Source organism: Bufo gargarizans, chromosome 4 (assembly GCF_014858855.1).
Source record: "Bufo gargarizans isolate SCDJY-AF-19 chromosome 4, ASM1485885v1, whole genome shotgun sequence".
Classification (NCBI taxonomy): domain Eukaryota; kingdom Metazoa; phylum Chordata; class Amphibia; order Anura; family Bufonidae; genus Bufo; species Bufo gargarizans.
In genome coordinates, this window is record NC_058083.1 from 159,201,043 (window position 1) to 159,273,131 (window position 72,089).

The 72,089-nt window shown below is 45.1% G+C and overlaps 1 protein-coding gene across 1 annotated transcript; it reads left to right on the forward strand.

Annotated features, from left to right (window-relative positions):
* The first annotated feature begins 564 nt into the window (after positions 1-564).
* LOC122935288 (otolin-1-like) lies at positions 565-29,589 on the forward strand. The gene is made up of 4 exons (XM_044291052.1): positions 565-931; positions 11,891-11,980; positions 22,059-22,130; positions 28,685-29,589. Exons 1-4 carry the CDS (start codon positions 574-576, stop codon positions 29,587-29,589), a joined length of 1,425 nt encoding a protein of 474 aa, XP_044146987.1. The 5' UTR covers positions 565-573.
* The last annotated feature ends 42,500 nt before the right edge of the window (positions 29,590-72,089 follow it).

A 72,089-nucleotide genomic window follows, 5' to 3' on the forward strand; every position in this document is an offset into this window, starting at 1 on the left:
ACGGATCACGGACGCGGATGACAAATGGTGCATTAGCCGAGTTTTCAACTGAACCATTAAAAGTCAATGGGTCCGCAGAAAATCACGGAAAACGGAACAACGGACACGAAATGAAACAACGGTTGTGTGCATGAGGCCTTATACTGTTATTATCCACATGCATTACATCATATGAAAAATCATGTTCTTTTTTATATTACTGCTTACTTTAAGAGCTTAGACTTTCGTTCCCTGTGATGTAGTTTGATATTTTTGTGAGCAGATTTAGAAGCAGCCTTTCAGACAGAGTTTCAGTAGTAAGATTGGCTACATCCTCAGCATTACTGTAATTCTAAATTGACATATTGCCTACACCGGTCAAGCTTCTCAGCGCCATAAATTCTGCAGTGCAATAAGCGGCCTAGTTGAAAGCGTCAGGTCAGAGATCACAGATGGGATTGCCACACAGAACTTGCATACTTGTATATGCATTTTAAATCTAATTTCCATAATACCATATCGTAAAAAGAAACCCAGTGTTATATAGAAGACTGGTCTGAAAAATGCATTGTCTCTTTTTTGACAGATACAAAAATGGGAAGTTTATCTTGGCCCACAGCTACATTTATAACTGTTGTCGCCACCGTTTATTTGGAGGCCAAAACGACTCAGCCTGCAAAGTACACTAAAAAAGTGTATGACATGGAGATTGCCAATGCTTTTGAGACTTCACTTGCGCCACCGACAGAAGAGACGGTTTTCACTGAATTGCCGGAGACAAGTGACACCACTACTGAGCTGGCCTCCTTAAACCCTGATTTCAGAACTGCCACCACTCTATATCCTTTTGATAATTTCACCCTTGAAACAGCGGATTTCTTCTTTAACTGTTGTGACTGTTGTACACCTATGGCTGGGCCGAAGGGGGAACCCGGACCCACAGGACCTCCAGGTAAACCAGTCTTTATGCAAATTATGTACCCCATTAAATCTGCACATTCCAGTGAACACATGAGAACTAATCTCAGAAAAAGGCGCTGAAGCCTATGTCAAGTATGGCTGCGTTCATATATGCCTTGGAGGCTCCGTTTGGGGCCTATGTTGCAAATTCCATCAAAACCAGTGGACAAAAAATCCTACATGCATTATACTTAAATAGCAGGCTCTTGAACGAATAGAGAACAGACACCATTGTAGTTAAAGGGGCTGTCTCACTTCAGCAAATGGTATTTATCATGTGGAGAAAGTTAATACTTACTAATGTATTGTGATTGTCCATATTGCCTCCTTTGCTGGCTTCATTTATTTTTCCTTCACATTATACACTGCTCGTATCTAGGGGTTATGACCACCACTGCAGCACAAAGACAAGGTGGCCGGGGCAGGAGATTCTGCGCATGCGTGCGTGCCTATGGGCCCTCCCATGGTCCCAGCCATCAGAGAGCGCAGTGATTTTTCCTATAGTACACAGGCATGGCCACCGTTGCTGGATTGCAGAGTGGTCATAACCCCTGAATACGAGCAGTGTATAATGTGATGGAAAAATGAATGAAGCCAGCAAAGGAAGCAATATGGACAATCACAATACATTAGTAATTGTCTTGAATTTACTTTCTCTACCTGATAAATGCCATTTACTGAAGTGAGGCAGCCCCTTTAATGGGGTCTACTGGGCTCCGTTTGGTTCAAGTATTTTTATTGTTCTGCTCCTATAATGAAACAGACCAAAGGAAATTGATAGTACAAGTGTAAAAGAAACCTAATCTCCGCTCATATAGAGGGTAAAAGCAAACTGTCCATGCTGTCGCTGGTTCAAACCTAATGGTGGCCTCACACATGATGTTTGTGAAATGTGGGGACTTTGCCAGACTCCTCCAGTACATCGTAGTCTATTGTATTGAGTTCTTCAGATAAAGGCATTATACAGAAGGTTGCACAGCGGCCTGATGCTGTACACACCTTGATGGCGCACTCAAAGCGCATGTAGCCATTCGGCACCGTCATATGCCTCTCATTTCATTTGGAGAATCTCATGGCATGAACCACCACATCCCATACCTAAAATCCAACATCCAGTGGAGCATCATACAGCATTTGGACCATAGGAAGAAGATTCGGAATGCTACTTTAAAGGCTCTTGCATTTTAAATAGTCCCATTTAACAAATATAAAACTAAACCTGCTGATTACCAAGCCCATTGATACATTGCTTGATACATGTGGACCAATGTGTATGCTTATTGATCAGAGAAAAGGGAATCTTCTCAATCTTGGCTGATTTGTCCTAAAAGGAAACTGTTATGTGTGGTACTGTATATGAGAGAAGCGATTCAATGCTCTGCTGCATCAATCTGTGTTTGGTGAAGAAATAACAGTCTTAGCCTATGTATGCATTCACTAATATATTCCCATTTTGTCTTGTATCTAGTTTCTGAAGTGTGCTTCTTCTTATAGCCATGAAAGATAACATTAAAACACTAAAAATTATTATTACACAAACAATAGCATTTTCTTGGAGATATGGAATAGCCAAGTAATGTGAGCACTGCTGGCCTATTTTCAAAAGTTGCATAACAGTGAATGGAGAGCGTACCACGCAACTGCAGCCATCTCTCCAGTCATCACTATGAGACTGCTGGAAATGGCTGAGCTGGTGCTGGGCTATTTTCAGAACAACCCTAGCGGTGAACGGAGGGAGGCGCGTGCGGCTGGTCTCTGTTCATTTCGGGGGCTCCTTTATGTCTATCTGACATTGATCTTATCTATCCTTGAGACATATAACATCAATGTCCCAGATGGGAATACCCCTTTAAGCTATAGGTCAGCTTAATAAAAGGAAAGACTATTGTTTCAATTCATAGAAAATTACAAGTCAACGATTTGTCTCTTTTCCTCAACCATTTAATAAGATTTAAACATTGAAAGTGTTATTACACCAGACAGAAGGTTGAGAGATCACTCTCATATATTGACTATCTTTTTTAAATGGCTATGATTCAGTATTGTATAGGATTGTTATTGGGCTTTCTAGATTTATCATTAGTTCATTTCTATATAAGTGAGTAAAATTAATAAAATAAATAAATAAATGCATATTATTGGAATTCCAGAATAAGTGCATAGGACTCTAGTTAAAAGACGTTTTGGCGGCTTGGATGCGGACCCATTCATTTCAATGGAGCCGCAAAACATGCGGACAGCACTCCATGTGCTGTCCGCATCCGTGGCTCCGTTCCGCGGCTAATAGTTAAGGCTGCATGCAGCCTGTAATTGTGGGAGGGGCCAGGTCCCCTTCTTAAACCCCCTGCTCCCTGACCTCGATGCCGCGTCGCTCCTCCGTTGTCTGGTGTCTCGCGTCACTTCCGGTAAGTATCGCCGGCTGGCAAGCGCGCCGGCCGTCTCACGCCACGTGTCCCCGGTCGTCCCGCTCCCCCTCCTCCGCAGGCCCGCTGTCTCAGGGGCGCCCAGCCTCGCTCACCGCCCCGTCCTCGCGGGCTCCGTCCTGCGTGCTCCCGCGAGAGGTCGGGTCCCGCGAGAGGTCGGGTCCCGGCTGTTCCTGCGCCGGCTGCTGGGAGGTGGGGGGGGGGGACGGGCGGAGGAGGAGCCCCGACCACGGCCAGGTTCACTCGCACTGCGGCCGGCACGCCAGCCGCCCACGCCTCCCCCACGTGCCTGTGCCTTCATGCCGGACGTCAGGCATGCTCCAGGTCAGACCAGGGCGCCACGAGCCAGTGTAATTGCATCATGTTGGGGGCAATTCTGGCTCTCCCTTGTATGCCACCCTGTGTGTTGCCATCACCTCCTGCATACATGTGGAGACTCCTACATGGACACGTGTACCACTTACACGTGTCCATCTGGTCCTCCGTGTCCGTGCATGCTCGAGCCCTGGACTCCCGGCGTTGGGCATGCTCGGCATCGGCAGAGTCTTAAAACATGGCAGTTGCTGGCACGTGCGGTGGACAGCTTAATCAGCGGACCCCGGCGGTGCACTACAACCAGCAATACTGCTGGTTGCGGACACCCAAGGGTACTTGATGGATGCAGACCGGCACTCCTACGTGCCGCTGCTCCGCCTGTCCACCCTGCCGTGCCTCCTGCACCTGCCAGCCAAGCTGCGCACACCCACCGCCACGCCTCCCGGGTCCGGCCATGGACCCCCAGGCCTCCACGCCCCAGCCGGCCTCGCTCCTTCCATCACAGCCGGGCCTCAAAGGACCCCTCGTCATCACCACCCCCATCCTCACATCTCCATTTCTTTTTCAGGTACCAGTAGCGTGCGTGGTTCCCGCCGTGTCTTGTCGCAGAAAGCCGACATCCGGTTTAGGTATTGGGCGGGGGTATTACGGTATTAAAAAAAAAAAAAAAAAAAAAAAAAAAAAAAAGGAAAAGGTATTTGTCTTTCCCACAGGTTGCAGAAGGTTGCTACCAACCACTCGCGGGATTTCGTTAGTGCAAGGGTTTTTCTGGTAAGTTAATGCCACGTTGCCTCCGTTCGGCATCGCCTACTCAACCTGGAACGTTCAGGTGTCTTCTCTGTCCACCTTAGCCTGAAGCGTTCAGGTGTCTTCTCTGTCCACCTTAGCCTGAAGCGTTCAGGTGTCTTCTCTGTCCACCTTAGCCTGAAGCGTTCAGGTGTCTTCTCTGTCCACCTTAGCCTGAAGCGTTCAGGTGTCTTCTCTGTCCACCTTAGCCTGAAGCGTTCAGGTGTCGTCTCTGTCCACCTTAGCCTGAGGCGTTCAGGTGTCTTCTCTGTCCACCTTAGCCGAAGCGCGCAGGTGTCTTCTCGGTCCATTAGCCTGGGGCGTTCAGGCGTCTTCTCTGTCCACCTTAGCCTGAAACAGTTCAGGTGTCTTCCCTGTCCACCTCAGCCTGAAGCATTCAGGTGTCTTCTCTGTCCTGTAGCCTGAGGCGTTCAGGTGTCTTCTCTCTCCAGGTTCCGGCAGCTGCAGGTGTCTTCTCTGTCCACCCACCCTGAAACGATCAGGGGTCACCGTTGGCCAGATACCCCAGGGCCCAAGGGTCCCCCCCGTCCCCCGTTGCCGACAGCATCGGGGTCTCGTCTTGGTTACTTCTGCCTACGGCTCACAACCCCCGCGGCGGTCGCAACCAAGACGTCAGGTATCCTCCAGGTCCACATTCCTGGCAGCTCCCAGGCAACCCGGCTGGCGCCCCCGTCCCAGAACATCCAGGTCACTCCTCGCCACCAACCCCGGTACCTTCAGCCCGCCTCCTTTTCGCCGTCCTCAACTCCGTCTCCGGGCTCACCAGATATTCCTCCGGTTCCTTCAGTGTTCTTTCTCACCCCGCTGTGTCCATCCTTGAGTTAGCACGGTGGCGGGTCCATCCGCATAGGCATTATTTTCGTGTCCACGCCGCTATTGTCTCACGTCGCTCTTAACCTTTTCAGTCCTCAGGGCCAGCCGGGTCGTTCTCGTCGTTCCGTAGACGGTAAGACAAGGGTCTCGAATCCCAAGCTTTCAGGTACGTCATCCATACGTTCACCCACGTCCGCAGCAACCACGGTACACGGTCCCCATATCCGTCCCAGCGGCCATATTGTTGTCTCTAATTCCAGGTCTCGCTCGAAGTCTCGTCCGGCGGCGAAACCATGTCTCAAGTCTCAGACGTGGACGACGCGTTGTCCCTCCCGGGTACTTCGGTCTCTGGCCAAGGTGGGCCCGAGTCCCTCCGAAGATGGACCGTACCGAGGCTGGTGGCAGAGTTAAGCAGAAGGGGCATCAGGCACCCAGCCTCAGCCAGAAAGGCGGAGCTGTACAGGTTATTGATGACGGAATCCGGTCCTCCTGAGAGAGAAGATCCGACCCCGTCCATCCAGCAAGCCTTGGGGCAATTGCAGGCCTCAATGGATTCTCTGGTCTCGTCCATGGCCGACATCAGGTCCAGGGTGGTGGACTTGGAGGCCAGGGCACCGGCTCCATCTCAGGCGGTGGTCCCTCTCAGCGATCCCCCGCTGTACCAGCTACCAGCTCCAGGTACGACCCCTGTCGCTCCCGTGGTGGCTCCGGCACACTTCGTGCCGGACAACATCAGGAAGGACATTTTGGCGGGCAAGGACGTGAACCTCGCGTCCATCCTGATCGCGTCCCACGATGCGGCGGACAACAAGACCTTCGACTGCGGGGAGATCTCGGTGGTCCTCCGGGCTAAAGATGGCCGCCTCAACCGCAAACTCACGGTGCCTGAGTTTGTCCTGGCCTTCAGCCTGTATAGGGATGTGATCTGCTCCGCGTACCCAGCTCGCCGGGAGGAGCTGGACACATACCTATACAGGGTCACCGATCTGGGGCACAAGTACGGCGGCACGGCTTTCTACGATTATCATCGCTCCTTCTCAGCCAAAGCCGCCGCCGCACTGACCCAGTTTCAGTTTACTGTCAGCTGGGCCACCTTGGACATGGAATTGTTCTGCCGGCACTTCGCCGGTCTCCGGGCCCCCGCGTGCTCAACATGCCAGTCAATATTCCATGCCACCGAGTGGTGTCCCCAAACGGTCACAACCCAGCCTGACAGGGCCATCCCAGGCCCCTCCGGGGCTTTCCGCAGCCCCTCCGCCACCGATAAACTGGGCAGACCCATCGCATATCTTGGCAACAGTCAAGTATGCAATAACTTCAACTACGGGTCATGTCTGTTCAGCGGGTGCAGGGCCCTGCACATCTGCTCCATTTGCTTCAGGGCTCACCCCAGGTCCACTTGTCCCAAGAAGGCATCAAAGCGCCTATGACTGGCCGACTGCAACATCGACCTCCTGGCCCTCCTGTTACGGGAGCATCCGGTGCCGGGTTTTGCGGATTTCCTGATCGCGGGCCTCTGCTTTGGTTTCGACACAGGGTTGGTGGCGCTCCCCCATTCCAACTGGGAGTGCGACAATCTGCAGTCGGCCAGAGCAGATCCTGCCTCGGTTCAGGAACTCCTGAACTCGGAGGTAGAGAAGGGGTTTCTCCTGGGCCCTTTCAGCCAAATTCCCTTCTCTCGCTGGCGGATCAGCCCCATAGGCATTGTGTCCAAAAGGACTCAAATAAAAAACGTTTAATTTATGACCTCTCCGCCCCCCATGGTTCTGTCATCCCCAGCATCAACTCGCTGATTCCTTCTGAGGAGTTTTCAATGTCTTATGCCTCCATTGACGAGGCCATCGCCCTCATCCTCAGCGCTGGGAGGGGCGCCTGGCTGTCCAAAGCTGACATAGCGGACGCTTTCAAACTGCTGCCTATCGCCCCGCACCTATGGCAGTTTTATGGTATCCAGTGGGAGGGCAGGTTCTATTTCGCCAACCGGTTGACCTTTGGCTCCAAAAGCAGCCCGTGGCTGTTTGACCGGTTGGCGCAGGCCTTACACTGGATCCTGCTTCACCACGGCAGCACCCCGGCGGTCATCCACTACCTGGACGACTTCCTCCTCATAGAACCTCCGCTATGTCAGCCAGCCGGGCTGCGCTCCCTCCTGGATCTGTTTTCCGGCCTGTGCATTCCCATCTCGCAGGGGAAAACCGCGGGGCCTGTCACGTCCATCACCTTCCTGGGCATCGTCCTGGACTCCGACCGGATGGAGGCCAGGCTGCCAGAGGCAAAGCTGTCCCAGATCCGGGAAGTCGTGGCAGGGGCCATCACCTCGTCCCAGGTAACAAAGGTCGAGCTCCAGTCCATCCTGGGCCGGCTGAACTTTGCTTTAAGGGTGATGCCCCAGGGCAGGGCCTTCATCTCCCGCCTGCTCTCTCTTCTTCTGGCGGCCTCCGAACCCAGCAGCATCATCCACCTGGACAGAGCTGCCATGGCTGACTTGCGCATGTGGGACAGCTTTCTCTCCACCTGGAACGGGGTCAGCCTGTTTGTGTCCCTGTGGTCCCAGTCGTCCACCAGGGTGTTCTCTGATGCCGCAGCGTCGCGGGGTTTCGCGGCCATCTGCGAATCCCGATGGTTGGCTGGGCCATGGCCGCCTCAGGTCAGTGCTGATCCTCAGTCCCTCAGGTCATCCCTGTTCCTGGAATGTTACCCCATCGTGGCAGCCGCATCGGTTTGGGGTCATCTCTGGGCCAATACCAGCGTAATGTTTGTCACCGACAGTCAGGACTTGGTGGACATCGTTTCCAAAGGCCGAGCCAAATCCGCCAGGGTCATGTCCTTGCTGCGAAAACTAGTCTGGCTGGCCATGGTCAATAATTTCCATTTTACTTGTGCCCATATTCCAGGTGTCAGCAACACGGCGGCCGTTGCTTTGTCCAGGTTCAACTTTCTAACCTTCTTTCAGGTATGTCCCGATGCAGACCAGACCGGGGCCCGGATTCCCGGTTTCCACGACCTGATGTTGGATTGAGGTCCCTGCTGGCTACCGCCAGGGTACTCATGCACCGATCCCTCTCGGTCAACACGGCCCGGAATTACAACACGGGTTGGAACCTGTACCAAAAGTTTTCAAGAGATCATCCGCAGCAAGATACCACCTTCGTGTCATATATCATGGCTTTCATGGCCCATTGCCATGTCAATCTCAAACTGGCACCCAGCACCATCCGTTTGTATCTGGCCGGGGCTCAACATTTCTTGGTTCTACGGAATCCTGAAGTTCGCACAGCTTTCACTTCCCAAGCCGTCAAGGCCACTCTCAGGGGTATCGAAAAGAGCAGCAAGGAATCAGGTCCTTCCCGTCGACCGGTCTCAGGCGAACTTTTCAGGCAACTATCCGCATCCCTAGATGGTAACCCTTTTGGCCCTTCCGTTAGCCTTGTCATCAAGGCCGCGATGTACCTGAGCTTCTACGGATTCCTGCGCCCAGGTGAATTCTCCGTCTCTTCCCAGAAGTCGACCTTCCTGAAGAGAAAACAGCTGTCCTGGAACCAGGACCATCTGGTGTTAACTCTTCCATCCACCAAGACATCGCAAACTGGTCCTCCCACTCGGATCCGCTTCTTCAAATCCGGTAACGCCTGGTGCCCTGTGGTAGTACTCCAGGGTCTCATCGATTCCACGCCTTCTCCAAACCCCGAGGCTCCGTTGCTCCTGTGCCAAGGGAAACCCCTATCCACTCCACAGTTTGTGTCTTACATCCGGTCCCTGGTCGCTGGGTTAGGGGTGGACCCCAAAACCATATCAGGTCATTCCTTCCGCATTGGGGCGGCCTCCGCAGCCTCCAAGCACGGGACACCTCCGCACGTCATTCGCCACATGGGTAGGTGGAGATCTGCCTGTTTTTCCCGGTACATTCCGGATCCGCTGACTGAAACCCGCCAGGTATTCTGTTCCTTGGTTTTGTAATCTGTGTTGCACGCATTAAACAGCACCTTCCCTACCCTGTGTCTTTTGGCCCTCTTTTAGGCAGGCCCACGTCCCGTGGCTCCAGGCACACACCAGCCACCGTTAGGACCCCCTCCTGTCACACCTCTGACCGTGGCCGCAGCCACAAATATAACATGTCTTATTCTTGTCCGCGACTTGCGGACAAGAATAGGCATTTATATTGCCTTCCGTTTTTTGCGGATATGCGGTTTGCGGACCGCATAAAACGTTACGGTCGTGTGCATGAGGCCTTAGTCTGAAGCAGGGGTGTAATGGGGGATGTAGAGAATGCTGTTGCACCTGGGCCCAGGAGACCGAGGGGGTCCATAAGGTCTATCTTTTCCTTTTGGGGAGACCAGGACTACACATGATACACAAAGCCTTGTTAATGACGCTACAAGTTACACTTCTGGTCCGGAAAAATGCTGAAAGACATATAGTGACTTTTTGTTAAAGCTTACAGTTTGAGAGAATTAACAAATTAGACTCCATTCACCTCTGTTTTGGAGGCTCTGCTTATGAGGCAGATTTGGACAAGATGGCGACAAAATAGCACAGCATAGTCTGCTATGTTGTCTGGTAAAGGAAGGAACCCAAACAGACATTAAAGTCAATGAGGCACTGTTGGCAGTGTTGGACTGGGGTACCTAGGGCCCACCAGTAAAATTTATTTTGGGGGCCCACTGTACCATACATTCGAATATAATAAATAATTTAACAAGTGTTTTATATGAACATAGGCTGGTGGAGGTGCTGTACATTGAATATATGTATGTAGCACAGTAAATCTAATGTGTTATGTGGCACTTGTGCAGAGGGTGGGAGACTAGGGGCCCACCTTGCTCAGGGGCCCACCGGGGGATTCCCCTGTACCCCTGTGGGCCAGTCCGAGCCTGACTGTTGGTGTCTGTCAGGTGATAGATCCGTCTTTTTGGCTAGCATTTTTTTGTTCCTGTGATGGAATAGAGTAACAGGTATGTCTAACACAGATGTGAATGAAGCCTTCATTTTGTAGCATCAACAAGGTAAAGCTACTTTCACACTGGCGTTTTGGCCTTCCGTCTGTGAGATCTGTCATGGGCTCTCACAAGCGGACAAAACGGATCAGTTTTGCACTAATGCATTTTGAATGGAAAAGGATCTGCTCAGATTGCATCAGTTTGCCTCCGTTCAGTCTCCATTCTGTTCTGGAGGCAGACACCATAATACTGCCTGCAGCGCTTTACTGTCCGCCTGATGAAGCGGTGCCCAACGGATCTGTCCTGACACACAATGTAAGTCAAGGGGGACGGATCCGTTTTCTCTGGCACAATAGAAAATGGATACATCCCCCATTGATTTTCAATGGAGTTCATGATGGATCCGTCATGGCTATAGAAGACATAATACAACCGGATCCGTTCATGACAGAGGAATGCGGTTGTATTATGGTAACGGAAGTGTTTTTGCAGATCCATGACAGATCCGCAAAAAACGCTAGTGTGAAAGTAGCCTACTCTGCCCAGGCCAATGTATTTAGTGTCTAAGGCATAAGTCAGTCTTTGCGTTCCCCTTTTCTTCTATTGAGCCTCAATATCCTTAGTATTATCCGTACCTCAGAATAGAGAAATAGCCTATTAGAATCTTGGTGATTATGCTGTGGTTCTGCCTGGGGTGCCAAAATCTGTCTATGTTATTTTCACCCTAATGCCTCATGCACACGAACATATTTTGTTTCCGTGTCCATTCCGGTTTTTTTGCGTATAGGATGCAGACCTATTCATTTGAATAGGTCCGCAAAAAATGCGGACAGCACACTGTGTGCTGTCTGCATCCGTATGTCTGTTCAAAAAATATATAACATGTCCTATTCTTGTCTGTTTTAGGCATTGTTTCAATGGATCCGCAAAAAAACGGATGGCATACGGATGTAATCCATTTTTTTTGCGGATCTGCAATTTGTACAGTCGTGTGCATGTAGCCTAACATAGCAGCTGGGATTCAGCTTGAGCTATTACCAGGCAAGCCACAAAATACGTTTCAAAGCAATCACCTGTCTAAATACAAAATTATGGGGGAGATTTACCAAAACTGGTGTAAAGTAGAACTGGCTTAGTTGCCCCTAGCAACCAATCAGATTCCACCTTTCATTTTTTAAAGGAGCTTCCTTTACATCAGTTTTGATAAATCCAACCCTATGTCTTGGTGTAATTGCATGAAGGTTTAGAATATATGTAATGTAATTATTATTCATACAATAACCGATTTGCAAAGACCCACTGAAAATATTTACAGACACTACATATACTGCATATTATTTAGCTTAAAAATGCCTTTTCGGATAAAATGCTAAACTAATCAGATGTGTTCTGAGAGCGGCCCTCTTCAAGGTGACTGCTATTTGTTTCCTGCTCTGGAAGGGTATTCTGACTACGTATTGATTTCATTCCTCTGGATCAAATGACATTAATAGTGCCTGGGAACCGCCAGATGATTTTCTATCATTGAAAACCACTATGTTAATTTTGATTGAAGCAAGGCTTTTCTTCCCATTGATGGTGTCAACAAAATAAATTGCACTTTCTTTTCATGAAAAAAAAGAGTCCATACAGTATTGAACACTCTTTATTTTGCAGGTCCCAAAGGAGACACTGGGGACATGGGATTGCCAGGACCACATGGAGCGACTGGTCCCTCGGGCCTTAAGGGCTATAAAGGAGACAAAGGTGTATAAGAATGACACTGTATTGATTTTAATGGAAGAAGAAAATGGGATAAAATATGTCCATTCGGCAAAATATCTTTTATATGTACCATGACACTTTGTACCTATACAATTATATAGTGTTCTGATAGTATGATGTTACTGAAAACACAAAATCACAATCTACTCTTCTGATCCTTATAAGTGTCCCTTCAGTAAAAATATATGGGGTCGGGTGCGGGGGAGGTGAATTTATCATTGTAGGTGTATTTGAGGTTAGATTTTGAATATCTATGCGTACCTGCACAGAATTTATGAAGATGGTACATAGTAGTAATTGCGCCTATTTCAATGAACGTGGGGCAGTACACCTGGGGGTTGCCTGGCGAGAAGTTACAACTTTTTTGTGACTTTTTGAAAAGTCACTTTTTGAAAAGTCACACTTCATACATGTGACTAAGGCTAGGTTCAGACCTGAGCGTTTTACAGCACGTTCCTACGCGCTGTAAAATGCTCAACAGGCAAGAACCAATGATTCCCTATAGGAATGGTTCTCACCTAAGCGTTTTACAGCACGTACGATCGCGCTGTAAAACGCCCGACGCCCCAAGAAGTACAGGAGCTTCTTTAGGGCGTCTTGTCGCGCGTTCCCGTACATAGACTTCAGCGGGAACGCGCGACAATGGGCGTTCGCTTGTCTCTGTATGCGCGATTGCAAACGCCCGTACAATCGCGCATACAGAGCGCTCATATGAATAGGATAGTGACAGATATTTTTGTAATAAATCTGCTGCATGTGAACATGGTCTTAGACAACCTCCTAGATTTCTCCCTGCACAGAGAAAGCTGTCTAATTTAAACTATGGGGGGGATTTATTAAAGTGGTGTAAAGAAGAACTGGCTTAGTTGCCAATAACAACCAATAAGATTCAGGGTCGCACTGCCAAATAGGCTAGGTGAGGCAATCGCCTCAGGCGGCATGACCCTGGTGACAAGTGAGGGGCGGCAGGGCAGTAGGAGATGAGCACTTCCATTGTGGAAGCGCTCATCTCTATATTCATCTGTATCGCTATTCTGTATCACTATCCTCATCGCTATCCTCAGTACACTGCTGAGAAGTAAGTGGTGTATAGAAAAGTCAATTTTAAGCGCACAATGAAAGGTGCACTTTAGGGGGGTAAAGTCTATTAAAAATACAAGATACATTAATAAAGTATATTATGTTGTGTTGTTATGACATTATGGACATTTAAAAAAAAAAAGTATTCGTGTATTCAAAAGTTGTTACTCTTTAAAAGTTATTCACTTCATGTGTCATGATTTTAATTAGAGATGAGCGAATTTATGAAAAGTTTGATTTGGCTGATAGCGCCGCCCCATGTCATTGTGCCCCTCAGTTGCTGTGTTCATAAATGATCACGGCATCTGAGTGTAAAAACTAAATTTGAAATATGAAATCTCCATTTGCTCGCGATAGGCTGGCCGCCGCCATCTTGCTTGAAGATCTGGAGGGAAATCTCGCATGGCGTGAGATTTCATAATCGCGCCTGCTGTTTTGATCACCACGCACAGGATTTTGGCTGAGATCTTCAATCAATATGGATGCTGGCGGCCTGTCGCGAGCAAATGGAGGAAAGTATGTTTTTTTTTTACACAATTTCAGGTTAAATTGATTCGCTAACACAAAGTACAATGAATTTGGCTTCGAGACAAATTGAATTTATCTTGAAATTCGGATCGAATTCCACTTCATGGGATTTGATTCGCTTATCTCTAATTTGACTGTTATGGATGAATGATGGATATTGAGCTTATCTAATGCACAAAGCACAAATTACTTTCCCAAAGCCCTTTGTGTTATGGCATTGGCCCCTACCCGACAGGTATGGATGCCGCTCTTCACATGTGCTCTCTTGCTCTGGTGGCTCGGACCTGCTGGTCTCCCTCTCCTTCTTCCTGGTAGGTTTGGAGTAGACCTTTGTTCCTCTGCTTTTCTGTTTTAAGGCTGAGTCCTGCTTCTTGCCTGCAATGCTCACTTTCTCTGGTTCTTAAAGAGCCAGCACGCACCTCCTAATCTGGTACTTAAGGTGCCATTCCCTGGGGGAAGATGCCTAAGCAATTCGTCCTGCTAAAATATACTGTTTCTACATTCATCTGCCTGTGTAGCAACTTGCTACCTGACCTGACCTTTACCTGATCTCTGTTCCAAGCCTAATCTACCCGTTCTTACTTTAGACTGTTTATCAGATTGTACAAACTCTGCCTGCCCTGACCATGGCTTGTCTCTGACTATGTTTTTGCCTGATCCTTTGGTGCTCTGCACTGGTGTCTCTTGACCACCATAGGTCAGCAGTCATTTCAACAGACACTACTTCAAGAGGTAGAAGCCTGGTGGTTCCCCTGCAGCAGAGTCCAGATCCCTGCATAGGGGCTAAAGTTTGAAGACCATTCCTATGCCTGTTTTGCACCAATGGCTGCTGTGCCAGCTTTGATAACACTGTTAATACAGGTGTCTCTCAGTTTTGGTGAATATTATATGAATGAATTGTATGTAGTCAGTTTTGCAAAAGAAGGATAAATGAAAGAAGGAGATTTGGAGCTCCATATATGAAATTAAACAGCACAAAGGTTACAACCTATTTTTAGTAATATTATGCCATATGTTGCCAATATTACTAATAGCACTGGGCTTAGACTTTCTGTAATGGGGTATTTTGTTGTCTTTTTACTGGGGTATACATTTCTGCCATTGTTTATAAGGAGACCTCTGCTGGTACTTTTTTAGGGCAAATTTCTAAAACTGATAATGGGGTCACTTTGATGGCTTTGCTAATGGAGGCACCCAGGCTTTCATTATAGTGCATGTGTCCGTGTGGGCAGTTTGCTGAAATTTTGATTCTTAAAAGTAAGCAATTCAAATTTATACTAGTCCACTATTTTAGCTGTATTTAGTGGCACTATATTCCATGCAACATGCCACCCCAATAAAAGCCTTCTAGCTGAAATCCTAAGCAAACTTGGAATGGCTGTAACAATTCAAGCTATAAAATAGCATTTTGAGGTAAGTTTCTAAAACTGGATTTGCAAAAATTGTATAGTGGCTCACCTATTAATTGACTGGAGTAAGGTGCTCTAAGTTGCATCTGATCCACCCAATCAGAAAAATTGTTCAGAAGGTATTGATATAGAGACCGGCACACTAAATCTGAGGTCACGCAGAGGGTTACATATATAACTAATTTAATATCAATAATAAAAGTACAAAAACACACCCATGAATCAGATACTTTCCAATACAATAAGATAAAATAGAAAATGATAGCCCCCCTGTAATATTTAGGTATTAGTTTTGTGACAATTCACACTGTAATCACCTGATTAGAGAGAAGAATGTAAACTATTTAAAGCAATATGAAGAGTATAGAAAAGAGACCACAATCTTGTGCTATTTAGCTGCCAATATAGATCCAATATTAGTCCACATCAAATCTGTCTGTAATGGGTTCTGTCCTGTATAGCCACCATGTGGTATTTATAATATTGCCATCAGTTCAATATAGCACGCTGCAGGATGAGTACTTAATATTGTTTGTCGGAGCAGATATAATGTTACCACAGGGTGGTAGCAAAGACCAGAACTGAGCACGTAGTAAATGCTGTATCTCAGCTCGCTCAAATTATGTTGTACATAAAGGTGTACACATATAACCGCAAGTTTGTAACAGTAAGTTCCATCAATTATTTCCGTGCGCCCGACATGCTTAATCTCGGTCAATAGCAAAATGCCACTGCTCTGATCAATGCACTAATCAGATACCACCACTTCTGCCGATGCAATTCACCAAGGGCCAACAGGGAGAGTCAAAAATTATCTCAGCATGTATTTTTCAATATTTCCACTGTTAAGTCCATTTGGCAAATAGAGTAATAGCAGGCCCGTGCTCGCTGATGTTCAACAGTGGCGTCCCACTGTACACGGGAGTACTGGCTGCTTACCTGTCTCGGCGTCCGCCCGGAGCTCTCGCTGTTGGTGAAGGTTGGATGCTTTGCCTGCAATTAGCGTCCCACGTGTTGCCTCCAGTTCGGCGTCCCACGTGTGTGTCGGCTCCGTGTGTTTTGCTTGGGCGGACAGATCGTTACTTGATAAAATTAATGGAAGCGCTTCCACTTTCAATGCCCGGTATATTCCTTCTCAGAGCGGGGTATACGGGTGTTCTATCCTCTCTTTTACACCACACGCATTTTGAAGTCCATTCTCTCAGTGGACCACAAACTTGCGGTTATATGTGTACACCTTTTGAACATAATTTGAGCGAGCTGAGATACAGCCCTTACTAGTGCTCAGTTCTAGTCTTTGCTACCACCCTGTGGTAATATTAGATCTGCTCCGACAAACAATATTAAGTACTCATCCTGCAGCGTGCTATATTGAACTGATGGCAATATTATAAATACCACATGGTGACTATACAGGACAGAACCCATTACAGTCAGATTTGATGTGGACTAATATTGGATCTCAGGGGCGTAGCTAAAGACTCACGGGCCCTGGTGCAAAAGTTCAGCTTGGGCCCCCATTCCCTTAGTGCTTGTTGGCAAGGGGCAGGGTAGCACATAGCCTTCCTGCTGCCAGAGGCAAACATTGAAAGGGCACCCCCTCATGCCAAATTCTTGACCTAACCCAGCCAGAGGTGTAAATTGACCAGCATGCACTTTCTATAATGCCAGTGTCTTATGTGGCACAAGGGTTTTTGGGCCCCCTCAGGCTCCTGGGCCCGGTAGCGACTGCTACCTCTGCACCCCCTATAACTACGCCCCTGTTGGATCTATATTGGCAGCTAAATAGCACAAGATTGTGCTCTTTTTTCTATACTCTTCATATTGCTTTAAATAGTTTACATTCTTCTCTCCCTATCAGGTGATTACAGTGTGAATTGTCACAAAACTAATACCTACATATTACAGGGGGGCTAGCCTTTTCTATTTTATCTTATTTTATTCGAAAGTATCTGGTTCATGGGTGTTTTGTACTTTTATTATTGATATTAAATTAGTTATATATGTAACCCTCTGCGTGACCTCAGATTTAGTGTGCCGGTCTCTATATCAATACTTTCCATAAGTTTCTAAAACTGTCTCATAATCTGTAATTTAAACTCTGACAATGAATAGAAAATGAATAAAACATTGAATCTGTGGGTTATAGAAGACTGAGCAATCTAAAATAATAAGAAGAATAGCACTCCTGTGGTTCGATACCAAGCAGGTGTGAGACATTATTGATGCCACATTTTGAAACCAAGGTCCTTCATCAGGCTTATCGTAGTGGAGAATCTTCAGGGACGTAACTGACACTGGTATGTATGAAATCAATGAATAGGAAACTTTGCAAAAGAAAAGTTTTAAATTTGATAGTAGTGAATCAGAAACAAATTTAGCAGTCATGAATTAGTAGTAATGTTCACCATTGCTGCTTTGTATTGTGGCGATGAAGCTATATATTTCATAGGGTTGTCAGTGGTATATGAAGTGACCAGTTCCTGGAGAGCAATTATTATTTGTATCCAGGTAATTACATGCAATAAACATTTAGACAAAAAAAGCCATTGTTAGGATTGTTCCACGTCTGCGGATGTACTTACATACCCATTAAAGTTTGGAACTACAAAAACAATGGACAAACCCGCACTTTGACCAAACGTATTCATGTACAGTTGAACATGTGGTGGTATTACTGGCATTCTGCAATGGATAATGATGTCTCAAATGTTGATTTATTGTAAAAGGGGTTGTCTGAGTTATGTAACAATTTGGCCAAAGGCAGGGACTATTTTACCATTAAGAAAAGCACCAAAATAATGTTCACCCCTTTCATGCCCCGCCACCTCTTCTATGACTTCTGCTGGTCTTTGTTTACTTGGCTGCAGCAGCAAAATGGCCATGAAGATTGCAACCAATAACAAATAACTAATGCCCTCCTTTCACTTACAGTAATGTTTCATGTGGTCATGTTTAAATTTTTACAGGAAATGAGTCACATCCCTGCTATACATATGTATTTATCTAAAAGCTTTTTATTATTGGAGGTATGTACTGTGTGAAACACTTACAGGGAACCTGTCACAATGAACATGGTGTTTGAGCTGCAGGCGGCATGTTCTAGAGCAGGAGAAGCTGAGCAGATTGATATTTAGTTTTATGAGAAAAAATTTATCATAATTAGTTTTTCATTTATTTAGATTCCTGCACATTCTGAGCTTTGAAATTAAGAACAGCTCTCTCTGTATACACAGTCATAGGGAAGGCTGTCAGTCACTGATAGGACTGTCTTTTTGACTTCAAAGTCCAGAATGAGCAGGAATCTAAATAAATGAAAAATAAACTATACTGAATCTTCTCCCATTAAAACTACACAAATTTTCTCACGCCCTCCAGCTCTATAACATTCAGCGAGCAAATAACATTGCATTTTCATGGTGACAGGTTCCCTTTAAAAAAAAAAAGGTGTGCTGCTTCTGGTGCAACATAGTTTTCTCAAAAGCTGGACAAGAGTAAAATGGTCAGATTTTTACAGCTTCCATTGAGTTATGATAAATGTAATTTTTCGCTTTATAAGACGCACCTGATGATAAGACGCACCTAGGTTTTTGAGGAGGAAAATAAGAAAAAAATATTTTGAACCAAAAGGTGTGCTTTTGGTAGGTTTTGAACTAATGGTGGTCTGTGGATGACGCACTGTTATGGGGGGATCTGTGGATGACGCACTGTTATGGGGGGATCTGTGGATGACGCACTGTTATGGGGGATCTGTGGATGATGCACTGTTATGGGGGGATCTGTGAATGACACTGAGGGGGGATCTGTGGATGACACTTATGGGGCTCTGTGGATGACACTAAGGGGGGCTCTGTGGATGACACTGAGGGGGGCACTGTGGGTGACACTGAGGGGGGCTCTGTGGATGACACTGTGGGGGGCTCTGTGGATGACACTGTGGGGGGCTCTGTGGATGACACTGTGGGGGGCTCTGTGGATGACACTGTGGGGGGCTCTGTGGATGACATTGATGGGGGGCTCTGTGGATGACACTGATGGGGGATCTGTGCATTACACTGATGGGGGCTCTGTGGATGACACTGATGGGGGATCTGTGCATTACACTGATGGGGGATCTGTGGATGACACCTATGGGGCTCTGTGGATGCTACTTATGTCATCCACAGATCCCCATAAGTGTCATCTACAGATCCCCCATCAGATGGTTCAGTATGGAGGGAGGAGGTGGCGGGGACACTCATGGCGGGGCCCGGTGCAGTGACTCTACTCTAATACACCGGGCCCCACAACTGTTAAACATTCAATTTGATCTTTATATCTAATTGTATACACGCTGTATGGTACTTACTGTAGTACCAGATGTATAACATTAAGACGGCGCAGACCGGCATCTCCCTCGGTCATGCGCCGCCTGTCGCAGCTCCCTCCTGATGCGCCGCCTGCCCCAGCTCCCTCGGTCATGCGCCGCCTGCCCCTGCTCCCTCCTCATGCGCCGCCTGCCTGCTTATCTTACTTTATGAATGAACAGGCAGGCGGCGCATGACAGAGTGAGCTGGGGCAGGTGCCGCATGACAGAGGGAGCTGGGGCAGGAGGCGCATGAGGAGGGAGCTGCAGCAGGCGCTGCGCCGTCTTAATGTTATACCTCCGGTACTACAGTAAGTACCGTACAGCGCGTCTACAATTAGATATAGAGATCAAATTGAATGTTTAACAGTTGCAGGGCCCGGTGTATTTGAGTAGAGTCACTGCACCGGGCCCCGCCATGAGTGTCCCCGCCTCCTCCCTTCACACTGATACTTCGCTGGCCGCACTGTGCAGCATAGCGGCCAGCGAAGTATTCGCTTTATAAGACACACGGCCATTTCCCCCCCACTTTTGGGGGGAAAAAAGTGCGTCTTATAAAGCGAAAAATACGGTAAATCGTAAACGTATAAATTTCAATGCACTGAGCTCCCCCTAGTTGTGGCTGCAAGCAACTAGTTTTGACATATTCTGTATGAGGAGTAGCAGTAGATTTAATGCTGCATGGGGGAGATTAATCAATGCATTTAAAATACTTTGAGAAATATTTTGTTCAGAAGTTGGGAAAATGGGTTATCGAGGAACACACATTTTTTTCTCTTAATAATTTCTTCCACTTAATAAAGGACCTATGATATGATATCTGTGTATATCTCTGGCACAAATGTACCTCTGCCGCTTTGGCATCAGTATTATAAATGACACCATGTAGGTAGGGCCTTGTTTTGTATTAGGGTCCAAGAACTTTTAGTTACACATCTGTAGTCTAGGTGAGGTAAGTTTGGCAATTGCAGGTTATGCAGTATTAAATCGTCTAAATATCATAAGCAGATAATCAGAAATATACAGTTGAAAGGTCTGGGTCCTCTTGCTCACCTCTGCCCACCAGCAGAAGGCTTGACCACTGGCGTCCCATATGGTCACCACTGCTGCAGGCTGTAGCCTGCACTTCTTGCATAAGGCTTCCCAGCTCTGCCTCTACAGCGTCTACTCACTCCAGCTTTTAAAGGACCAGCCAATGGCTTGTCACATCTTGGTACCTAAGAAACCTTCCTCTTTAGGTTATTTAGTGTGTTAGTACCAAGTGTGGTATTCTGTCTGTGTACCAACTTCTGCCCATCTACTGATTCTCATCCTCTGCTCACTGACCTGACATTAGCCTGTTTACCGTACTGATCCTTCAAAAGTGCAGAAAACCATAAGCAAAAACATTAGTTTAAAGGGCTTCTGTCAGCCCACTAAACCATTTTTTCCCTTTGTTTACTAATAATCCCTATACTGCTAGCTCTGCATACATAAGTTAAATAATCATTTTGGTTCAGTAGAATTTGATAAAAAGCTATTTTAAAAATATGTAAATTACCTTGCTACCAGCAGGGTAGCAGCCGCATCCTCCGATCCTAATGACGCCCCCTCCGCATTGTGATTGACAGGGCCAGGGAACGGAATCGTTCTCTGCTGGCCCTGCCTGTTTGCATTCAAAATCTGGCGCCTGCGCCGCGGCTGTACATATCTTCAATCTGCGCAGGCGCACTGAGAGGCGGCCATAGGTACATCGAAAAATGCATAGGTGCTGAAAAGCTGCATAAAAAAATGCTGGGTTTACACCTAGCTCTTTTATTGCGTTTTGCTGACTGCTTTTTTTAATTTACACATATGTGAAGGGGGCTTAAAGCTTGTTTGAATGTGCCTATATTTTTAAATGGAGTCTGTCACCAGTACACAATGCCTTGTAGGACTGTTCATTGCTTTGTTCTGGAGAAAATGTTCTTTTAATCCATATTCAAATGAGCAGTTAAGTGCACTGAGGGCGGGCCTGCACACTTGCTCCTCCTGCTTCCTATGCCAGCCCCTCCCTCTCCTTGATTGACAGGGCCAGGTGAGATGAATATGCAGGATCCTTACTCAAGAAAGAGAGGGAGGGGCTAGAAACAGGAAACAGGAGGAACAATAGTGCACAAAGTGGCTTGGGCCTGCCCTCATTGCACTTAAAAGTTTATTATCTAATTGAATAAAAGGACTTTTTGGGTCTCCTCAGGTGTCAGATATTGTCAAAATCCACCGCTTATTCCACTGCAGAAACTAGTGCATCTGTTCCGCTCTTGGTTTAACTCTATTGAATGGAGCTAAACTGCAAGCAAGCTCTTGCTGCGGTTTCCCAAGGTGTCTATGTGGTAACTTCTTCCGTAATGGACGTGCCCATTCTTTGCGCGATCAGGAAAACCGCAGTGAAAAATGCCTCAGCCACATGAGCTGCGGTGTGGCCTCGCATTGAAAGCAACAGAATCCCCGCTGAAACCCGCGCCACAAATCTGATGTTTGAACAGTTCCTTTCCCAGAATTAAGCAATGAATCGCTAAATGAAAAGTGTCATTACATTCCGCCTTACAAGGCATTGTACCTGGTTTATTAGCGCATTTCCTGGTGACATACTCCCTTTATGAAGTGCCCTTCTCGGCGTTATTGGGGGAGATAGAGTTCTTTACTAAGTGGCGATGCTAATGCGGATCTTTCTGTGTAGGTGAGAAAGGCGAGAATGGTGACCAAGGAGCTGGTGGGATTCCCGGATTCCCAGGAAAGCCAGGAGAAGCAGGTAACGATAATGAATGAGGCCCAATTATGTTTGTCTGTATCTCATTCTACATCTCTTGTAAAGAAACTCTGCTCTGTTGACCTCTGTTCAAATTGATTCTGCTGAAGGAGAAACAATCTCCTCTGAGATCTGTCAGATACATACATACCGGCAGACAAGCATACATTGATAGTCGCCTGTGTGACTGGAGAGCAAACATGTGCTTCTGCTTAAGAAATGCTGTTTAAATAATTGATTTAACCCATTGGCTGCCAGGGGAAGACCCTAAACAGATTGTTACTCTTGTTCCCTCTGGCAAAGAATGCGGTATGTGTTCTTGATAACTGTATAGCAATTATAGAAACACAGATGCTGTGCGAGTCTGGCGCTAAATTTTATGGTTGTTAAATACATTTTAATTACTGCATTCTTACAGAATGTGTACACTCATCACTGGAGGAACAGGACACACTTAATAACATATACGCTTCACTGCCACGACGGACATTCTCATTTGGGAAAGTTATGGTGAATTAATGGAATAAATGCTTGTTTCTGAAAGAATTGCTAGAAGTCCTAGAGGTAGCGATATGTGATTCCATCCAAGTCTTATCAACAGAGGCAGGAAATAAATTCTCTGCTTATCATTTAATGCTGATGGCATCACTGGAAACTAGAACCCCAACACGATACATTTAAACCTTGAGACAACACTTAATCCCCGGAATCTCCTGGATTTCAGTTGCCTTATTTTTAAACTACATTTTTATAATCAGTTGATAGCTAGGTATACCAATGAATTTTGCATTAAACTATGGGAAAAAGATTACACCTTTAGGCCTCCTTTACACGGCCGTTCCGTGCATTGGGGACCACAATTTGCACGGGCAATGTTTGTGCGGTGGCCGGGATGGGACGGATCGAGACCCATTCAACTTGAATGGGTCCATGATCCGTCCGCACCGCAAAAAAATAGAACATGTATTTTCTTTGATGTGCGGAGGCACGGACAGAAACACCATGGAAGCACTCCGTAATGCTTCCGTGGGGTTCCATGCCTCCGTTCCGCAACGCAGCTCCGGATTGCGGACCCATTCAAGTGAATGGATCCGCATCCGTGATGTGGGGAGCACATGGCTGGTGCCGGCATATTGAGGCCTTAGTATGTGGATAAATGTAAATGCTTTCCCTGCATTTCTTTCTTTGTTTCGTCATTTTTCTTACCATTTTGAAGTCAGTTCCATTCACCTGTATGGGGCTTGCATAAATCCATGCCCTTTCCACCAAAACAGCCCCTTTCAGATGAATAGAATTGATTTTCAGAGCAACAAGATATGCAAGCTTTAAAGACACCCTTAAAGAGAAGCCTATAGAGAAAATGTCTGAAAAAGGTCAAAATTCAAAACACATTGGCAAAGATTTATTATTGAAAATGCACCAGAATTCTGTTGCCCATTATGTTGCATTTATTAAGGGTTTTAGAAGTTTTTCCTGCCTTGTTTGACAAGGAGGTTTTCCTAAATTGAAAGTGGCCTTGGCTTAATGGAAAATGGGCATGTTTTAAGATGCTCTAAAATTGCCCCAGAATTTTGGAGTAAAGTTCTGGTACAAAGTGAGCCAACATCTGGCTAGTATAAACTTAGGGGGTCATGTGTCAAATGTGCTGCATCAGAAAAGGGGAGGGTTTTGCCTGTTTTGGACATAGAGTAAACAATTGTAACACATTTATGAAGTGTCTGTGTTATTCTTAGTTTTTGTAATGTACTTTATTAGGGAAATATTTTTATTTGTACTAGTAAACAGGGAGTAAAGAGTCTTGCTGAGTGTTGGTAGGAGATCCTGTCTTCAGTCTTTAGTTCTACTAAGTGCTGAAGACATCTGTCTGTTATGTACAGAGGCTTCCAGCCTGCTTCTTGTCATTACCCTAATCCCGGAATTTGTACATGTGCCCTAACTATTACTGCCCATCACCCTGCCTTTATGACTTGTTTCATACAGGCATCTTCATCAATCAGTAGAACGCTGAAGGCTGAAGACAGACTCTGCTTAGTAACAGTCAGTTAGAGCTTTGCTAAGAAGATGCTTCCACCCTGTTTTCTTGCACAACAAGGCATCTTTCCCTGATAAAGTATATTACTAAAACATTTAACATCATTCTCCCTATACTATATTAAAAATAACTGAAACTACAGTCACACATTATTAAGGTGTGCCCGCTGTTTTGCAGGTGAAACTACATTTTTAGCCCGGTTTATTCTCACTGCTAATTTTTGTAAAAAAAAAAAAAAAGCCGCACAAAAGTTGCAAGAGTATGTATGGTACTTCTGATGTACAAATTCACAGTGACTTTGAAATAAATCAGACTAGACTTCAGACAAAAAAAATTACCATGTAATTTGTGCAACAAATTTAACAAACAACATGCAGCAGCATGTGATAAATTTAATGAGAAAAAACAAGCAGACATTCCAAAATGAAAATGGTGAAAAAGGTCACATCTTGATACATAACCCCTTAGACTATAAAGTCTAAAGGTGTGCCAGATTTATCACCCAGCACCAAACACTGTGATACAGTATATCTGGCGCAGCCTTATACTGTCTAATGTTCAATGCATACATTTTATTTTATGCACTTCTATAGCGCTACTATATTCCGCAGCGCTTTACAGACAATAGCTTCCAACTGCCCCAAATGGGGCTCACAATCTAAGGTCACTATCAGTATGTCTTTGGAGTGTGGGAGGAAACCAGAGTACCCAGAGGAAACCCACGCAAAAAACACAGGGAGAACATACAAACTCCATGCAGATGTTCTCCTTGGTCAGATTCAAACCTATGGCCCCAGTGCTGCAAGGCACCAGTGCTGACCACTGAGCCACCGTACTGCCCTGTACATGTTAGACAGTGTTAGTAAATCTGCCCCTGTGTATGTATACTATTACTATTTAGTATTTTACTGCAGACATTAAAGTCTGTCTCCAGTGTTTTTAACCAAAAATTTGAAATGTGAAAATCACCAAAAATGCTGTGTGTAAATCCATCTTTAACAGAACATTAGTGATACACTGTGTAATATCTATTGCAAAAACTGAAGGCATAAAACATACGATGTAACTTCTTTCCACCAATTACAATTAAAGCATGCCGTATGTAGAGGATATTCAGGTGTAAATTAAAAGCAGAGATTGAATAGAGACGTGGTCACATATGTCTGTGGCTCTCTTCATTTAAGCTTATGCAAGCTATGGGAATAGCCTAGCCAAGGTCGGATGAGTGTTTTCATGACTCCTTTGACTAGAATGGAGAAAGCCTTGGACATTCACGTCCACTCCACAACTCCATTCAATCTGTGCCTGGATGTGGAATCTGGTGTGTATCCCAGAAACAGGCCCTTCCTATCAGATATTGATATAGTAAACACATCTTTCACTATAATTTAGGTATTTTATCCAAGAACTTGTGGCTGGTAGAAGTTTTGCTCTTTGCTCTCAGCTGTTAATACAGTTCAGTAACAGCTAATTACGTATGTTCGATAAAGGCATTTAGTACTTAAAACCTTTTGATGCTATACTTAACTTAGTGCACCTCCTGTGAATTTTCATTATATTCGTGGGGATGGAAACCACCCACAACATTTTTGCAACTTTTTTAGATATTTTCAAGACATGGTAATTGCTGTAATTGAAAATCCTTCCTTTAGCACCTTAAAACAGCATCACATAATTTTAAGATCAGCAACTTCTAAAGAACTGCTAGAGGAGAAGATTCTCACTGGCAGGTTACTGCTTTTCGTAAATCAAAACACAACTTTTATAGACATTTGAAGTGGGTAAAGATCTGCAAAATAATTATATGTTTCATACGGTATAAGGGTTGACCCTTTGATACAGAGACCTTTTCTTCCTGACCTTCTTTCTTGGCTCAAGGTATTCCAAGGTAAGGCTACTTTCACACTTGCATTCAGAGCGGATCGGCTCATATAATGCAGACGATGGAGATCCGTCTGCATTATAGTTTAGAAAAAATTCTAAGTGTGAAAGTAGCTCAGATGGATCCGTCCAGACTTTACATTGAAAGTCAACGGGGGACGGATCCGTTTGAAAATTGAGCCATATTGTGTCAAATTCAAACAAATCCGTCCCCATTGACTTACATTGTAAGTCTGGATGGATCCGTTTGTCTCCGCACGGCCAGGCGGACACCCGAACGCTGCAAGCAGCGTTCAGGTGTCCGCCAGCTGAGCGGAGCGGAGGCCAAACGCTGCCAGACTGATGCATTCTGAGCGGATCCGCATCCACTTAGAATGCATTGGGGCTGGACGGATGCGTTCGGGGCCGCTTGTGAAAGCCTTTAAACGGAACTCACAAGCGGAGCCCCGAACGATAGTGTGAAAGTAGCCTAAGTGGTGTAAGATGACCAGCTTTGAACATAAAGGTGGAATTTATCATGAGTGTAATATTTTAAGTCGGTTTTACTTGATTCTGCATTGGCGTACTTAACACCAAATTTATCAAATGTTGTGTGATTTTTTATTTTATTTGAAGCATCTATAAACCTAACACATTTATCTAAAAATGCTGCTCTGGTTTTTACCCCACCCCCTAATGGAGTCACATAACATAGATAACCTCATAAACTTTCTCACCCACTTTTCAAAACTGGAATAAGTGCTCTGAATATGCCTAAAGTTGCAAAATTTTTGCCCAGGTCACCTCAAAAAGTTGCGAAAGTCAGACAGAATTCTGGAGTACAGGTCATGATAAAATCATCCTAAAAACTTTTGAGTTATAGTATCAAAAAACATTGCAAAAGTTTTTTTCCAAAACTGGTCATGTTCCCACACTCATCTCAAGGCAAAATAAAAGTAAAGGACAGACTTTGTTTTAGGGAATTGCTTAAAAGTTTTTTTTTTTCTGATTAGTTGGGATCCGACATGAAAAGCAGAGAGAGAAGGATGTAGCGGCCAGAGGAGCACCATTGCTATCTCAAACAGTTAATCGGCAGGGGTCCTGGGTGTCGGACCCACATGATCAGGTACTAATGACCTATCCCAAGGATAGGTCATCAGTTCTGAAGTCCAAATATTGTAAAAATTTGAGGTGTATCTGAATCAAAAGTTTTGTTGATCAAATTTAAGTGAATTTTGAAGAGAGAGAGAGAAAAAGAAAGGGAGGGAGAAAGGGAGGAAGGAAGGAATTTTTTCAATTTGAGTAAATTTTTTTTTTACTCAATGTAAAATGGAAACAGATTTTGAATGATTAGCTTATCTTTAATTTAGAGCATTACCCATAAACAAATTAAACAGACTAAGGCTACTTTCACACTCACGTTTGGTGCGGATCTATCTTGTATCTGCACAGACGGATCCGCACCAATAATGCAAACGCTTGTATGCGTTAATAGCGGATCCGTTTGCATTATTCATAAAAAAAAGTCTAAGTCAAAACGGATCCGTCTTGACTTACATTGAAAGTCAACGGGGGACGGATCCGTTTTCAATTGCGCCATATGATGTCAGTGAAAAACGGATCCGTCCCCATTGACTTACATTGTAAGTCTAGACGGATCAGTTTGGCTCCGCATAGTCAGACGGTCACCAAAATGCTGCAAGCTGCGTTTTAGTGACCATCTAAAAAACGCAACGGAGACCAAACGCAGCCAAACTGATGCATTCTGAACGAATTCGTATCCATTCAGAATGCATTGGGGCTGAACTGATCCGTTTTTGGCCGCTTGTGAGAGCCCTGAAACGGATCTCACAAGCGGACCCAGAGACGCCAGTGTGAAAGTAGCCTAACATAAATATGGTATTTACAAAATAAAACAGCTACCAACAAGCATATAAAATATAATATTTGTTAACATGTGCATATGTTTCATTTAAACCAGTTAGGAATGGATTCCTCATTGCTACCTCTTAATGATATGTTCAAATGTACAGGTACTTGTTATAATATTAAAGGGGTGGGCCACTTTCTGGTTAGTGTTGACCAATGCGTTTGTAAGATGGCTATACAACACTTACTAATATAAACTTTGTTGAAATGATGTGCCATATTTCATAAGGTATGCCCATTTGTTTGCCAAGTCTATTTTACTGTCCACACTTGTCCATAAACTAGCTGCTGATGGAGGGTCACGTGGCCAAGCAAATTACCTCCACGTGATGTCTCCTCTGTTTAAATACATTTAAATACATAAATACACTGCACCTGCCATCTGTACTTGCACTGCTGGGAGTTTAGTGCAGGTGAAGTGTGTTTGAATAGAGAAGACATCACATGATGATATGACCTTCCTTCACTGGCCATCTTATGGACAGGACCTCTGTGTCAGGACAGCGCAGAATATTTGCCTAACAAAGGGACATTGCTTATGAAATATAGCAAAATTCACAGAATATCAACAAAGGCTATATTAGAAAGTGCCATATAGTAATTTTATATAAACATTGGTCAGAAGTAGCCGGAGAGTGTCCAACCACTTTAAGATTGGTAGGATTAGGACTTTTCGTAGATACTTATCTTCATAATTCATTATACAACAATTGATGATTGCTGTTTACTCTTCTAGGTGAGATTGGACCTAAAGGAGAAAAAGGAAATCTGGGACTAGCTGGCATAAAAGGACATAAAGGAAACAAAGGCGATATGTGTGATAATGGCACAAAAGGGGAAAGAGGAGAAAAGGGAGAGCAAGGATTAAATGGCATTGATGGGGAAAAGGGAGACAAGGGTGAAAATGGGGATTTAGGAGAGAAAGGTAATTGGGGGGATACTGGAGAAAAGGGAGATATAGGAGAAACTGGAGAAAGGGGACCAAAGGGAGACAAAGGTATTAAGGGTGATGCAGGGCTGAATGGTATAAATGGCTTTCAAGGTGAAAATGGAGAAAAGGGAGAGCCAGGGCAAAAGGGGGATAAAGGTGAGATTGGCCCTCCTGGTTTAATGGGTCTATCTGGCCCAAAGGGACATTTTGGCATGAAAGGAGTTAGAGGCCTTCCAGGGAAAAAAGGTGCCCGAGGCCTCAAAGGATCTAAAGGAGATAATCACAAACCCATTAAATCTGCTTTTACTGTGGGTCTATCAAAACCTTTTCCTGCCCCTAATGCTCCAATAAGGTTTGACAGAATATTGTACAATGAACAAGATGAGTACAACCCTACGACTGGTAAATTCAACTGTACAATATCGGGAACCTATGTGTTTGCTTTCCACGTGACAGTCAGGGGACGACCAGCTAAGATTAGCATTGTTGCTCAAAATAAAAAGATGTTTAAGAGCCGTGAAACTCTGTATGGCCAGGAGATAGATCAGGCTTCAGCGATGCTGGTTCTGAAGTTAAGCGCTGGGGACCAAGTTTGGTTAGAGGTTTCGCGGGACTGGAATGGTATTTATGTGAGTAATGATGATGACAGTATATTTACAGGATTTCTTTTATACCCAGATGATACTGTTGAAAAACAATTAACACAGTAAGATTTAGAAATATATGAAGCCTCACGTTTTGGCTAAAATTTAGTCTCACTTAATGTAAACATTTCCAAATATCTAAGACTAACATTGATTTGTTATGACCCAATAATTAATGGTCAGAATTCTGGAAACAATGGCTTCATTGTACAAACCTCAAGAGACCATAGAATCTGGTATGCAGTACAACAAATATGATGTGTACTTTCCAATCGAGGATTTCATCCGTCATTAGAAGTAATGTATAACTGTAAATATATTTCCACGATTACTTAACGCTATGTACATCTAAAAAGATCAGAACAATAAACATTTGGGAATAATTAATAGTTAATTTGTCATTTGTTACCAATTAGAATGAATGTTAATAAATTATCAATTTCTAACAACTAAATACTATATACTAGAGGCCCTTTTACATGAACCGATTAAAAGGAACGAATATGAATGCTGGTTCCTGATAAATTTCCCCTTGTAATGTTGCTGTCGATCACCAAACGAGCAATTTCTCATTTGTCAGCTGAACTAATCATTTATAAAGCCCAGTGTCCTATGTGAACAGGGATGTGTTGCTGACAAACAATGATGTATCGCATTGCATCCCATAATATCTTAGAGGCTCCCAGAAAAATGAGAGACTTCACAGAGTTGCAAATGTGTTGACAAATCTCCTTGCCAAAGAATCGAGGCCCATTTTCTTCTGGAATGCAGCCCCCTGTGTACTTATTACGTGCAGCCCCAGTGCCCAAAGTGCATTGGGGTGGTGGACCAGAACTCTATACAAAAGGTGGGGAGATGAGCCGTGCACCATACAAAAAGGGCAGGGTGAAACAGAAAATGGGCAGAATAACACACACCTGGAAAATTTTCTCACAAGTAAAATCTTGGCAAGTATGGAGAGATTCTCAAGCTATTAAATTATGAAGAAGTTGCTACCTGCGCTATAAAAGTTTCCACCCACAACCATCAATAATACATGGTGATTAGTGTTGATCGAGCACCAAAGTGTTCGGGTGCTCGAGTAGAACACCACGGGATGCTCGGGTGCTCTACAATGGAAGTCAATGGGAGAACCCGAGCATTAAACCAGGCACCCCCTGCTCTGAAGAGGGGAGGGTGTCTGGTTCACATAAAAAGGTCAGAAATTTATGAAAACACCACTGAAATGGTTCAGGAACAGCATGGGGAGGATGTCTGGATAAATCTTGGACTCCCAGGTCGCTGCTGGGAACAATGTTGTTCGATTAGTACGGCAATTTTACAGACGGACAATAATATGCACAAAGATAAAGACGAAGATAAAATCGATTTTAGAGGAAAAATTGTTAGGAAACATTCTATTCTATATATTTTCTATCCTATATATTTACTTGTATATAAAATGCAAGTGCTGCCAAAAATTACAAGGAAGAGGCACTCCGATACAACCTGTATATCACATAAAGGAGGGCCTCATTCACATTGTGGTACAATTGTTCAGGTAGTGGGACTCCTACACTTATAAAGCCTATGCACTAAGTGAAAGGGCTGCCAAAAATTACAAGGAACCGGCACTCCAATTATTACACATAAAGGAAGGCATCATACACACCCTTGAAAAATTATGATTGCTGGCCTGCTGGTGACTCTCAAAAACATTAGGAGCAAGGGCCTGCTGGTGACCCTCTAAAGCATTAGGGGCGAGGGCCTGCTGCTGATCTGACCATCTAAAACATTAGGGGTGAGGGTCGCCTGGTTAGCTGACTTTCTAAAACATTAGGGAAAAGGGCCTGCTGCTGATCTGACCATGGAAAAAATTATGGGCGAGGGCTTGCTGCTGAGCTGACCATCAAAAAAGTTATCATTGAGGGTCTGCTGCTGAGCTGACCATCGAAAAATTATGGTTCAGGGTCTGCTGGTGAGGTGACTCTCTAAAACATTAGTAGCGAGTGCCTGTGGCTGATCTGACCATGAAAAAAAATATGGTTGAGGGCCTGCTGCTGATCTGACCATGGAAAAAATTATGGTTGAGGGCCTGCTGCTGAGCTGACCATAGAAAAATGTATGGTTGAGGGCATGCTGCTGAGCTGACCATCGAAAAAATTATGGTTAAGGGCCTGCTGTTGAGCTGACCATCGAAAAAATTATGGTTGAGGGCTTGCTGCTGAGCTGACCCTCTAAAACATTAGGAGTGAGGGCAGCCTAATAAGCATGTTGATATGATGGGGAAAGAGGAGGAGGACGAGAAAAGGAAGATTGAACCATATACCCTTTTTTGTGGTGGAAGGGGTGCATAGTAATATTTAAAATGCCTTTATGTTCAGCTGCTTTCATCTGGTGGAGTAGTGAAGTCAGAGGCAATCCAGGCCTTGTTCATTTTGATAAGAGTCAACCTGTCAGCATTTTCAGTTGACAGTGGGATGCGCTTATCAGTTATTATGCCCCCAGCAGCACTAAATTCCTGCTCTAACAAAATGCTGGCGGCAGGGCAGGCCAGCACATCCAAGGCGTAGAGCGCCAGTTTGTGCCATGTGTCCAGCTTGGACACCCAATAGTTGTAAGGCACTGAGGGATCATTGAGGGCGCTGACATGGCCTGCTACGTACTCCTTCACCATCTTCCAAAACTTTTATCTCCTTGTGACACTATGTACATCAGGGTAAGGTTGCTGGCGGGGTGTCATGAAACTGTCCCAGGCCTTGGAGAATGTTGCCTTGCCTCTGTTGGAACTGCTGTGTGTTCCCCTCATCTCCCCTTTGCGGTTGCCCAAGGAACTACGTACTCTGCTGACAGCATTGTCAGCTGGAAATTTTTGGAGCAATTTTTCCAAAAAGACTTTCTGGTATTCTACCATTTTGCTAGTCCTCTTCACCACAGAAATGAGAGATGAGAAGCTCTCTTTGTAGCGTGGGTCGAGAAGGTTGAACAAGCAGTAATTGAGAGGGTATAATGAGAGGGTCACAGGAAAGGCAGCATAACATAAAGTCAGCCATGTGTGCCAGAGTCCCAACAGACAAGAATTTGCTCTCAATCTCCTCATACTCTTCCTGCTCTTCCGCCCACCCATGCTGAACAGATGAAGTAAACCTGCTGTGGGTACTACCCTCTGTAGCGGAGGCAACAATCTCCTCCTCCTCATCATCATCATCCAATTCACGCTGGGACGACATACGGAGGGTGGTCTGTATATCACCCTGTGTACTGTCTTCCCTCATTTCCACCTCTTGCACATGCAAAGCGTCCTCCTTCATTGTGAGCAGTGAGCATTTCAGTAGAGACAGAAGTGGGATGGTTATGCTGATAATAGCGGCATCGCCGCTCACCATCCGTGTTGATTCCTCAAACCTGCGTAAAACCTCACAGAGGTCAGACATCCATGCCCACCCGTCGTTTGTGTAGAGGGGAAGCTGACTGGAAAGGTGATGACCATGTTGCAGCTGGTATTCCATTACTGTCCTCTGTTGCTCACAAAGCCTGGCCAACATGTGGAACGTAAAGTTCCAGTGTGTGCTCACATCGCACAACAGTCGGTAAGCTGGCAATTGCAAGCGATGCTGCAGCGTTGCCAGACCGGCGGCAACTGTAGTTGACTTTCTGAAATGGGCACACACGCGGCGCATCTTCAACAGTAGCTCAGGCAAATTGGGGTAGTGTCACGGGTAGAGTCATGGGAATCAAGATAGAGGAGAGGTGCACCCCCTTAGCTGCCACACGGTCCCCTGTCCCTGCCTACTTGCACCACCCGCCCTAGGTGACGGAGCGTAAATGGGCGACAGTCCCTAACCTACTAAGTGCAAGCAGAGAGAAAGAGACAGCAGAGAAGAGGACAGCCACTGAGAAGTTACAATAAGCGGATAAGAGATATAACAAAAACGGAAGGCGAGGCGGGTCAACTAGCCAAGGTCAGTCCAGGAGGTCACGTCAGAACAAGGGAAGAGGCTAAGACAAATCTGTAAACAAGCCGAGGTCAAAATCCGAGAAGTAGCATCAAGGTACAGGGAGCAGGCAGAAGAGGTGTCAAGAGGTGGATCGAGGTTCAATTCCAGAGGTAGCTTAATAACAATAAAGTACACAGCCTATAGGACGAAAATAACAGGCAACCTGTGGCCAGCAGGCCGTCTGTATTTATAGTGGGGAGTGAGGGTCATGTGACGTGGCCAACATTACATGACCGACAGACAGACAAGTCGAGCACCGAGTAATCAGCTCGGCACTCAAGGCAGACCTAGGAGCAGGGAGCCTCCCAGCTAGCACAGCCGCCCCGGGAACGAGGCCAAACACAGATCCTCACTCCCGAAGCCAAGCAGCAGGTCCGCGGCCGATGGTAGACTGAGTGCGTCTTCGGCGCCCCGTTACATTAACGCCCCTTTTTAAGGGGCCACCGGACCCAAGCATTGTGGACGAGGTTTTTCAGGGTGTTCCCGGTGAAATTTAGTAATTAACCTGGAAGCATGCATCCTAGACATAGGTATCCAGGACCTCTCCTCAGGTCCAAGTCCTTTCCAGTGGACCAGGTATTGAAAGGAATTTCTAATCTTTCTGACATCTTCTTATTTTAGAAATAATGAATTCCTCCTGACCCTCAACCTCCACAGGTGGAGGAGGTTTTTTAACCGGAACCACTGGTGACACATATTTCTTAAGTAACGACTTATAGAACACATCATGTATATGGAGGGAGTCGGGTAGCTTAAGTCTAAAAGATACTGAGTTAATAAGCTCAATAATATTGTATGGTCCAATGAAACGCGGCGAGAATTTCTTAGAACATTGTTTCAAGGCAAGATTTTTAGTCGACGACCACACCTTATCGCCGAGTACAAAATTTAAGCCCTTGGAACGTCTCTTATTGGCATGTTTACACTGGGTTTCCTGGGCCTTTTCCAGGTTCGATTGAACCTGTGCCCAGACTGTGCACAGTCTAGAGGTAAAAGAATCTGCCTAAGGAAGGCGAGGCGGGTCAACTAGCCGAGGTCAGTCCAGGAGGTCACATCAGAACAAGGGGAGAGGCAAAGACAAATCCGTAAACAAGCCGAGGTCAAAATCCGAGAAGTAGCATCAAGGTACAGGGAGCAGGCAGAAGAGGTGTCAAGAGGTGGATCGAGGTTCAATTCCAGAGGTAGCTTAATAACAATAAAGTACACAGCCTATAGGACGAAAATAACAGGCAACCTGTGGCCAGCAGGCCGTCTGTATTTATAGTGGGGAGTGAGGGTCATGTGACGTGGCCAACATTACATGACCGACAGACAGACAAGTCGAGCACCGAGTAATCAGCTCGGCACTCAAGGCAGACCTAGGAGCAGGGAGCCTCCCAGCTAGCACAGCCGCCCCGGGAACGAGGCCAAACACAGATCCTCACTCCCGAAGCCAAGCAGCAGGTCCGCGGCCGATGGTAGACTGAGTGCGTCTTCGGCGCCCCGTTACATTAACGCCCCTTTTTCAAGGGGCCACCGGACCCAAGCATTGTGGACGAGGTTTTTCAGGGTGTTCCCGGTGAAATTTAGTAATTAACCTGGAAGCATGCATCCTAGACATAGGTATCCAGGACCTCTCCTCAGGTCCAAGTCCTTTCCAGTGGACCAGGTATTGAAAGGAATTTCTAATCTTTCTGACATCTTCTTATTTTAGAAATAATGAATTCCTCCTGACCCTCAACCTCCACAGGTGGAGGAGGTTTTTTAACCGGAACCACTGGTGACACATATTTCTTAAGTAACGACTTATAGAACACATCATGTATATGGAGGGAGTCGGGTAGCATAAGTCTAAAAGATACTGAGTTAATAAGCTCAATAATATTGTATGGTCCAATGAAACGCGGCGAGAATTTCTTAGAACATTGTTTCAAGGCAAGATTTTTAGTCGACGACCACACCTTATCGCCGAGTACAAAATTTAAGCCCTTGGAACGTCTCTTATTGGCATGTTTACACTGGGTTTCCTGGGCCTTTTCCAGGTTCGATTGAACCTGTGCCCAGACTGTGCACAGTCTAGAGGTAAAAGAATCTGCCTAAGGAAGGCGAGGCGGGTCAACTAGCCGAGGTCAGTCCAGGAGGTCACATCAGAACAAGGGGAGAGGCAAAGACAAATCCGTAAACAAGCCGAGGTCAAAATCCGAGAGGTAGCGTCAAGGTACAGGGAGCAGGCAGAAGAGGTGTCAAGAGGTGGATCGAGGTTCAATTCCAGAGGTAGCTTAATAACAATAAAGTACACAGCCTATAGGACGAAAATCACAGGCAACCTGTAGCCAGCAGGCCACCTGTAATTATAGTGGGGAGTGAGGGTCATGTGACGTAGCCAGCGTCACATGACCGACAGACAGACAAGTCGAGTACCGAGTGATCAGCTCGGCGCTCAAGGCAGATCTAGGAGCAGGGAGCCTCCCAGCTAGCACAGCCGCCCCGGGAACGAGGCCAAACACAGATCCTCGCTTCCGAGGCCAAGCAGCAGGTCCGCGGCCGATAAGAGACCGAGTAAGTTTACAGGTAAGTTTTGAAAAACCGCTGAATTACTAAGTTGAATACGTGGGCTAGGCATGGTATGTGTGTGCGCTTGCCGAGCTCCAAAGCTGTCACCAAGTTACAGTCATTATCAGACACAACCATACCTGGTTCTAGGTTGAGTGGCGAGAGACACAGCTCAGTCTGGTCCCTTATACCCTGCCAAAGCTTTGTGGCAGTGTGCTGTTTGTCACCTAAACATATTAGTTTCAGAACGGCCTGTTGCTGCTTCCCCACTGCAATGCTATACTGCTTCCAGCTACTGACTGATGGCTGACTGGTGCTGCAAGAAGAGAATTCAGAGGTGGAAGTGGAGGAGGAGGAGGAGAAGGGGGGGGTTGCAGCCACTATTGTGTGTGGTTGCGGAAATCCTGATGGCAGTAGGGCCCGCAATCCTTGGCATCGGTAGCACCTGTGCCATCCAAGGGTAAGACTCGCTCCCGGCCTCCACAACGTTCACCCAGTGTGCCATCAGGGAAATGTAGTGTCCCTGGCCACAAGCACTTGTCGATGTGTCAGTCGTTATTTGACCTTCCCAATAACTGTGTTGGTCAGGGCACGGGTGATGTTACAGGGCACATGCTTGTATGAGGCAAAGACTGTACACCGGGGAAAATAGTGGCAGCAGGGGAATGAGTAATGAGGGATCGCTGCCGCCATCAGGCTGCGGAAAGCCTCAGTGTCCACAAGCCTAAATGGCAACATTTCCAGTGCCAGCAATTTGTAAAGGTGCGCATTTAGTACTATGGCCTGTGGGTGGGTGGCTGGGTATTTGCGCTTTTGTTCTAAGGCCTGGGGTATGGACATCTGTGCGCTGCGCTGGGACACAGAAGTGGATGTGCTAGCTGATGGTGCTTGCGAAGGTCCAGGCGCAGGTCAGGAGGGATCCGGGCTTGCGTCTTGGACAGGGGATTGACCAAAAAGGAACACAGGGGAAGAGGAGGTATTGGTGTGACCCGCAGACACTGATTGGAGACCTATTAGGGTGCTTTGATGCCATGTGGCGGATCATGCTGATGGTGGTGGTTGCTAGTGTTTAGGCCCCTGCTCATTTTGGTACGGCACAGGTTGCAAATGACAATTCTTTTATCATCCGCACTTTCCTAAAAAAAACGCCAGACTGCGGAAGCTCTGGGGAACAGTTGGCCTGTTTGGTGTGGTCCGCCTTCTACCTTTTGCCACCCCACTGCCTCTTCCAGTTTGTTGTGGTACTGCTGTCCTTGCTCGGCTTGCCACTTTCCCAGGTTGGGTCAGTGATTTCATCGTCCACCACCTCCTCTTCCACTTCCTCACTCTGGTCAACCTCTTGACTTGTTGACCTAACAACAACCTCACTTATTGACAACTGTGTCTCATCCTCATCATCAACCTCTTGAGACACTAATTGCCGTTGACTTATTGGCAACTGTGTCTCATCATCATCATCCACCTTGTGAAACACTAATTGCAGTTGCCCACCGCCATCTTCTTTTGACTCTGGATGCTCAAGAGTTTGGGCATCTGTGCACACGATCTCCTCATGTCCCTCTTCAAGCGGGCTTGGTGAGAGGTCCAAATCAAGGAATGGTGATGAAAAGAGCTCCTTGGAATATCCAAGTCTGGGATCACTTGTTGGCAAGACTCTCCATGGTGGGAGGAAGGAGGCTCAGGGTGAGGATTCTGTTGACCAGACTCTTGGAAACTGAGACTAGACTTTGTGGAAGACAGGGTGGTGCCTAACCCACTGGAAGCATTATCTGCTGCAATCCAACCGACCACCTAGTCCCACTAGTCTGACTTTGAGAGTGGTGTCCTGCGCCGCCCTGCAAACTGAGACATGAAGCTAGGTATCGTGGATGACTGTGTTTCTTGTGCTCTGGCAGCAAGGCCACTCCCTTGTCCCTTAATGCTCTCCTTCTGCATATTAAATGGAATATATGCTTGAAAGTATGTCATATGTACACTAACGCAGGTTTTGGAAGTGTATGTGCAAATAAATTAAACTAAATGTTACTGATATTTAGGATGTGCAAACATTATACAGGAGATGTAGCACAGATAATGTCGCTGCCATCAGCAGCGAAAAAATTATACTGAATGTCACTGATATTTAGGATGCGCAAACGTTATACAGGAGATGTAACATAGTAACATAGTAACATAGTACATAAGGCCGAAAAAAGACATTTGTCCATCCAGTTCGGCCTGTCATCCTGCAAGTTGATCCAGAGGAAGGCAAAAAACCCCTGTGAGGTAGAAGCCAATTTTCCTCACTTTAGGGGAATAAAAATTCCTTCCCGACTCCAATCAGGCAATCAGAATAAATCCCTGGATCAACGATATCTCTCTAGTAGCTATAGCCTGTAATATTATTACGCTCCAGAAATACATCCAGGCCCCTTTTGAATTCCTTTATTGTACTCACCATCACCACCTCCTCAGGCAGAGAGTTCCATAGTCTCACTGCTCTTACCGTAAAGAATCCTCTTCTATGTTTGTGTACAAACCTTCTTTCCTCCAGACGCAGAGGATGTCCCCTCGTCACAGTCACCGTCCTGGGAATAAATAGATGACGGGATAGATCTCTGTACTGCCCCCTGATATATTTATACATATTAATTAGATCTCCTCTCAGTCGTCTTTTTTCTAAAGTGAATAACCCTAATTTTGATAATCTTTCAGGGTACTGTAGTTGCCCCATTCCAGTTATTACTTTAGTTGCCCTCCTCTGGACCTTCTCCAGCTCTGCTATGTCTGCTTTGTTCACTGGAGCCCAGAACTGTACACAGTACTCCATGTGTGGTCTGACTAATGATTTGTAAAGTGGTAGGACTATGTTCTCATCACGGGCATCTATGCCCCTTTTGATGCAACCCATTATCTTATTGGCCTTGGCAGCAGCTGCCTGACACTGTTTTTTGCAGCTTAGTTTGCTGTTTATTAAAATTCCTAGATCTTTTTCCATGTCAGTGTTACCGAGTGTTTTAGCATTTAATAAGTACGGGTGACTTGCATTATTCCTTCCCATGTGCATAACTTTACATTTGTCAGTGTTAAACCTCATCTGCCACTTATCTGCCCAAGCCTCCAATCTATCCAGATCCCTCTGTAATAGTATACTGTCCTCTTCAGTGTTAATTACTTTACACAGTTTAGTGTCATCTGCAAAAATTGATATTTTACTATGCAAGCCTTCTACAAGATCATTAATAAATATATGTAGTGCAGGTAATGTCGCTGCTGTCATCAGCGGCAATTTTTTTTTACAGGGAATGTCACAGCTATTTGGGATGCACAAACGTTATACAGCAGATGTAGTGCAGGTAATGTCTCTGTCACCAGCGGCGAAAAAATTAAACTGAATGTCACTGATATTTATGATGTGCCAACGTTATACAGGAGATGTAGCGCAGGTAATGTCGCTGCTGTCACCAGCGGCTAATAAAAAATTGCAGGGAATATCACTGATATTTATGATGTTCAAACGTTATACAGGAGATGTAGCGCAGGTAATGTCGCTGCTGTCACTAGCGGCTAATAAAAAAATACAGGGAATGTCACAGCTATTTGGGATGCGCAAGCGTCACACAGGAGATGTAGCGCAGGTAATGTAACTGTCCGCAGCGGACACCGTCTATGTAAAAAGTACACTGGATGTCACAGATATTTTTAGTATGCGCACACGTTAAACAGGAGATGTAGCGCAGATAATGCCGCTGTCCGCACCGTCTACGGGAAAAGTGCACTGGATGTCACAGATATTTTTAGTATGCGCACACATTAAATAGGAGATGTAGTGCAGGTAATGTCACTGTCCGCAGCGTTTACGGAAAAAGTACACTGGATGTCAGATATTTTTAGGATGTGCAAACGTTATACAGGAGATGTAGAGCAGGTAATGTCTCTGTCTGCAGCGGACACCATCTACGGATATGTTGCTGTCTGCAGCGGCCAAACAATTGCAAGCTATTTAGCGCAGGTTGCGCTAAAAATATATATTGCTGCCAGACACAACAATAGTCCTTAAAATGACTTTTGGGTCTCTAACACCAACCCTGTCTAACGAAAAAATAAAATGCAATTCCCTACACTATCTGTCCCTTCTACAGCACAGCTCTCCCTGACTAAGACTGGCCGAACCGCGTGTCATCGGGTGCTTTATAGCACCCGATGACGCGTTCCGGTCAGCCAATCACTGTAATGCCAGTAACCAACATGGCTACGGCATTACAGTGAGTGGCAGTACTTACCTGCATGTTTATTGGCTGCGTAGCAACCAACAAATGTGTGGGAAGGACACTTGGGCATCGTGCTCGAGCACACAACTGGTGTTCGTCCGAGCATGTTCGATCAACACTAATGGTGATTCAAAAAGGATGGTGGAAAAAAAAAAGGCCTGTAGTCATATTAGTTCTGCTCCTGAAAAATAAAAGCTCTGCTGTGGTTGGTTGCTTTGGGCAGCAAAGTTAGCAGGGAGGGACTGACCATAGATTCTACAGGGAGATTTCCCAGTTTAATGATGCCCAAGGGCCTGCCCAAGCCCTCCTCCGAGTACATAGTGATCTGATGCTCTCAGCATTAATTATAGGTGCATAATGTACTTATGCATCTGACTGGTTTAGTATAATGACCTCCTGAATTTAACTGTATTGTCGTCCTCAGGACAGCGATACAGTTGAAAATTGCAATTCACCAATATTGCACTGGCTACCACGAATATCACTCTTAACCTCATCACTCTCAAAGGCTATCATGTTGCCCAGCAAGATGGCAATCAAGGCTCGAATTAAGGTCTATCCTCTTCAGTGGTGATTCCCACTTTTGTCTCGGATGCAATGATAGCTGGAGATTAGTCTGGAGACCACCATAAAGAGGCCTTCACAAGGTAACTTCACACTGGTCCTACTGCCAGTATTATGGTGTGGGTTGGACATAATTTACAGTAACTGGTCCCTCTAGTCTTAATTTCAGGTACACTAACAGCTTGGCGTTACATTGATTTGATTATGGAACCAGTGGTACGGAAAGTTCTCTAAAGGGTCCCAGAATCAATTTTCCAATCGGACAATTCCAGGCCGCATGTTGCTCACGCTACTGTGAGCAGCTTCTTTGGCCTAAACTTGCTACCATGGTCTGCAATGTATCCAGACTTGCCTGCCATCAAGCACATATGGGAAGTCATTGGTCAGCAATTTCAAAGGGATCTTCACCCAGTGGATATTGATGATTTGCATACCCAAATGCATCTAGCATGGCAGGACATTCCCCAGATAACCATTAATATTGTTGTTGATAGCATGTCAAGGCATGTAAGTGTGTGTATTTCTGCATTGTGCTGCTCATAATCGATATTGACTAAATATAGATGTTTTGTATGTTTTCATGTGTATTGATCCTCTTGTTTTCCATAATTCCACAACTTTTCCCTCTCGGTTTTGCAATTTCAATGTTGAGGAGTGCATATAGGGAAACCAATGAGCAGTATGCATCTCCTTGCAGAATGACATGTGAGACAGAAGAGAAATAGTATATAATGTACATGAATATGTTTAACAAGAAGAATTCCACTTTTCTTGCCAGGCAGAACTTTTAATGAGGAAATTCAATGAAAATTATCATATATTTGACAATGGAAGTCAAGAAGTCCCTAAATGACCTGTCTTTTGGAGAACCCTGCTTAATGGAAAAATAGGAAGACATGATTTATGTGTGCTAAAGATAATTTTGTAGACTGGAGAGTCTCATGAATTCTTTTGCAATGGCTCTTAATTAGCTGGACAGAATGAAACCTTCTGTCCAGAAATGTGCCGAACAGTTTATTGAGTAATGTGAGATGTGAACTGTGTGCCGATCTGTACAGTCCTTCCAAAGAGGAGGGATATGTTATAGTTTAAAGATTATTAAGAATTGCATTGAGTATCTATCTATCTATCTATCTATCATCCTATTTAGTGTATATTGTTAAAACCCTATGGGAATATCTTTTCTTTCTTTCTTTCTTTCTTTCTTTCTTCATAAATAGTGAGTATGCATCTGTAGTGTATACAGTTAAAATCCTATGTGAACTGAAATTTAATATGTTACTGTAGGTTCACTTAAAATGATTCATTGTCTAATCGAAGAGTGTTGTACATACCACAATGATTCATTGCTGTAATATTTTTTACTGGAAAAGGTCACCTCTGAGGCCACACTAAAAGGGAGATCTATGTCCTATCAATGATAATGTTGGACAATAGTCATCAATAGATTTTCAGTTGCAAAACTGAACATCACACAATCTACAGTATAAAGAGCATACATACAATGGTGATAATGCAGTAAAGATAATAGTATAGATCAACATTTTAACTTAGTAATAAGCTGCTGAACGAGTATTACCAAAACAATACCCAATGAAAATAAATCATCAGTACCTATGACATCATCATCATTAAATGTTTATACACCACCTGTTTAACCTGTTCCGGACACATGACGTACCGGTACGGCATGATGTCCCGGTACTTAAGGACACATGACGTACCGGTAAGTCATGTGTAGTCCTGATCACCGCCGCCCAGCGGGCGGTGATCGGAACAAGGTGCCTGCTCAAATTATTGAGCAGGCACCTGGGGACAATGCGCAGGGGGGTCCAATTCAGACCTGCAGTTTGCTGCTTTTACAGGTTGCGGCGGACAGTGGTGCCATCGGGTTCCTGTGGGGCTGTAGGGGGGACCCGATAGCATGGAAGGCAGCGCGATGCCTTCTTGAGGCATTGGCGCTGCCTTCCTGCGATGAGCCTGTGGTGAACACCCTAAAAAAAAAAAAACGGTGTAAAAAAAGCCATTTTTTGTCCGCCTACATCACAAAAAGTGTAATAGCAAGCGATCAAAAAGTAATACGCACCCCAAAATAGTGCCAATGAAACCATCATCTCATCCCGCAAAAATCATACCCTACCCAAGATATTCGCCCAAAAACTGAAAAAACTATGGCTCTCACTATGGAAACACTAAAACATGATGTGTTTTTTTTCAAAAATGAAATCATTGTGTAAAACTTACATAAATAAAAAATAGTACACATATTAGGTATCGCTGCGTCTGTGACAACCTGGTCTATAAAAATACCACATGATCTAACCTGTCAGATGAATGTTGTAAATAGCAAAAAATTAAAACTGTGCCAAAACAGCTATTTCTTGTTACCTTGCCTCACAAAAAGTGTAATATAGAGCAACCAAAAATCATATGTACCCTAAACTAGTACCAACAAAGCCGCCACCCTATCCAATAGTTTCTAAAATGGGGTCACTTTTCTGGAGTTTCTACTCTAGGGGTGCATCAGGGGGGCTTCAAATGGGACATGGTGTCAAAAAAACAGTCCAGCAAAATCTGACTTCAAAAAAATGTTTGTCATTCCTGCCGTGTGCCCGTACAGCAGTTCACGACCACATATAGGGTGTTTCTGTAAACTACAAAATCAGGGCCAAAAATATTGAGTTTTGTTTGTTGTTAACCCTTGCTTTGTAACTGGAAAAAAATAATAATTAAAATCTGCCAAAAAAGTGAAATTTTTAAATTGTATCTCTATTTTCCATTAATTCTTGTGGAACACCTAAAGGGTTAACTAAGTTTGTAAAATCAGTTTTGAAAACCTTGAGAGGTGTAGTTTCTAAAATGATGTTACTTTTTTAGAGTTTCTACTCTAGGGGTGCATCAGGGGGGCTTCAAATGGGACATGGTGTCAAAAAACTATTCCAGCAAAATCTGCCTTCCAAAAACCGCATGGCATTCCTTTCCTTCTGCGCCCTGCGCCCATACAGCGGTTTACAACCGCATATGGGGTGTTTCTGTAAACTACAGAATCAGAGCCGTAAATATTTAGTATTGTTTTGATGTTAACCCTTGCTTTGTAACTGGAAAATATTATTAAAATGTAAAATCTGCCAAAAAAGTGAAATTTTGAAATTGTATCTCTATTTTCTATTAATTCTTGTGGAACACCTAAAGAGTTAACAAAGTTTGTAAAATCAGTTTTGAATACCTTGAGGGGTGTAGTTTCTAGAATGGGGCACTTTTTTGGAGTTTCTACTCTAGGGGTGCATCAGGGGGGCATCAAATGGGACATGGTGTCAAAAAACCAGTCCAGCAAAGTCTGCCTTCCAAAAACCGCATGCATTCCTTTCCTTCTGCGCCCTGCCGTGTGCCCGTACAGCAGTTTAAGACCACATATGGGGTGTTTCTGTAAACCACAGAATCAGAGCCATAAATATTGAGTTTTGTTTGGCTGTTAACCCTTGCTTTGTAACTGGAAAAAAATTATGGTGAATGTAAAGTAATAACTATTTTTGTTGGTATTACTATGTATCTATTAGGGTGAATATAATTTTGATGAGCTCCTTGCTGACCTGTACCTCATGCACAGTGCAGCAGAGAGGTTGTCATGGCAGCAATGCGAAGCCTCAAAAGCATCCAGGCTGCTATGGTAATCGATCATAGCACCACAATTTCACTGCAGGGGTTCAGATCGGAAGGCAGAGGGAGCCGTATCCCTCTATCTTACTGGTACCTTATCAGTGTTGATCACAGAATTTGAGGGGTTAAATGATGGGGTTCGGAAATATCGCCATTTCCCATCATTGCGGCTGGGTGTCTGCTGTATGATACAGACATCACCCACTGCTGATGGAGTGGGCTAATTGCAACAGCCCGCTCCATATATTCCCTCTGCCACCATGAGATACGGGTTACAGTGGTTGAAGGGGTTAGATACTCTCACAGTTACTGCCACTGCTGCTGCTGACACAGTTCTCCCTGATTTATAGCGATTTTTGACAAATTAATTTAAAATCAAATTTATTGTCGAACTATGTCACTTGCTCAGGAACCCCAGAGTCAGGCTCATTCAGGCCCCCCATATCGATGTGACAGACCCCCAGGGTCCCATCAGACCTTAGATCAGACTAAAAATAAATAATTAAAACTTACCTGTTCTGCTCTGCTGCTCTCCATGTCCTGATGTGAGTGCCTGCCCTGCTGGTCCCCAACAGCCCGCGCTGCACAGTCACGTGACCTGACTGCGTACAGCGTCAGGTCATAGTGCGCACTGTACGCAGTTAGGCTGGAGGAGACCAGGGAGGAAGCTGAGCCGGAGGGGTAAGTAAGCGCCGATCTCTTGCATACTAGTGAGCGCTTCTGGGTATGCTTACTAGTATGATACTAGTGAGTTCTTCCAGAAGGGCTCACTAGTATGAATGGGCCCCCTCACACGCCAGGCCCCTGTGCAGCTGAACCGGCTGCACGACTTATGTCCGCCCCTGGGCCTAGTATCCTGCTGCCTATGATGCTGAACGACAGGGCAGTTCAAAAGGGTACTTTAGTTATTGGAACACTTAACAAAAAGAACATTTCTTTGTTTCTCTCAGTATATGGATTAAAAAAGAAGGTCTTGGTGTTATCTCCGGATGTCTCATCTATGAAAGCTTCAACTTAAAGGGGTTCTCTAGGAATAATTTTTACAGATGCCCATAGCCTGCTTCCGTAAATAGAAAATTCATACTTACCTGCTCCCTGCCGCTCCGGTCCTCTGCGCTGCCTCCATTGTGTCCACGTTCCAGTTTCTGGCTTGTCTTCTTCTGGCGTGCACTGCAGCCAATGACTGGGTTCAGCGGTCGCCACAGGCAGCATGTCACTGCTGAAGCCAGTCATTGGCTGACACAAAACATCTGACTGTACCCATGCAGCACTGGAAGAAAACAAGCCAGGAACCAAAACATGGACGTAGCGGAGGCAGCGTAGAAGGCCAGAGCAGCGGGGAGTAGTAAAGTATGAAACTTCTATTTACCGAGGCAGGCTCGGTGAAAAACAGAGAATTCCCTCAGATCTCCTCTAATGTCAGTCTTATCAGCTCTATTTATTTTAGTGCTATCCTCCATTTCACATATTTTTATCCATCAGCCAGCATAATGTAAAGTTTAAAGCGAGAATACAAAACCAACCACTGCAATAGCAAAAAGCCTTCACTGATGTTAAAGTGGATTTTATCACAACATTTATATGGTATGCTGAACTCATTTATTATACTAATTTCTTCCTGGCAAAAAATACATTATTCAATTTGAATGTGTGCTTAATAAAAGCTTTATAGAAGGGATTATGTGCCACTGAAAACAGGGAATAAAGAAATATAATGCTTTCAGCGGAATGCTATTGTTATAAGAGTGTGCTGAAATGGCAGCAGAGTCTGGGATACAATTTTATTAAAGTAAAATTAAAACTTGCAAAAAATGTGAGTATTCAAAATACAAATTACAAAGCCAAGCAGAATTAACATCACATATAACAGAGGAAGATGTCACTCAATATAATTAGGGCATATAGAGAGTGGTTGTCCGAGTGAGACAAAGGGGCAGAATTACTAATCCTATAGACTGTGTAAACTTGGCCAGGGTGTCTACACCTGTACCAAATGTATCACAGTGGCTCAAGTTGGATGATAAAGTTTAGAGATGAGCGAAGTACTCAAAAATTCAATTTGGCTGGATAGCGAATATTCTATTCCCGAATTTATATTGTGAATATTGACACTTTGAGAATTCGAGAATATCTAGAATATAGTGCTATATCTTCGTAATCGCTAATATTTTTTTCATCAGTACCCATCAGTACCCATGATCCCTCACTGCTTCTTGCTTGTAGGCCAATGAGAAGGCTGCAATATCTTTGACTTTAGGAGTAGTGTTGATTGCAAATTTCCATATAGCGAATTTTCTAATTGACGATTTTTGCAATCAAGAAAATAATGACTAGAGATCACGAATTTGCGCATTCGCGAATATATAACGAATATTCGCCTAAATAATCGCAAAATATCATGAATTTTAATATTGCCCCTGCCACTCATCACTGCTGCTTAGCCCAATTTTGCAAAAAAATTAGCTTTCTGGCGAATTACTTCATCACGAAGCGTATTTCTTTGTAAGCAGTGGGTGCAATGACAGGGAGCCGCGATTGCGCTGCTCCCATCATTGTACCCCTAAGATGCCACACTCATAGCTGATTGTGGCATCTGACTAATATCAGAGTGTAAAATCTAAAAAATAAATACAAATCATACTTACCTCATCTATTTGCTTACGGCGGGCCAGGTGGCACCATCTTGATTGAAGATCTAGCGTGAAATCTCACGCGGCTCCTGATGTCATCATGTCGGCTTCCTTGGCGACGTGATACGTCGTTGCACAAGGGATTTCGTGCAAGATCTTTAATCAATATGGTGGCATCTGGCCCATCAGGATCAAATGGATGAGGTAAGTATGATTTTTTTTTAGTTTTTTACCTCCATTCATGGAAAATGGATGCGCTACAATGAAGCATGAGGAAATTTGGCTCTGCTGCGAATAAAATTTTCCCTGAAATTCGGATCGGACTTCAATTCGCTCAACGCTAATAAAGTTGTTACAGGTCTGGCTTACTTTGTATCATTATATTATGGCAGAACAGTGGTGTTATCCTGGCGCAATGATGTGAGAAACAACTAGAAAATTTGAATAATTACATATTATGAAGATATGTATATTATGAAGTTTATTTGTAGAGATGAACCGATTATTAAAAAATTTGATTCCGTTGCTTCTCCAAATTTTACAAAAAATTTGCTTTGTGATTAATTACTTTGTCTCGGAGTTCATTTCTTTGTAAGTAACAGGTGCAATGATAGGGAGTGGCGATTGCACTGCTCCCCATCATTGCACCCCTCAGATGCCACATTCATATATGATCACGGCATCTGATATAAATAACAGAGTGTAAAATAAAAAAATACAAAAAAAAAATCATACTTACCTGAACCATTCGCTCGCGAAGGGCTAGCCACCACCATCTTGTTTAAGATCTGGCGCAAAATCTTGTGCGGGCGGTAATGACGTCATCAAACCGGTGATGTCATACGTCACCGCGCATGGAATTTTGTACGAGATCTTCAAGCAAGATGGCCCACTGAGAGCAAATGTATGAGGTAAGTATGTTTTTTTTTTTGGTTTTGTTTTTACACTATTTCAAGTAAAATTCGACTTTGCAGAGAATAGACTGTATCCTGAAATTTGGATCGAAGTCCACTTTGTGGACTTTGATTCACTCAACTCTATTTATTTGCTTAAAATTGTTAGCCTGCAGCAATCTATTCTTAGGTGGTTTGTTGCCTTAGACAGTGCTACTTTTGACATACTGTATGTGTTATTATTTGTCCTGATGGACATTATATTTTGGCTGTTTTTGAGTTATTATTAAGCTTAAAGGGGTTCTCCAGGAATTAAGAATAATGGAAATACTTAAATGTAACTTTATTATACATGTATTCCCAAATACCTTTCATTAGTTATAATGGCTCCTTTTGTCTATGGAGCAATCAGCAGGGGAAATAAAATGTCCACCGTCTTATTAGTACACACATAACCTGTCCAAATCACACAGTAGGACAAGTTACTTCAGAACACTGAGCCAAAGAGCTGCCTCATCCTCCTCTCTGCCCTACTTGTCAGGAATGATGCTCCTGAATATAGCTGATAAGATCTTCAGCTGAATCTCTGTGGGAATGGAGTTCATGAGGAGACATGAAGTATAGAGAGGACGCACAGGACAGACTGTGGTAATGTGGGACTGTTGCAATGAAGCTGACTGCACACAAATGCTGCTGCCCATTAGCCTCACACCAACAAGTCCATCCTGTATTTACTTCAGCTGTCTCCTCATGAATTCCATTCCTATTCAGATTCAGCTAAAGATTATTATAAACTATTCAGGAAGCAGCTAAGTGTTGGGAAGTCCTGCTGTGTGATTAGGACAGGTTTTGTGTGTACTAATAGGACGGCAGCCATTTTATTTCCCCTGATTCATTATAACGAATGAAAGGTAGTTAGGAATACATTTATAATAAAGTAATTTAAGTATTTTCATTTTCTTAATTCCTGGAGAACCCTTATGAGGACATTGTGCATGCAGCAACCTAGAGGGGACGCGAGGATGGGAGGAATGGTAGTGGCTATGATGGTGGTAGTACTCCTAAATTACTGTGGTAGTCCTCAACCTGGCTCTCCCTGGGCCTTGAAGTGAATAGGAGGCACACCCTTTCTTGTCTTAGGGAACACCCTGGTATTGGGGCTCCTGCAGATGGAAGTAACAGGCATAGTTCTAAGGCATAGCACAGAGCTTACTTTTCTAAGTGGTTGTATGTAGGCAGTGGCAATGATGGCAGCAGTATTCCCTGAGTCTCTCTCTAAGCACTTAACAATTTTCCCAAATTGCCACAGGCATTCAAAACTCTCACAGTCATTACTGTAGTTCCCACATTAGGGTGCAGATCTTCAAACTGATGGCCAATCCATAATATACTTGTGCGAGACGCCAAAGAAATATACACTCTCCACAAGCAGCAAAGTCCATAGCCATAGATGAGTGTTACCTTTGCTATCCTGCACAGTCTGTTGTGATCCTCAACAGTCTGTAGATGTCTGTTCTCATTCCCTCAGGGGTTCTCCCAGCGCAATTTTTCTTGCTTTGGCAGCTGCTCACTTTTCCAGGAGAAAAATTTTCTTTCCTTGCTTTCAGCCTTTGCTAGGCTCACAAAATGTAACTTAATCCACAACTCTAGGCAGACTGAACTCTAGACTAGACAAACACTAAACTGACAAGGGCAGGACCAGCACATCACCCTGGCAACCTAGCTAGAACTGCCAGAGTTAACTACTTCCTTCCCTTTTATTCAGCTATGTGGGATACGCAGTGCATAAAAATAAATGACATAAACCCTTTTAGCAATAACTAACCCTTGCAGTGGTCCTCCAGGGCACTTGACACAACATATTTTTTATGGGTTTTAGTGGGGATTTACAGTTTTCAAATACTTAGGATTTCTTTGGATTTGTAGTGGCGTTTCTCAATTGCAAAGCAAAGTGTAAAGTCTGAAGCAAAGTCCACATGTGAAACGCTTGAGCTTCTCTTTTCTGGCCGAAATTTAATTGAAGGAAGCTGCACTAGTTTGTCTAGTGAAATTACAAACACCATCACGGAACTTGTCGGACCCATTATATTCAATTTGCTTCACCAGGTACTTTTAGTGTCTGTCACGATGGATCTGTTAATACTGTAGCTTGCATTTCATTATTCTGATGCAAAATACCAAAAAATTTAGAATTTCTCACCAGCTACATTTTACTTCTTTAACCCTCGCTATTTCTTGCATTCGTTTTTTTTTCTTTTACTTTTCAAAATGATGTATGATGCAAGTTGTGTGCCATCTGTTACAAGCGTCAATGAAATTGCTATCTCGGAATGGTAGTTTCTTGGGTGATTTTTATCATGATTGATTTCTATTCTCTAATGTTGACATGTTGAATAGTAACATTTATAGGACAGCATGTTTGAATTACTACAACTAGCTGGGAATTGCACATAGAATTAGTATCAACATACTTGCTTCAATTCATCACTCTTGTCACATAATGATGAAATGAGTGTTTGTGCATCACCTTTGTGTTAACCCATTTTCATAGTCTTATTATTTCACGCCTGTATGTAACCATTTCAAGGTTTTTGGGCATCAATGGGCAGATACTCTTTAAAGATTTCTGGATAATTGTATATATTTTCTCTTGTAAGCTTTGAAAGTTGATCCACCTAATTTTGCTTTATGATATTTATAGAATGTCTTTCATAGCTTCTATATTTATAAGAAAATGGTAAAATGAATTACACTTGTTTTTTCATATTTTTACACTTTTACTTCAAAGTATTCCTATATGCCAAGTGCTAAGTAAATATTTATATTCTTAGGGTATATGCACATGGCAGATTGTTATGACCCTGGGTGTGGAACCACTATATCAACCAACTGGTTTGACTTTAAGCTACATCTAAAGGTGTTATCCTAGCAATCCCCTGGTATTGAACACATATAGAGGGATCTGAACTTCGCTACAGGGGAGCCCTCACACTGCTACTTCCTGGATTAGTCCCAATGTGGTTGACAGCTGACGGGCAGCAGAAACAAGGGGCAGCGAGGAGAAGCTGGGCAAGGAAGTCCAGGCAGCAACCTGCAGCAGGAGCTGGAAAATGACATTCTGGTGGCTGGACCTTCTGCAGGGGGGCAGAGGAGGAGCAGTGTGTCTGTGCCACCAGACCAGCAGCAGGGACTGAGTGACTAATGTGGCACCCATACCTGCCTGGGGAACTGGGACAGCATTGGGCTAAGGCCACTGCTATAACACAGGTGTGTTGCAGAAATGTTTGAAGAATCCATACACATGGTGCAGAAACAGCCATATTCAGATCTATGGAACATTTTTCAGCCCCAGGAATTTGTGAAATAAAATGACCGATAGTGAACATAATGTGAAGAAATTGTCTTATTAAAATAACCCAATTTCAAATAATATATTTGTGCATTCTCAGTTAATAGATGGGGGCCCTTGTTTTCAAACTCATTAACTGACCCTCTCGCTGTATTTGTTGACTTTCCTTTTGATATGCATGCTAAGCTTGCCAAGTAAAAATCTTATTTATATAGGGTAAAGGACAAAAGGAACTGCCAGACTTAAAAACAACCTGTTCAATATCCCTTGTATCCCAGGTAGGACAGCTGATCTGCCCCTATTGTCCTTAGTGTATCCGCTTGAAACTAGTGGGATCTCCCAATGTAGGCCTCTAGTTATCTATGATTATGGGCCTGTCAGTTACCAACCACAATAGCCATCATGCACTTTAGGTTAACCTCCTCAGGACCGCCGCATGCAGGGATGCGTCTTTGCGGCGGCCCTGTAATTCCTCCTGGACGCGCCGGCGCGTCATCTTGCGAGACGCGAGATTTCGGTCAGAGCTGGCCCGCGCATGCGCATCGCGGGCCGGCAAAAGTTAAAGGACAATTTCGTCATCAGCCTGCCAGCCAATGATCGTCGCTGGCAGGCTGATGATTTTCATAAAATCTAATCAGAAGCCATCTAACACATTGTATTTATAAATATAATGTGTTAGGGCTCTTTCACACCTGCGTTCTTTTCTTCCGGCATAGAGTTCCGTCGTTGGGGCTCTATGCCGGAAGAATCCTGATAAGTTTTATCCTAATGCATTCTGAATGGAGAGAAATCCGTTCAGGATGCATCAGGATGTCTTCAGTTCAGGACCGGAACGTTTTTTGGCCGGAGAAAATACCGCAGCATGCTGCGCTTTTTGCTCCGGCCAAAAATCCTGAACACTTGCCGCAAGGCCGGATCTGGAATTAATGCCCATTGAAAGGCATTGATCCGGATCCGGCCTTAAGCTAAACGTCGTTTCGGTGCATTGCCGGATCCGACGTTTAGCTTTTTCTGAATGGTTACCATGGCTGCCGGGACGCTAAAGTCCTGGCAGCCATGGTAAAGTGTAGTGGGGAGCGGGGGATCAGTATACTTACCATCTGTGCGGCTCCCGGGCGCTTCAGAGTGACGTCAGGGCGCCCCACGCGCATGGATGACGTGATCGCATGGCACGTCATCCATGCGCATGGGGCGCTCTGACGTCATTCTGGAGCGCCCCGAGAGCCGCACGGACTGTAAGTATACTGCTCCCCCGCTCCCCACTACTACTATGGCAACTAGGACTTTAATAGTGTCCTGGCTGCCATAGTAACACTGAACGCATTTTGAAGACGGATCCATCTTCAAATGCTTTCAGTTCACTTGCGTTTTTCCGGATCCGGCGTGTAATTCCGGTAAGTGGAGTACACGCCGGATCCGGACAACGCAAGTCTGAAAGAGGCCTTAAATGGCTGCTGTGCTCCTCTGCTGGTTCTTTTCGTCGGTTGGTTCCAGCAGAGAAGCACAGTTCACAGTGAGTACACACCAACAGTACACTTAGCCCCAGATCACCCCCCATCACCCCAATTAACCCCTTGATCACCCCTTGATCGCCCATGTCAATCACTGGTATTGACTGATAGTTTTAGGATAGTTTAGGCCCCTTGGTTAGGTAGTTGGCGATTGTTTAGCGCCCAACCCACCGCACCGCAGTCACTGATTCGCTGATTAGCGTATCACTAATCAGCATTTGTACAGTTATAGTATCTGTAAGTGATCAGAACTGATCACAGTCAGATCTATAATAGTATTAGTGTCACCTTAGCTCGCCCTCCACCCAAAACGCAGTGTTTGCCCGATCAGGCCTGATCGGTCGCCCACACGTGCGTTCACCCACGCCCGCCCCGCCGCAGTGACAAAAATATATGTATTTTTTTATCACTGCACAATCACTTTACAAGCGCTGCGGCGATAAAAAAAATCTGTTTTGATATATTTTATCAATCGCAGCGGCCTCCGGTACTTCGCTAGCCTCCCATTTGTAAGACAGGCTTGCTTTTTTTATTGGGTAGTCTCAGGGAATACCCTCTAAATTTAGTAGTCCAAATGGCAAATAAGGGGTATTCTTCTGAAGAGGCCTACAGGCTTATGACCCAGTCGGATGAGGAATGGGAACCCTCATCTGACAAATCCAGCAGGTCAGAATATGAACCTGTAGAAAGCAGTGGCAGTCTGACCCAAAGTTTGGACGAGGAGGTTGAGGTCCCTGATACCAACAGGCGTACCCGGCCCCGTGTTGCTAGACCACAGGTTGCGCAGGATCAGCTTCAAGGGCAGCAGAGTGGGGCTGGCGTTGTCGGATTACGTGGTGAGGCATACACCAGCAGCGCAGCCCATCCTGGACCTAGTACCAGCACTGCCGTAGAACATGGTGAAGTGGCGAGCACCAGAAGGGCAGTTGAAGCTGGTATGGTGGCACGTGCAGTAGTTCCCCCATCGCAGCCACCACACAGACTGGCCCGTAGAGCCCCTAGAGTCCCTGAGGTGTTGGCAAACCCTGATTGGAAGCCCCCAACTTCAGCCGCACCAGTAGTTCCCCCTTTCACCGCCCAGTCTGGAGTTCGGGTTGAGACAGCTCAGATCGGTTCGGCACTGGGCTTTGTTGAGCTGTTCTTGACTGCGGAGCTGTTGGACATAGTTGTGGCAGAAACAAATCGATATGCCACTCAATTTATAGCCGCCAACCCGGGAAGCTTTTATGCCCAGTCTTTCCGGTGGAAACCCGTCCAAGTTTCCGAAAATAAAACTTTTCTGGGCCTTCTCCTCAACATGGGCCTAACAAAAAAGCATGAATTGCGGTCATATTGGTCCACGAACCCAATTCATCACATGCCCATGTTCTCTGCTGCCATGTCCAGGACACGATTTGAGACCATCCTGCGTTTCCTGCACTTTAGCGACAACAGCACCTCCTGTCCCAGAGGCCACCCAGCTTTTGACCGGCTCCACAAAATTCGGCCCCTCATAGACTACTTTAACACCAAATTTGCAGATTTGTATAGCCCTGAGCAAATAATCTGCCTAGACGTGTCCCTTATACATTTTCCTGGGCGCCTTGGCTTCAAACAATACATCCCAAGCAAGCGCGGCCGGTATGGTGTCAAATTGTATCAGCTCTGTGAAAGGGCCACAGGCTATACCCACAAATATCGGATCTATGAGGGTAAAGATCAGACCCTGGAGCCGGTCGGTTGCTCTGACTACCTGGGGAGCAGTGGGAAGACGGTCTGGGACTTGGTGTCATCCTTATTTGGCAAGGGGTACCATCTTTATGTGGACAATTTCTACACAAGTGTGCCCCTCTTCAGGCATTTGTTCCTAGAACAGATTGGCTGCTGTGGCACCGCGCGACCTAGTCGCCGGGGCTTCCCCCAACGGCTCGTTACCACCCGTCTTGCAAGGGGGGAGATGGCTGCCTTGTGTAACGAAGAACTGCTGGCGGTGAAATGGAGAGACAAGCGTGACGTTTACATGCTCTCCTCCATTCACGCAGACACGACAATTCAAATTGAACGAGCAACCAGTGTCATTGAAAAGCCCCTCTGTGTCCACGACTATAATTCGCTCATGGGAGGGGTGGACTTCAATGACCAGATGTTGGCTCCCTATTTACTTTCCCGCAGAACCAGACACTGGTATAAGAAGGTGTCTGTATATTTGATTCAATTGGCTGTATATAATGGTTTTGTTCTCTACAGTAAGGCTGGGAGAACAAGATCCTTCCTCAAATTTCAGAAAGAGATCATCGAGAACCTCCTGTATCCAGGAGGTTCTGTGGCCCCAACCAACAGTGTAGTGAGCCGTCTACACGAGCGATATTTCCCCAGTGTCGTTGCCGGTACCTCAAACCAACCGCCACCCCGAAAAAATGTTGTGTCTGTAGCAGGAGTGGAATAAGGAGTGACACCCGCTATTTCTGTCCTGACTGCCCTGACCACCCTGCCCTATGCTTAGGGGAGTGTTTCCGGAAGTACCACACACAGGTACACTAAGCATAGGGATTGCATCTCACAGGACAGGCACACAGGGCTATTAGGGCCCATTCACACAGAGCTGCTGCAAACCTCTCCTTTCACCTGGGACAAAGTGCATAATGTACTTCTCCACATCTCTGGGCGATTTGCGCTTTGCACATTGTCCCATGGGGAAGGAGAGGTTTGTCCTATAAAGGTAAAAAAATAAATAAAAATCACTGGTAAGCAAAAAAGTTAATGTTCTGTTTCCAAAGTTCATAAAAGTTAATGTTCTGTTCAAATGTTATATAAAGTTCATGTTAATAAATTTATTGCGTTGCGGCCTGGTTTTTTCTTTATTTTTTTCTTTACCTTCTAGATAGACCAACCGATCGACCAGCTGCAGCACTGATGTGCATTCTGACAGAAGCATTGCGCTGCTGTCAGATTACACAAAAGTCGGTGTATGCGGCACTGCAAGAGGAGATTTCTGCTCTGCAGTAAAAAAGCTATGTTTGCCGATGCTTATGAGCTGAGGGGGCGGTTGTGTTCATATGCTTTGGCAAACACTTTGTATATATAAAAAAATAAAATAAAAACGGCAATGATTTATTCATCCACATCGATTGATGTGAATGGAGAAATCGGGTTTGCCAGGGCATACCAGCTAAGTGGGTATGGATATTGGGCGGAGCTCCTATGTCCTGGCAGACGCCTTTCCCCTCCTTTTTTTTTTTTTTTTTTGGGCAGAGATTTTTTTATCCACATTGATCGATGAGAATGAAGAAATCTGTGCTGTTCAGTTTTTCTTTCAGTCCAGAGGCTGAACGGAAAAAAAAATCTCATTACCTGTATGCTCAATATAAGGAGAATAGCAGAAACTCCTAATGCTGGCCATACATGTAATGATTGCGGAGACCCTCAAATGCCAGGGCAGTACAAACGCCCCACAAATGACCCCATTTTGGAAAGAAGACACCCTAAGGTCTTCGCTGATGGGCATAGTGAGTTCATAGAACTTTTTATTTTTTGTCACAAGTTAGCAGAAAATGATGTTTTTTTTTTGTTTTTTTCTTACAAAGTCTCATATTCCACTAACTTGTGACAAAAAATAAAAACTTCCATGAACTCACTATGCCCATCATGAAATGCATTGGGGTGTCTTCTTTCCAAAATGGGGTCACTTGTGGGGTAGTTATACCGCCCTGGCATTTTAGGGGACCCTAATGCGTGAGAAGTAGTTTGGAATCCAAATTCGTAAAAATGCCCTGTGAAATCCTGAAAGTACTCATTGGAAATTGGGCCCCTTTGTGCATCTTGGCTGCAAAAATGTGTCACACATGTGGTATTGCCGTACTCAGGAGAAGTTGGGCAATGTGTTTTGGGGTGTCATTTTACATATACCCATGCTGGGTGAGATAAATATCTGTGTCAAATGACAACTTTGTATAAAAAAAATTGAAAATTTGACTTTTAGAGAGATATTTCTCTCACCCAGCATGGGTATATGTAAAAAGACACCCCAAAATACATTGCCCAACTTCTCCTAAGTACGGCGATACCACATGTGTGACACTTTTTTGCAGCCTAGGTGGGAAAAGGGGCACAAATTCTAAAGAGCACCTTTAGGATTTCACAGGACATTTTTTACACATTTGAATTTCAAACTACTTCTCACGCATTAGGGCCCCTAAAATGCCAAGGCAGCATAACTACCCCACAAGTGACCCCATTTTGGAAAGAAGACACCCCAAGGTATTTTGTGATGGGCATAGTGAGTTCATGGAAGTTTTCATTTTTTGTCACAAGTTAGTGGAATATGAAACTTTGTAAGAAATAGAAAAAATAAAAAAAATAATCATTTTCCGCTAACTTGTGACAAAAAATAAAAAGTCCTATGAACTCACTATGCCTATCAGTGAATACTGTAGGGTGTCTACTTTCTGAAATGGGGTTATTTGTGGGGTTTTTCTACTGTCTGAGCATTGTAGAACCTCAGGAAACATGACAGGTGCTCAGAAAGTCAGAGCTGCTTCAAAATGTGGAAATTCACATTTTTGTACCATAGTTTGTAAACGCTATAACTTTTACCCAAACAATTTTTTTTTTACCCAAACATTTTTTTTTATCAAAGACATGTAGAACAATAAATTTAGAGAAAATGTATATAGAAATGTAGTTAAAAAAAAATAAAAAAACAACTGAAAGTGAAAAATGTCTTTTTTTTGCATAAAAAGCGGTAAATTTCGATGAATAACAAAAAAAGTTAAAATGTCAGCAGCAATGAAATACTACCAAATGAAAGCTCTATTAGTGAGAAGTAAAGGAGATAAAATTCATTTGGGTGGTAAGTTGTATGACTGAGCAATAAACGGTGAAAGTAGTGTAGTGCAGAATTGTAAAAAGTGGTCTGGTCATTAAGGGTGTTTAAGCTAGGGGAGCTGAGGTGGTTAAAGGGGTTTTCTGGCAGTTCAATATTGATGGCCTATCCACAGGATAGTGCTAAAAAAGACAAAGTTAGTTAGCACATATATAGCAGCTGTGCTTAGCATTGCAGCTCTTGCCCTTTCACTTGAATTGGACTGAGCTGCCCTAGGCCGTGTGATAGATGAATGTGACCCTGGCCTAAGAAGAGGCTGTGGTGCTCACCAGAGTGCTGTGGCCCCTTCACATAGTTGATCAGTGGGGTACTGGGAATTAGACTCCCACTGAGCAGAAACTGATAACCAGGGATGAGCGAACTTCTGTTGTCAAGGTCGGCGTACAAGGTTTGGGATATCTAAGAATTCCATTGTGGTCCGTGGTAGCGGAATCCATAACAGAATTCTTAGATATTCGGAACCTTATATGAACTTATATGAACTTCGCGCGTTCGCGATTCGCAGAACATGCAAACATATGGCAATATTCGCGCCCGCCATATTCTTTTACATTGTGAAGAACTTTGACCCATGACACACCTATCAGGTGGTACAGGACAGCCAATTGAGACATTTCAGCACATGGACATAACCCCTACCTTATATATAAACCTGATCTAGCCGCCATTTTACATTCAGTGTTTTGCCAGTGTAGGGAAAGGTTGCTGTGTGGAGCAGGGACAGACTGTTAGGGACACAAATCGCTTGCTAATAGGGCCACAAAAGTCCTTTTAAGGACTGGTATAGGTGTGCTATCGATAGGTGTGACATACTGAGGGGTGTAATATACTTATAATATACTTTCTAACATGGAAAGTATATTATAGTGCAATTTTATTGTGCAGCATTTGTTTGCTGTTCGGCTGTGATACTGCAGCCACACAGAGTGCCAAACGCTATTTGAACAAATAATTTCTACTGGTGTGATTTACCATTCCCCCCCCAAAAAAAGAACTGATTGAGGCAGGGGTGTTATTTACAATAATATACGTTCTATATAGTGCATTTAGGTAGTGCAGCATTTGTCTGCGGTTTTGCTGCGTTACTGCAGCTACACAGAGTGAAAAACACTATTTGAAGAAATAATTTCTATTGGTGTGATTTACCAGTTGCCCCCCCCCCCCAAAAAAAAACTGATTGAAACAGGGATTTTATATACCAATAATATACATTCTATATAGTGCATTCGGGTAATGCAGCATTTGTCTGCGGTTTTGCTGCGTTACCGCATCTACACAGAGTGAAATTCACTATTGGAAGCAATAATTTCTACTGGTGTGATTTACCAATTGCCCCCCAAAAAGACAGATTGAAGCAGGGATTTTATATACCAATAATATACGTTCTATATAGTGCATTTAGGTAGTGCAGCATTTGACTGCATTTTTGCTCAGTTACTGCAGCTACACAGAGTGAAAAACACTATTTGAAAAATAATTTCTACTGGTGTGATATACCAGTTGCCCCCCCCCCCCAAAAAAAATGATTGAAGCAGGGGTGTGATATACCTTCTTCCACAAATACTGCTCTTCTATAGGGACCTTTGTCACAGGATTATTTTGAAAATGACAGGCAGAGGAAGAGGCAGGCCATTCCGCTGGGGTGGTAGGGGTCGGGCAGGTGCACCAGGCCGGAGCCTAAGTGGGAAGTTGCAGAAGGTGCGTGCGATTACGTCAAAGGACGCACAAGACTTGGTTGAGTTGTTCACTCAGCCTTCCGCTTCTGCACCCTCCTCATCCTCTCTATATGTCTCTCTTCACTCTTTGTTGTGTCCACCCCCAAAGACACCACCACCACCACCATATCCCCTCCGCTCGAGTCAGAGGAATTATTTTCCCACACGTTCCAAGACCTTACCGATACGCAGCCATTCTTGGCATCGGATCAGTAAGAGGAGGTATCAACGGTCGCCACCCAGCAGTCTGACAACAGTACCCAGATCAGCCCAAGGAGGATGGTCCCCGCTGTTGCTGCCTACTCCAAGATCTTTAATGTCAGTGGTTGTGAAGATGACAAATCCGATGATGACGTGTCGATGGACGTTACGTGGGTACCCACAAGAGAGGAAGAGGAGGGGAGTTCAGAGGGAAAGACGGAGCAGCAGATAGGGAGGAGAAGCAGCCAGAACTTACAGTGCATAGGAGGCAAAAAAGCAGACTGCTAATGTATCTGGAACATCCACCATGCACGGTCACATCTGGCGCTCCCAGGACACTGACACATGGCTCCACAGTGTGGGCTTTTTTTTATGTTTCCGCTGCTGACAATAGTGTTGCCATCTGCAGCCTTTGCTGTCAACGCATAAGTCGCTGTAAGCCCAACACTCACCTAGGGACGACTGCCTTAAGAAGGCACCTGGCCTTTCATCACCGAGCCCAGTGGGAGCAACAACGTCAGAACCCACAAAGCCACACTCCCGGCGCACACCGTCCTGCCTCTTTTCCTCTCTCCTCCCAGTTATCCTCCACTCCACCTTCCACCGTGCCGTCGTTGCGTTCATCTGGCAAAAGGCAGGCTTCCTTGCCCCAAATGTTTGAGCGAAAAAAGATGATGATGCCGGATAACCCTCTTGCCCAACGGCTGACTGCTGGCTTGTCAGAACTGCTACCTGCTAACTACTTCCATATAAACTGGTGGACTCAGAGGCCTTTAGAAAATTTGTGCCCATTGGAACACCACAATGGAAGGTCCCAGGAAGGAAATATTTCTCCCAGAAAAGCATACCAGAGCTATATGGCCACGTTTAGCGGCAAGTGAATGTATCTCTGGCACACAGTGTCGGTGCCAAGATACATCTGACCACAGACACATGGTCTAGCAAACACAGGCAGGGAAGTTACAGAACTTTTACTGCCCACTGGATGAACCTTCTGACAGCCGTCAAGCATGCAACCCGTGGCACCCGTGTAGATTTGGTGTTAATGCCACGGATTGCATGCAGGCCTGTCCCTTCTTCTCCTCCACATCCATCCTTCCTCTCCTCCTCAGCTAACTCCTTTTCCGCTGCTACCATCTCTCCCGCTGCGCCCCCCAAGATCCCCAGAACCTATTTGACATGCCAGGTGAGACGTTGCCATGCTAGGCTGCGTCTGTTGTGCCTGGAAGCCAAGAGCCACACCGGTCCTGCACTCCTTTCAGCTTTGCGGTCACAGGCAGATCAGTGGCTAACCCCGCTCAATTTGACAGTTGGTAAAGTGGTGTGCGACAATGGTGCTAATCTGCTGAGCGTGCTGAAACAGGGCAAAATGACAAACGTGCAGTGCATGGCAGACATCCTGAACTTAGTCGTGCAGCGATTCGTTGCCAAATACCCCAGGGTCTAGGACGTCTTGCGGCAGGCCAGGAAAATATCTGGCCATTTTATAAGATCTTACACGGCCATGGCTCGCCTTGCTGACATTCAGCGGCGACACCACCTGCCCGTCAGATGTCTGATTTGTGACTGCCCGACGCGATAGAACTCCACCTTGTATATGCTTGATAGGCTGCTCCAGCAGAAACGTGCAGTTAATGACTACCTGTGCAAACTCTGCGGCAGGACAGGTTCTAGGGAGCTTGTTTTTTTTTCACCGCTCCAGTGGCTGCTCATGGCTACTCATTTCACTGCTCCAGTGACTGCTCATGGCTGCTCAGACTTATGCGGCCATTTGATGAGATCACCAAACTGGTCAGTCGCAGCCAGGGCGCCATCAGTGAAATCGTACCTTACGCCTTCTTTCTGGAGCGTGCATTGAGTTTTGTCATTGATCAAGCCGTCGAGGAGCATGAGCAGGAAGATGAGGAAGTTGCAATGCTGGATGAATTCCCAGGGGGGGCTACTCCATATGAGACAAGTCAACAACAGGAGTCTGACGAGGAGTCAGAGGTGCCGGGGTGGAGGAGGAGCAAGAAGAGCATGCTTTAAACTTTTCTGGGATCCCTGGTGTTGTCCGTGGATGGGGGGAGGAGAATGAGGACGACATTATCCTGGATGATGAGCAGGAGCCAGGCTACTCCACTGCTTCCAGTTTAGTGCAAATGAGGGCCTTCATGCTCCAGTGTTTGAAGAGGGAGCCCCGTATAAAAAGCATAAAGAGCAAGGACCAGTACTGGGTGGCAACGTACTTAGACCCCCGGTACAAACACAAAATGGTGTAAATGTTACCACCATCGCAGAGGGCTGTCAGAATGCAGCACTTCCAGGCCTTGCTTCGAGAAATGCTGCATTCTGTTTTTGCGGGAGCTGGCAGAGGAATTTCCACTCACAGAAAAACAGTTGCGGGTACCAAATCCAACAGCGCATGGAAGAAGAGGGTGGTTTGAAGATGTTTTGATCCCTTCGGATATGAGATCATTCTTGCATCCAACACATCGACAGCCGTCCTCCGGATCCAGCCTTAGGGAACGCCTAGACCGACAGGTGTCCGACTACTTCAGGTTAATGGCCGATGTGGACGCTCTGAGAAGCGATGAACCCCTGGACTACTGGGTGTGCAGACTTGACCTGTGGCCAGAGCTGGCACAATTTGCCATGAAACTGTTGGCTTGCCCCTCGTCCAGTGTCTTGTACGAAAGGACGTTCAGCGCAGCAGGGGGGATTGTGACAGATAAGCGCACTCGTCTAGCTCACGACAGTGTGGACTACCTCACATTTCTAAAAATGAATGATGCATGAATCTCTGAGGAATTCAACACGTGACAAGTTGACCATGTTTAATTGAAATTCCTCATGAAAGCCCACAAATATCCGCCACCATCCAGAACAAATCATGTTCCCTGTCTTAGGTAAATACAGCGGCATAAAAGGCCTTTTATGTCCGTTGAATGCCAAATTTTTTAGGCTTGTACTGGCCGACAGTAACATATTTATCCTGTGACCGCCTAATGTACCTCCAGCCACAGAATCCAAAGTTCTTTGCTGTTAGCTGAACACCTATTGGCTAATTTTTGGGGCCTGTACTGGCCGACAGTTACATATTTATCCTGTGACCGGCTAATGTACCTCCAGCCACAGAATCCAATGTTCTTTGCTGTCAGGTGAATGCCTATTGGCTAATTTTTGGGGCTTATACTGGCCTACAGTTACATATTTATCCTGTGACCGCCTAATGTACCTCCAGCCACAGAATCCAAAGTTCTTTGCTGTCAGGTGAATGCCTATTGGCAAATTTTGGGGGCCTGCACTGGCCGACAGTTATATTTCTATCCTGTGACCGCCTAATGTACCTCCAGCCACAGAATCCCAAATTCTTTGCTGTCAGGGGAATGCCTATTGGCTAATTTTTGGGGCCTGTACTGGCCTACAGTTACATATTCATCCTGTGACTGCCTAATGTACCTCCAGCCACAGAATCCAAAGTTCTTTGCTGTCAGGTGAATGCCTATTGGCTAATTTTTGGGGCCTGTACTGGCCGACAGTTACATATTTATCCTGTGACCGCCTAATGTACCTCCAACCACAGAATCCCAAATTCTTTGCTGTCAGGGGAATGCCTATTGGCTAAGTTTGGGGCCTGTACTGGCAGACAGTTACATATTTATCCTGTTACCGGCTTATGTACCTCCAGCCACAGAATCCTACAAAGTTGTGTGCTGTCAGGTGAATGCCTATTGGCAAATGTTTGGGGCCTGTACTGGACGACAGCTACATTTTTATCCTGTGACCGCCTAATGTCCCTCCAGCCACAAAATCCTACAAAGTTGTGTGCTGTCTATTGGCTAATTTTTGGGGCCTGTATTGGAGTGGCAAGGTCTCACAACAATACTTAGTGCACCAATCACTAATATCTCATGAGACCTTATAAGATGTGAAGTTGTGTGTACCGTGAAAAAATAAATCCCATCATTAGGGATTTTCGCAATGGCCCTTTTAAAAAAAAAATAATCTGCATATACAGCGATTGTTATAACATGCATGTGAAATGTAATCAGATACGCTGCTTTAATGTCAAATTACTTACAGTGATCAGAAATTCTTCCTCAACTTCGCGAAAGTTGTTGCCAACCATCTTTTCTTATCGCATCCAACTTCGGTCTGGTGGAAACCCAGTTGCTGTAGTAAGCCGCGCATATTTTGCACATGCGCATAGGCGAAATTTACATTGCCGATATTTCGCATTGAAAAAAATAATGAATGAGATCGCAAATTTGAATAATACATCTGGTATGTCACTGTCCATGTTGTGGGACTATTTGTGCACTTCTAGTAAGTATTTGGTGGCTGCAAATATGACCTGAAGGTATTCCAGGCTCGCCTCCCTTTAAAGTTAATGCGGCCCGCCGCGAACTTGCGGTTCGCAAACATTTGATCGCGTTCCCGAACCGTCCCGGCCGATGTTCATCCATCACTAGTCCCCAACCTTTTTTACACCAACCACCAGTTTCATGCAAGACAATTTTGGTACTGGGGCGGAACTTAGGGGGTGGGCGGTGCATAGGGGGTGCTGGTCGGCGCTGACTTATTCACGCGCATAACAAAACACAAGGTGCATATTAAAATATATAACACTATATAATGACTATATAAATTGACTAGGGTCTCTGCTGCACTGTATGTACCGTATTTTTTTTGCCCTATAAGATGGTTTTAGAGGAGAACAAGAAGAAAAATTATTTTTCATTACACCTCAGGTCAGACCAGCAATCAGACCCCCAATGTTAATCAGACCTCAGATCAGACCCCCAATGCCTCAGATCAACCCTCCAACCTTTAGCCATCTATCAGCCCCCATTTCAGCCATAAGCCCCCATGCCAGCCATCATCCTGCATGTCAGCCAGCCATCATCCCCCATGTCAGCCAGCCATCAGCCCCCATGTCAGCCATCAGCCCCCATGTCAGTCAGCCATTATCCCACCATGTCAGCCAGCCATCAGCCCACCATGTCAGCCAGCCATCAGCCCACCATGTCAGTCAGCCATCAGCCCCATGTCAGCCAGCCATCAGCCCCCATGTCAGCCAGCCATCAGCCCCCATGTCAGCCAGCCATCAGCCCACCATGTCAGTCATCAGCCCCCATGTCAGCCATCCATCAGACCCTATGTCAGCCAGCCATCTGAGCCATCAGACCCCATGTCAGCCAGCCATCAGACCCCCATATCAGCCAGCCATCAGACCCCCATGTCAGCCAGCCATCAGACCCCCATGTCAGCCAGCCATCAGACCCCCATGTCAGCCAGCAATCATCCCTCATGTCAGACAGCCATCAGCCCCCCATGTCAGACAGCCATCAGACCCCCATGTCAGACAGCCATCAGACCCCCATGTCAGCCAGCCATCAGACCCCCATGTCAGCCAGCCATCAGACCCCCATGTCAGCCAGCAATCATCCCCCATGTCAGACAGCCATCAGCGCAAATAAAGTAAAAAAAACAAAACACTTACCCCTCCTGCTCCTGGACGCCACTGCTCCTCACCATTACGATCCTATTCATCCTTCTGTCGGCTGTGTATAGAGATCACAGTGCGCCCTCACTCTGTGCGCAGCCCTGCACAGCCGACAGCCTAGCCGAGGACCAGGAAGCGGTGAGTACAGATCCTTCACCGCATCTTGGTCCTCCGGTATGAATGAAGCGCTTCCATAATGGAAGCGCTTTATTAGTACCACGCTAAAGACGGCCCTGACAAACAATCTTCCAGGGCCCAGTCCTGGGCCGCGGCCCGGCGGTTGGGGACTGCTGATTTAGAACACTTATTAAAGCGAGGTTTTAATATCCACAGGACACTTCATGCAAAAATGCAGTTATCTAAATGACATATAAATAAAATGCAAAAAATAACAGTTTGAAAATGAAAAGGATAAAAGAAACAGAACTTAATAGGTTATAAGACAGTAGAAGTCCGTTTGGCTGGGGGTAGCATGAAAGTCGAGATGTCCTTCAAAGAAATGGCAATTTGCTAAAGGGACACACGCCTTAAGAAGGCCTGCACATTCCACCATTAGACCCCCCCTTCCTCTGATGTCATAGATAGGCTAGTGTGTATGCTAATAGACTTTTTATGACCGAGTTTTATCAGGTCAGTTTAACAAAGGTTATTGCTCAAAATCTGTCCACTAAGATATATTTTCTTGTGGGCATCAGTGATGAGCGGCAGGGGCACTATTCGAATTCACAATATTTCGTGAATATTTGGGCAAAAATTTGTCATATATTCACGAATCCGAGAATTTGTGATCTCCAGTCATTATTTTCTTGATTGCAAAAATCGGCAATCGGAAAATTTGCTATAAAAATTTGCGATACAAAAATGTGTGATCAACTCTACTCCTAAAGTCAAAAATATTGCAGCCTTCTCATTGGCCCACAAGCAAGAAGAAGTGAAGCATCATGAGTACTGATGAAAAAAAATCTAGAATATTCGTGATTACGAAGATATAGCACTATATTATAAAAAATCGCAATTAGAATATTCGCGATCAACACTAGTGGGCATCATTGCGACTTCATATTGCCTTCATCCAACCAGTCCAAAATATTCCTCACACATGCATATCAAAGATGGAGGAGTTAGAGGCAGTACTTGTTGAGTTCCTTACTTACTACACCTTAGGGTCCATTCACACATCTGCAGTGTTTTGCGGATCCCCAAATTGGAGATCCATAAAACACCGGGCTGGCACTCCAATAGAAATACTGTGGACAAGAACAGGACATGTTCTATTTTTTTGCAGAGCCGAGGATCAGGAATGCGGATGTGGACAACACACTGTGTGCTGTACGCATCTTTTCCATCACCATTGAAAATGAATGGGTCTGCACCCGTTCCACATAATTGTGGAACGATCCGGACTCAAAGTGCAGACGTCTGAATGGAGCCTTACAGCACCCTGATTGATGTGACGTTAACACAGGTGATTCTGATTAAAGGCTTAATTTCAATCTAAGGAAACACACTGCCAAAATAGGGATTTGGTCCAGTATTTCTTTGATTAAAATAATCTGCATGGGTTTAAAAAAATTACTCCCTCAGCCTGACCTTTCAAATTACTCCACTAGGTCGAGGGGGTTTAGAGGAAACTCATATGCCAGTCACAGGTTTTATTAGGGGGGCAATCTCCTGTCTATGCAAAGTGGTTCCCTGGTTTTGTTTAAACAGACCTTGTGTTCTGGTTTTGAGAATAAGACATTCACGACTTTATGTCCAGCCACAAGAATGTCAGAGGGGCTGTACTATTTGGAAATCATTTTCATATCTATAACATCATAAGGAGCACTTATCATTATTTTTTCTTCCCCTGTTCTTAATAGTAATATTAACTGATTCAGGGGCCCTTTGTCCATGGATCCTGAATGATCGCCCTTAGGGCACATGACGGAATTTGGTGTCAGACGCGGACACCATGATGAAATTCTGGCACTAGCCTGGTGACATCTGCCTCCAGTTGTTTTCTGTGGCTGCTTGTGGTTTAGCTCCATTCACTGGAGCTAAACTGCGAAGGGGTTAGTGGCTTCTAAAGTAAATGCCGCAGATTTTGACAGTGTCAAAACCTACCATTAGAACATACCCTATGGTAGTGAATGTGCAAATATTTAACAACTCTACAATAAAGAGGGTCATCAGATCTCAGGACATTCATTTTTATTTCTGCTGGCTCATATAAATAAACCTTGCTTTTTAGTTTCTTTGTCCAAATTAAAAGGGGTTATCCGGGAATTAATCAAATAAATTACTTAAATGTTACTTTAATATATATATATATATATTCCTAATTACTTTTTATTAACTGTAGTGGGTCATTTTGTCTAGGGAGCAATCATCAGGGAAAATAAAATGGCCCCTGTCCTATTAGTACAGACAGAACCTGTCCTAATCACACAGGAGGACAAGTTACTTTATAACTAGTGATGTCCCAAACATGGCTTGTTCGCGTTCGCCGCGGCGGGTGAACATATGCGATGTTTGGTCCGCCCCCTATACATCATCGTTGAGCAAACTTTGACCCTGTACCTCACAGTCAGCAGACACATTCCAGCCAATCAGCAGCAGAACCTCCCTCCCAGACACTCCCACCTTCTGGACAGCATCCATTTTAGATTAATTCGGAAGCTGCATTCTTAGTGAGAGGAGGGACAGTGTAGCTGCTGCTGATTTAATAGGGAAATCAATAGCTAGGGCAGTGTTCTGTGTCCACAGACTCATCTGCTGTAAGGACAGCGTCCTGACAGCACCCCAAAAAGCCCTTTTTAGGGTTGGTACATCAGTCTGCTTTTTTTTTTTTTATACAGTACAGACCAAAAGTTTGGACACACCTTCTCATTCAAAGAGTTTTCTTTATTTTCATGACTATGACAATTGTAGATTCACACTGAAGGCATCAAAACTATGAATTAACACATGTGGAATTAAATACATAACAAAAAAGTGTGAAACAACTGAAAATATGTCATATTCTAGGTTCTTCAAAGTAGCCACCTTTTGCTTTGATTACTGCTTTGCACACTCTTGGCATTCTCTTGATGAGCTTCAAGAGGTAGTCACCTGAAATGGTCTTCCAATAGTCTTGAACGAGTTCCCAGAGATGCTTAGCACTTGTTGGCCCTTTTGCCTTCACTCTGCTGTCCGGCTCACTCTGCGGTCTGTCTTTCCGTCTTGTCCATCCTCTCTTTACTTCAGGACATTGTTCCTAGAGAACCCCCTTAAGGTTCCATCAGAAGTTTTGCTACAATTAACAGCAAGTCTAGTGCACACTGCTATTCTTGTCAACAATATCGTAGACATCAATGGAACCCATTAGTGGTCATTATTGGTATATCGGTCATACCACAAATCCAGCCGACTGTACTGACTATTATACATGAAATTGATGGTGCAGATGTGAACAGAGCCTAAATTAATTATATCCTCTGTGAGACAGTGACAGGTCTCACTCAGGTTAGAGGCAAGGAAGGGGTGGATAGTTCGGTCCACACCCCTGTTCCACCACAGGTGAGAGAAGCTGGAGGTAATCAGCCTGGCACAAAGCACCTCCCAGAGTGTCAGAAAGAGGGGAGTGTGGTACCTGTGGACAGAGGCCTGGAGGCTCTGTCTGTGTGGTCTCAGCTGGGCAAGGCTGAGGGACCACAAAGCTGGGCGATAGCCTGGAGTTGGGGGACGCAGCGATGCCTGGGAGGGTCGCAGGGCCATAGTCAGGCAGACTACTGAGCCCCAATCCCCCACAAGAAATACTGAACTGGAGACAGTGGGTGTACTGTGCTCTGTACAGCCAGGAGGCTGTGGGACATTGGCTGACAAAGCCGCACGAGTTCACAGGGTGTGAACTGGGACCTAGGTGAGTCAGGAAACTTTATGTTTAGTTAGAGCCTGGACGGGCGAGTGTTTATTATTTTGTCATTTTATTGTTGCTGGTGTTGAACAATAAATACACTGTTTGGACCTGAAACCTGGTGTCCTAAAGGCGTATCTGTGAGAATGACCCCCAAATAAGAGGCGATCCCTTACAATTGGTGTCGGATGCGGGCAGTTGTCCATGAGAGAAGGGCAACGGTCAGTTGCTAGGGGCAACGCTGAGACGGCAGGTGCTGCTAAAAGCTGTTTTTTGCCGTGTGTGGCGTTAAAGGAACGGAAGCTTTTTTTTTGTCCAGTGGAGCAGGTGCTGCTCATAAGAGTGTGAACTATTTTGCTGTGGTGCAAGTAAAACTGCAGTGAATTAAAGGGCCAGTAGCCCAGCAAAAGTGGACTTGTGGCTGAAAGCTTTTCCTGCTACCATGGGTCTCGGGGAAGAGTATGTCCGGCAGCGCTGGCGCATACAGCAGGCAGAAGACATGGCCATAGCAATTGGCTACACTAAAAATGAATTGGCAAAATTTGATGCAGAGCGAGAGGCTTTGGAGGCGCAGTTGCAGCTGGCCTTGAGAAATGGGTTCTCAACACTGTATGGACCCTGTACAAAGTTCCAAGAGGTTGGTGGTGTGCCGGGACTATCAGGGGAAAAGCAAAGATATGCCGTTGCCAAGGGCAACCGTCGGGAAGACAAAGAGGTAGAGAGCGGTGCGGTTCTCAGGAGTGCATATCTTCCCTGCGACTGTGTCCGGAGTCCTAGAGAGGAAGTGCGGAGGTGCGGTAAAGCTGTTGCTAGGAGCAACCACAACCTTGATGAGTCCGCGGGAGAGGATGTCACTGCTTTACCAGACTGGTTGATTACAAAGGGTAAGACTGTTCTTGTTATTAACCATGTGGCAGAGCCAGTGACAGTGAGCCGGCGGCAGGGGATATCTGCTGGGCCGGTAGGTGATAAGTCACACAGAGAAAAAACTGTGTCTGAACAGGCGGATAAGCCTGCTGTGATTGCTCCCTCGCAGAAACCTGCAGGGGAGAAGGTTTCTGTGTTACCTCAGTTGCCCATGACCAAAGCTAGTTTTGGGATGACAAGGATCCGGGATCCCATGCTAGCCCGGGTAAGAGGTAGCACAATATTGAAACCTGAGACTGGTAAAATAATAAAGGTGCTGGACAGTCGTGCGGATAAGGACTATCCACTGATTTTCACTGAGCGTGAGACTCCAATGAGAACAGAGACTGATGAACTTGATGTTACAGATACACTCATGCATGAGGGAGTGTTGGGCCGTGATATCGGTTTGTTGCTGTGGGGTAAGGTAGACACTTCTGCAGATAGTGAGGAAACTCCTGCAGAACCTGTACTTGTCCCTTTAAGTGAAGGTCTAAGGGAGCTGCACTTTGACCTGCATGGGGAAAGAATATTGACCATTGAAAACAATGGTGCTGGTAAAGTGCAAAGTGATGGTGACAAGAGTGTGGAAATGCATAAGGAAAATGTGATGTCATATGAAATATGTGACGACAGTGATGCACCTTTTCCGTTGCAGGTTGTGGTCAGGGGAGAAGCGCCCCCTGTTGGTAAAAATGTAAATGATAATGAAACTTTATTTTCTGCATCTGCTATGTTTCATGAAGTGATATATGACTTGATCAAAAGGTTTGAAGACATGCATATAAGTAGTGTGGAGCAAAGCCCAGCTCCAGCTCAGTGTTTAAAGGTGCAGGAAAATAGGATGGGGTTAGAGGATGTACCGCACAGACCAGAGGTGGAAATGCAGTCTCCACAATGTTGGTTGGTTACGAAGGAAGTGTCCCAGGTGGGGAATAGCTCAGCAGTGCCCCTAGAGGTCAGAATTAATAATGACACGAGCGGTATAGGTGACGTATGTGCTGTGACTGATAGCAACCCAGAGAGTGAAACAAAGGTGGTTACTAGTAGCGACCAGACAGTTATATCTGACGAGATGGGAATTAAGTCGGGTGACATCAGCCTAGGTTCTGAAGCCCATATCCAGACAGTTGTAGGTGACCTGACACGACAGTACAGCTGCAAACAGGAGGATGATCTCTCTCTCTCCCCACGCTCCCTAGAAACGTTAGAGACGGGACTAGCTGTCTTCACAGAGCAACTGAAGAAAATTTCAGAAAGGGCAAAGAAAGAGAATGGTGATACTCCTACATCTGCTGCAGCAGAGCCGAGCAAGGAGCAGCTGGAACCGGAGGCCAAAAAGCGGGGCACTTCCCACAAGCTTGTGCAAAAAGCTGAAAAGAAACTGCTGAAAAACATGGAGTTGGTGGTTCAGCGTCTGGAGAAACAGGGTGTGACTTACAAAAAGGTGGAGAAAACAAAGAACAAACTTCAGCGAGGATTGGATGATCTGATGGTGGACCTGGACCACTAGAAGCAAGTTATGTCTAATCCAGCGAAGAAACAGGAGAAGTGTGACTGGCTCCTAGCTGAAGAGAAATGCATCTCTGCTCGATATTGTGAAAAAAGTGACCAAACAGAGACTGATGCTTGGGAAAAGGAGACCAAGGCCCTCTCCTTGGCTAAAGCCCTGGAAGAAGCGCTTGAGGAGCATGCTGAATTAGAGAGGCTGAACAAGCAACTCAGAGCAGAGACTGAAAATCTCATGAGCTTAAAAGATGAGTTGGAGAAATCTAAGTGTGCTCTCGAGCAGCAGGTAGAAGGTGAGAAACCTGAAGAGGAGAGTTCTCTGGAAGACTTCAAGAAGCCAGAGCCTGTTAAAAATGGGACTGGAGAGGGTGGCACTGTGGTGCTGGCTGTGGCAGAGAAGATGGAAGATGCTTCTGCTAAACCAGTTGATGGGGCTGATGTGGATGCCGAAGACCACAGACCCGTGGTAGCGTGTAGCCTAGGCCTGGAAGATGTCCCCTCTGCATACAAGGCCTTCCAAATAGCCAGCAGGCTGCTGGGGAAGAAGTACAAGGAGGTGAACGATCAGTTTTCGGATCCGGGCTATTACAATGGCCTGTATCTCCTGACTCCTCCACAAAATGAGAACAGGGTCCTGGGTGAGCCT

Bases quoted from the DNA above. Each gene is read 5' to 3' on its own strand.
- LOC122935288 (XM_044291052.1), top strand. From the start codon at position 574: ATGGGAAGTTTATCTTGGCCCACAGCTACATTTATAACTGTTGTCGCC. The intron at 932-11,890 runs GTAAACCAGTCT...TTTATTTTGCAG, and splicing joins CGGACCCACAGGACCTCCAG to GTCCCAAAGGAGACACTGGG. The intron at 11,981-22,058 runs GTGTATAAGAAT...CTTTCTGTGTAG, and splicing joins GGGCTATAAAGGAGACAAAG to GTGAGAAAGGCGAGAATGGT.